The 72,089-nt window shown below is 34.4% G+C and overlaps 4 protein-coding genes and 1 long non-coding RNA gene across 5 annotated transcripts in view; all 5 read left to right on the top strand.

Moving 5' to 3' along the window:
• Positions 1-5,860, top strand: part of LOC131942907 (uncharacterized) — an 8,861-nt gene extending 3,001 nt beyond the window's left edge. The window contains exons 4-9 of the mRNA XM_059302873.1: positions 3,237-3,452; positions 3,547-3,750; positions 4,018-4,161; positions 4,909-5,043; positions 5,315-5,449; positions 5,673-5,860. Coding sequence (XP_059158856.1) covers positions 3,237-3,452; positions 3,547-3,750; positions 4,018-4,161; positions 4,909-5,043; positions 5,315-5,449; positions 5,673-5,860 — 1,022 coding nt within the window. The remainder of the gene's footprint in view (positions 1-3,236; positions 3,453-3,546; positions 3,751-4,017; positions 4,162-4,908; positions 5,044-5,314; positions 5,450-5,672) is intronic.
• A 113-nt stretch (positions 5,861-5,973) lies between these two features.
• LOC131942899 (uncharacterized) lies at positions 5,974-11,972 on the top strand. The gene is made up of 5 exons (XM_059302869.1): positions 5,974-6,104; positions 6,388-6,510; positions 6,729-6,852; positions 8,772-8,931; positions 11,671-11,972. Exons 3-5 carry the CDS (start codon positions 6,740-6,742, stop codon positions 11,818-11,820), a joined length of 423 nt encoding a protein of 140 aa, XP_059158852.1. The 5' UTR covers positions 5,974-6,104; positions 6,388-6,510; positions 6,729-6,739; the 3' UTR covers positions 11,821-11,972.
• Positions 11,973-40,559: 28,587 nt separating this feature from the next.
• On the top strand, positions 40,560-41,038 carry LOC131942901 (uncharacterized). Its single transcript, XR_009386823.1, has 3 exons — positions 40,560-40,633; positions 40,782-40,818; positions 40,940-41,038. It is a non-coding gene; the product is annotated as an uncharacterized LOC131942901 (long non-coding RNA).
• Positions 41,039-41,312: 274 nt separating this feature from the next.
• LOC131942898 (receptor-type tyrosine-protein phosphatase epsilon-like) lies at positions 41,313-42,730 on the top strand. The gene is made up of 4 exons (XM_059302868.1): positions 41,313-41,418; positions 41,518-41,663; positions 41,795-41,930; positions 42,350-42,730. The coding sequence occupies exons 1-4, from the start codon at positions 41,395-41,397 to the stop codon at positions 42,488-42,490; spliced, it is 447 nt and encodes a 148-aa protein (XP_059158851.1). The 5' UTR covers positions 41,313-41,394; the 3' UTR covers positions 42,491-42,730.
• A 3,121-nt stretch (positions 42,731-45,851) lies between these two features.
• LOC131942906 (uncharacterized) lies at positions 45,852-49,447 on the top strand. The gene is made up of 7 exons (XM_059302872.1): positions 45,852-45,874; positions 46,857-46,930; positions 47,013-47,165; positions 47,737-47,931; positions 48,035-48,247; positions 48,677-48,871; positions 49,296-49,447. The coding sequence occupies exons 1-7, from the start codon at positions 45,852-45,854 to the stop codon at positions 49,445-49,447; spliced, it is 1,005 nt and encodes a 334-aa protein (XP_059158855.1).
• Positions 49,448-72,089: the final 22,642 nt, after the last annotated feature.

Raw genomic sequence — 72,089 nt, 5'->3', positions numbered from 1 at the left:
CGCGTTTACACTTACGACATGTATACTATACATTTTCCAAAATACAAAGCCCGCCAAAAGTTATTTTTATCTGGAACAATTTTCTCCACAGAACATGTATACTTTAGAGTTCACACTTATAGAACATGTTATAGAACATTTTATAAAACAAGCATGATGACCTTTGACATGGAGCGTCTGCTATATAGGCCCAGACAATTAAAATAAAGAGTAATCAAAGTAAAAAATAAAAAAAAAAACGTAGATAGTAGGCACACAGCTTTATTTTTTTAAAAAGGAAAATGGTGTAGCCACGGTGCTTCCAATAAACAGGGCTAAATATTTGTTTGCTTGAAGTAGAGGCCCGATTTCTCAGATAACTTGCATTTGTCAAGTTCATTAAACGTATTGAGATCGTGTTATCACTATACTGAGTCTATTATTAAGAATAAAAGTAGATCTAGTTTTGAGGGTAGGGCATATGGCATACCCCCAACCACACTTCGTTTCTGAGGTTAATTATGTCCCATTTTAAACTTAAATAATTAGCCTATGACTTTTTTATCTGCCTGTTTTTTTTTTTATAGTTACTTGATTATGTGTGATCCCACGAGCACATTCTGGTTGGTGGACCTTAAGATTTATTCATGTCAGACGGAAACTGAAAATATGTTGATACACTTAAAACAAAATATTGGTCAAGAAAAAATTGGAGATAACTTTGGTTCAATTAAATTTTTTAACTAATTAATATTTTCGTAATTAATACCTCAACTGGTTTTAAGGCAATTAGACATTACATTATTTCATTACAACGTGTTTGGGGTTTAATTAAAGAAATAATAAGTAATTATAAAAATGTAAATTTTAGCAGGGCCTAGAGAAATCATAAATTATGAAATCGTGTGCTCGAAAACTCAAAATCATTATAGAATCTATATTTAATTTTGCAATCAGCTGAGAACTATGATTGATGCGCTTACTACTTTTGACGCATGCGCACTCATCTGAAAATTCAGAACATGTCCTATGTTTTCGCTCAGCGAGCGAAGACAAAAACTTGACACAGAACATAAAAAGGGGTGTGGTTTTGTGCCCTGCGACTCAGAAGATGTTCCATATACCCGTAACATGTTTAGTATACACTTTAGTAGATCAAGTCTAGTATACATGTCATAAGTGTAAACGCGGTGTAGCGCTGAATATAATAGTACCCCTTACCCGCTATGCAAAAAAACCCAATTCACTGATACCAAGTGCTACGATAGCGGCTCTGGAACACTGGGCGCAAAACCGTGTATTGACATTATCACACAATCGGGGCGCCACAAGTAAGAAGTTTTAATTAATTTGTATTACCATAGTAAGAGAATTCTCATCAACTTTCCATAGTACCAAGACATTTGAATGAACGGTACCAAACTACAATTAATTTGTATTTTTATAAACTGTATACAGAGAGGAATCAAATCAAATCACACACACACATAAACACACGAACAAACACACGCAATCACTTTGATTTTTACTTTTCTCGTACATACGAAGTATAGAGAAAGTCTTGTAATCGTGCAAAAAAAAATCGAGATTTTTGCAAATCTCGACATTTTAGGTCTCCCTGAGTCGGAAAAACATAATTTTGCAATCTTGTCCGTATGTCCCTGTGTGTGTGCGTGTCTGCGTGAGTGTGTGTGTGTGTGTAAACACGATAACTTGAGTACCGTTACAGCTAGGTTGATGAAATTTCATATATAACTATTATATCAAAATCGAAGATCCATATCAACTTTTGAGAGATTTCCGATAACCTAAAGTGGAGCTTTTTCTACTTTAGATTTTTCAAAAGCCTATAACTTGAGTAATATTTCAGATAGATAAATGAAATTTCACATGTGCAAATTCTAATTCTCTGCCTTCTTCCAAATTTTGAGTAATTTCCGTTGACCGGAAGTAGTAATTTACGCTATTTCCGATTTCTCAAAAAAAAAACGCATGTGAATTTATAAAGTACTAATAATATCCCGCACTACTATGCACATTTTATTTGGCGTTCACTTGGTGTGCAATTCTTTTTTTTACGAGATTCTATTCTATTATAAAAAGTTTAAGTAATTAAAAATGGATTAAAAATATTGTCTATGTCCCGAGTTGCCATCCCCCGTAGTGTTATATTAGAATATTCGAGAAAGTTTAGAAACCTTTATAAATAGAATATAACCTAGTAGAAAATAATGTGCACTCCCGGTTTATTCGTATACACAATATAGAGGATATATTGTAAGTGTGCAGACAGATCACATGCATTTTTTTCAGTTTTCACCGTTTTACACCTCAGTACTTGTTCATATACGGAACATAGGGGACTTATTTTTATCGGGCAAAAATTTCAAATATAAATTTATCTAAATTTCAGCGTTTTACCCGTAATCAAGTCGGAAAAACTTGGCTTTGCCAGTATGTTCGTGCGTGTGTAAGTGTGCGTGTGTATGTATGTCTGTGAATACGATAACGTGAATACCGTAACATAAATACTTATATATCAAATATTATCAACCCTATCTATAGCGGTACTCATCGTGTTCACAGATACACACTCAAGTCTACACACAGAGAGAGAGATAGAGAGAGAGACGGACAATGTTGATGTTGATGTTGATGTTGATGTTGATGTTGATGTTGATGTTGACGTTGACGTTGACGTTGACGTTGACGTTGACGTTGACGTTGACGTTGACGTTGACGTTGACGTTGACGTTTTCGGTCACGTTCACGTTCACGTTCGCCGCTATTTAGTTGTTTTGTTTTCTACTTTTCAGTAATTCATAATTTGTGAATTCGACAGTACCAATGCTGCCACTGAAAATATTTGGTTTAAAACACTATCAGTAGGTCGTTAAGGACGATACTACCCCCACCCTCCTTCCCCCAACCCCTACCCTACACCCCCCCCCCCCCGTGAAAGAAGCCTCCTCATAGTTACCTTCCCTAATTTTAAAATCGTTTCAAACTAAATTATCTGCCCCTAGTAGCCGTCACTAAACCCGGCTCTACGATTGTAGACATTTAACGTGAACCACAGCTCACCAGATCATGTGGGGGTGGGGTGGTAGGGAGCGCACTTACAGCTTCTTTTCTAGCGTCTCCAAGAAGATAATTATATATATAGATAGATAAAGGTAACTTATTCTTTTGTTTTTAATTTTTTATATTATAATGTATCAATTATAAAAACGTCATAAATTTGGCTTTTTTCTTAGGTCGTAACGTAGCCTTAAAGCAATCAACTTGGCAATCTTCTACGTTTATTGCTGAAGGTGTATCATTTGATTCAAGTAGAGCTGTAGACGGGAACACAAGTAGACAATTTTACACTCACAAATCATGTTCACACACTTTGTTCAATGAGCCAGGCGTATGGGAAGTCACATTTAGTCAGCCATTGTTCCTGAATAGATTTGTAATCCATAACAGAGGTACACGGCATTTTATGCCAATCTATTCTACTATGTTAATAAAGAAATTGAAAAATAAGTTACATAGATGTGTAATAATTTTTTTGTTTATCAGAAGACAAAAGGGCCCGGATTAAAGGATTTAAATTAACATGCAGCAGCCCATTTAATCGGGAAGAATTTAGTTACACTGATGGAAACCCCGACAATAACGTCACTATTTACACCATCACAACCAGACCCCCAGCCTTTCATATTTCAAGTGTGACCATTTCTACTAGTGACACATTAACGCTATGTGAGGTGGAGACCTACAGCGGTAAGAAAAACACGACATATAGAATCATACATCTATGTTTATTAGTCGTAAGAAATATGAAGAGTTTTAATTATGTTAAATGATATTAAATATATTTTAACTTAGTAGTAATTTAAATGCGGACAGCTAGCAGGTTAAAAAAATACTGCAATGTAAATTACCAAATAGGGATAACAATTTAGTTTAATGTTTTGTTAAAACACTACGCTTTTTATATTAGTTTCAGTTTGGTAACAAATTTTCTTTTACTGTCTGCTTACATCGTAGATCATTTCTGCAGACCTAAAGCATATGGGCCCGAATGTTCCATCCCTTGCAGCTGTAACGATAGAACTGAGAAATGTTTTCCAACAACAGGCGGATGTCTGTCGGGTTGTCCTGTAGGCTATGAAGGTTACGGCTGCTCTGAAGGTAAGCTGGTGTTAACAAATAAACGTTAGAGATGAAGATTGATTACACGTATGTATTACAATCAGTATATGTACTGTATCTTGTTCAAAGAGTAGCATGTCAGTCGATTTGAAATAAATGGTGTTGGGTTTTGGCAAAATGTAATCTTAGGAACGTATGCCAATTACAAATAAAGTCTAAAAAATAAGAGAGTTTGCCATACTTCTTTAAAATCTATACTGATATTTTTCTATACAATAGTTTTTAAATATGAGAAACTACATTTATATTAAAGAGATCAGAAAATCAGGAAATACATGTTAAATATAGTAAAAACTGAGTGTTAAGTACTGTCTACCTAGCGCACAGCACCAGAAGCACCATTTAGCTTGTGATAAGTTGGCAAAAAATTATAAAATATTACGGAAAAAAAAACGCTTTCTCCAGTTCAATGATTAAACATAGTTGAATAGTTATTTAAGTATAAATGGACTGGGAAGTAGCACCATAATGTACATAAGATAACTTTAAATGATGACAATTATACAAACATACAATTATACAAACAGCTGCATTGATAGACGTTTATAGGCAAACGTTAATATTAAATGTGCACAGTTTAAAGCAATCATGTGAAAAGGGGAAGGGTGTTAGTAACTGTACGATTCAATTATTGTATAAGAATTTAAAAACTAACAAGTCTTCCAGTGAACTGTGTCCGACATGTTTTAATGGCTGTCACGCCACTGGTTTAATTGTCTTTGATAGCATGCAGTGACTCACACTACGGCGCAGGATGTGCGGAAACGTGCAGTCGCAGGTGTTTAAACCAACAATGTAACAATATCGATGGTTCATGTCTGGGCTGCTCAGCTGGGTACCAAGGGGTGTTTTGTGAGTACGGTAAGTTATCATTTATTGACTTAGAGTAATTTATAATGTTTAAACGATGAGAATAAAAATTGATTTGAAAAAACATTGTATACATTCCGCCCTTTTTATATACGCACACTGGCATTCATCAAATGATAAAGATAATACATTGGTGTACATGTCAATACATTTGGTGTATAGAACTAGCAAGGAAAAATTTAAAAAAAGATACTTTTAAGATAATTTAAATCTAAATTAAAATCTTAAAGAAAGTCTAAGGAATGCATATGTTTCTGAACAGCCTGTGAAAATACATACTATGGTATGAACTGTACACACAGATGTAGCACCAACTGTATCAGTCAACAGTGTAGCAACGTTAATGGTACCTGTGATAGCTGTATTATTGGGAAACAGGGCGGCTTTTGTGATGAGGGTGAGAAAAGTTTATTTTATCTTGCGTTGACTTAGTCCTGTTTTAACTCATACATTCATGTACTTGGTTGGGTTCATTATCGATCTTTAATGTTAAAAAATTATTTCGTTGTTTGCTTTATTTGTGTCTGATCTTCTTATTCATGTATGGTCATAAGGCGGTAATTTATAACTATATTTGTAGTTTAATAAGGCAGTTAATTATTGTGGATAAAACTACACAGATTGCAGTGCTACAACGTATGGGAATCATTGTAGCGAGCCTTGCAGCACCAATTGTTCAGACCAACTTTGTGACAACGTCAATGGTCGGTGTTTCAGTTGTAATGTTGGCAAAATTGGCTTGCTTTGTGATCAAGGTAACGTGTTTATCTTAACAATTAAGTTTCAACAAAGTGCGGTGAATGAATAGCATATAACCATTGATGCTAATGAAAAACACAACACTACTATAACTGATGTTTTTTTTTTTAGTTAAGTAATTATTTTAATTTTTTTTCTAACACCGTAATTCAACGCAGATTGCGAGAGTGGCCGTTTCGGACAAAACTGTACAAGCACCTGCTCTGACACCTGTTTAAATTCACAGTGCAACGCGACTAACGGTTACTGTTTCAAGTGTATTCCTGGATTTCACGGAATCTTTTGTGATAAATGTAGGCTCTACTGTCTGGATATCAGGGGGAAAAAATTGTGATAATGGTAGATTGTACTTAATTAACGCAGTAAAGAACTTATTCACAGGTGAAAGTATAAGCTATTGGAATTAGTAAATGAAAGATACAAAGTTTAGAATGCTTTAAAATAAAACACGTAAAGATATAACTAAAAATACCAGTATCTGTTAATTTTCTTTACTAAATAAATATTTCTATTCATTGTAACATTCTATACTAAAACCTTAATGCAGTTTGTATTGTTGGTTACTATGTCATACAGCATGCAGTTCCTTATGTTTGATCAACGACACAAAGGTTTGGTGTAGCTACACAGATGGAACTTGTCTTCTTGGGTGTAAGGAAGCGTTTACTGAAAAAGACACGGAATGTAGCTTGTTTAATAGTAAGCATCAATTAGTAACTCTAGTATTTTTGCTTGTTAAAATGTACGTATCAATTATTAATGCTAGCTATCTAGCGTGTTTAATGTTAAGTATCAATTGGTAACAATAGCAATCTTGTTTCTTTAATGGTAAATATCAATTGGTAGCTCTAGTTCTAAGTTAATTCACTTATAATACATACCACGCTTTAACTAAAACTTATATTCTTCTCTTTGAGATACTGCGGATATGTTGTATAGTGAAGCAGATGATTACGACAGCGACCAGCCAAACTCTCCTAATATAATAATTGGAGCAATGCTGCTTATAGCTGGTTTTATTCTCATAGTTGCAATTTTTAGGTAACATTTATTAATATGCTTCTAAAATAAACGGCGAGTGATCTCCTCTAAATTTTCTAGAATATTCTTATATAACTCGGAATATATCCATGATTTCTAATCTATTTTTACTTTCTCGTATACAAACATAGAGGAATTATTGAAATCCTCCAAAAGATCGAATCTCTACGTTTTACACCTCCCTGAGTGAGAAAAAAATAGTTTTGAAATTTTGTCCGTATGTCTGTGTGTTTGTATGTATCTGTGTGTGTATGTGAACATGATAACTTGAGAACCGTTATAGCTAGGTTGTTGAAATTTCATATATAAGTATAATCTCTAATTTGTAGTTCTGTTTCAACTTTTCAGCGATTTCCGCTAACCAGAAGTGGATATTATTCTATGTTTAGTTTTTCAAAATCCTATATCTTGAGTACTGTTTCAGATAGATAAAAGAAATGTCACGCATATAAGTAAACACAGTGGCGTAGCCAGGATCGTCTCAAGGGGGGGGGGTCCAATTTTTACCCGGGGACGAACTTTCGATTTGCACCCACCCCCCCCCCCCCCCCCTCAAACTTTTGATTTGCACCCCCTCCCATCAAACTTTATATCTATATCTTGGAGTACTGTTTCAGATAGATAAAAGAAATGTCACACATATAAGTAAACACAGTGGCGTAGCCAGGATCGTCTCAAGGGGGGGGGGGTTCCAATTTTTTTACCCGGGGACGAACTTTCGATTTGCACCCCCCCCCTCAGACTTTTGATTTGCACCCCCTCCCATCAAACTTTCGATTTGCACCCCCTTCATACTTTATATATAGAGAGTTTAGGGGAAGTACTTTAATCGTGCACAAAAATCACATGAAATTTTGAGTTTTCATCGTTTTACACCTTAGTACTTCATCATATACCGAGTATAGGGGACTTATTTTAATCGGGCAAAAATAATAAATGCAGGTTTATCATAATTTCGGTGTTCTATGCGTCATCGAGTCGGTCTTTATAATTCTGTCCGTATGTCTGTGTGTGTCTGTGTGTATGTCTGTGTGTATGTCTGTAAACAAGATAACTTGAGTACCGTTACAGCTAGGTTGATTAAATTTCGTATACAAGTAGTATATTTAATTTGTAGTTCGGTATTAACTTTTCAGCGATTGCCTGTAACCAGAAGCTGAATTTATTCTACTATGGTATTTCAAAAGCATATAACTTGATTATTTCACTTGTAAATAAACGATCTAGTTCTTTGCCTTCTATCAAATTTTGAGTAATTTCTGTTGACTGAAAGTAGTAATTTACGCTATTTCAGATTTCTAAAGAAAAACGCAAGTGAAATTATCAAGTACTAATAATATTCCGCATTATTATACGCATATGTTTTGGTGTTCACTTGGTGCGAAATTCTTTTTTTCCTACGAGATTCTATTCTATTTTAAAAGTTAAAGCAATTAAAATGGATTAAAAATAATGTCTATATCCCGAGGTGCTATCCCCCATAGTGCTATATAAGAATATTCGAGAAAGTTTAGGGGAGATCACTCCCGGTTTATTTAAAAAGTTGAAGTAATTAAAAATGGATTAAAAATCATGTTTATATCCCGAGGTGCCATCCCCCGTAGATTTATATAAGAATATTCGAGAAAGAATAGGGGAGATCATTCTTTGGAGAGAGGAATACAATCATCTTCAAACATTCTTGACGCCTTTTATAACTGAGCTTAAATCCATAGTTATTACGGAGATTTGGGGTGGTCTAGTTACACTTCAATTTAGATGTGTTAAAAGCCTTTTTGCTCGAACGATAAATTAGATGTATCAGTACAAAATGCTTGAAATTGTATTTACGATGAATTACTGCGAATGTATCTTTCTTCAACAGTGTTGATATTTGTTTTGTTAGTGTGTATCTCATGTTATCTATTGATTCTTAACAGAGCTCCAAAAGTAATGGAAATCAACATAACAGATAGCGAACAGAATGTTGCTAATACAAACACAAATTGTAACATGGATGTAAACAACATTGAAATCTTGGTCTCGGAGCTACATGACATGCAGACAGACGGAAGTCTACTTTACCTTGGAGAGTTTACTGTAAGTATATTCGCAATTTTGTTTGGGAGCATAATGTAAGAGAAATGAATTATGACTATTTCGCAGAGTTTAATGTACGTGCAGTCTTTATTTCATAGATGAGGGTAATGTATTTACATTTAAATATGTTTTGTAGTAAGCTTAATTTAAGTATAGTTGTAATTTTACTGGGATGTTATTGTAAACTCAGTATTCGGTTGGGTAGTTTAACGTAAAATGTTTAATATAAAAAAAAAGATGTTGCAATACTTTTTTGGTCTAAGTAAATGTCCGAAGACAAAATTTCATCAAAGCGACATGGCAAGCTATTATGAACCAATACTCTCTAATTTAAGTAACATTTATTCGATGGTACTGTAAATCTACTGACATCGTTAAAAAAAAAATAATTTATTACATTAAAATACAAGTTTAAAAATTTCTAATATTGATACTTTTAAAAGATGTCTTTATCACAAACCGTGTCAGCGTATATTGGACAGAGTGCCTGTAACAAAAGTTTCTATAAAAATGAAACTATTTGTGCATGTAAGTTTTTGCTTAAAATGTCAATGTTTTAGAATACCTCAAATATTACTGAATATAATATCATTTTGAAGTTGACGGCGAAGCCCAAGCAGTAGAGCACTAGGCTACTAACTTGAAAGTCTCAAGTTCGAATCAGGGTCCAAGTCAGTAGAACGTCCCTGAGTCTAATAATCTCTAATGGGTACCCAACTGATGTTCGGGGAAAGTAAAGGCTTTTTGGTAAAGTGCTGACCACACCTCCATTTATATGCTAAGGTCAAGAAATATATAAACTCTGCTTCACCTGCCCAACGGATCACTAGGTCTAAAAAATGATCCCATACTTTACTTTTTATTTCATGTATTATTTACTTCCGTTCATCATGTTTCCATTTTCTTCGTATTTATGTTATACTAGCCGTCCCGGCGAGGCCTTGCACTGGCACCTCTGGAAAACGTATCTGTAAAGGACCATAACTTGTATGTTTAGTAATCAGCATTTATCAGACATTGCCCACCCTAACCACAACCAACAAAAACACACAAAAAAACGCAAAAATAACACTAACACAAAGCAAACACAAACGAAAACAGAAAAACAAATGCAAAGACAAACCCAACCACAAACACAAAGAAAATCCAAACACTAACGCAAACAAAAAAGCAAACGAAAACAAATCCAAACGCAAACACAAACCCAACCACAACCAAACAAAACCAAAACACACCAAAAAAACACAAATGCAAATACAAACACAAACGAAAACACAAAACCAAACGCAAACACATACACAATCACAAACACAAAGAAAACACAAACGCAAAGAAAAAAAAAGAAAACAAACCCAAACCCAAATCCAAACGCAAACACAACCACAAACGCAAACCTAAACTCCAACACAAAGAAAACACAAACGCAAAGATAAACTCAAAGTGTCCACAGTCTAGCCCGGGGCGCCAAATCGCACCATGACGACGTGCGGCGTAACCGCCTGATTCAACTTAGTAAACGACTATAGTAACCAACTTATTCATAGTCTTTTGAACTCACTTACGCGAACGTAGGTACCATAGCGTACACGGGAAGGCCCGGGGCGCCAAACAGCACCCTGTCGGGGTGCCGGGGGACGCCCGGATTTGATTCACTTAAAGACTATAGTAATCTTTCTTGTTCATAGTCTATCGCACTATTTAAAACAAAATTATGCAGCATAGCGTTCACATGATAGCCCAGGGCGCCAAATCGAACCGTGCAGGGGCGCCAGCGGACGCACCTGTTTCAATTTAGTGAACAAAATTATAATACTCAAAGCTCATCCGTAAACGGAAAGAAATAAACATATAGGTCATGAAGGACCTTGCTTATTAACTGTTATTGATTTAAGAAATAATTAGTAAACAGTAAGTTCAGTGTATAGAATAAATAAAAGGCAGTATTAAAAATATCTACAACATTTGCACTTGATCAATCCCCGCTAACTATGTATTTTTTTTTCCCAACACCAAAACAAAGTAATAAAAAGTGCAATGTTTTATAAAGGGAAGTAGTTGTGTTTTCCTAATTTATCAAAGGGAAGTAAGTGCTAATGGACTAAATATAAATAATTTTCAGACATAATTAGAATTTTTTTAAAAGATGATATTTTTTTAAAATTGTGTTTAATGAACATGCCGACAATTATTACTATCAGTTTCAAACATGAAAGTTATTTCCCAACACTTTCAGTATTAATTTTTAACTAATAAATTTAGACCATTAGCGCTTTAATAATCTAACACTTGAATCCATCGAGGTCTCGTTTTTTATTATTTTTTATTATATTCCTTTGTAATCCACATTAAACATTTTACAAACATACAGAATTGAGCTTTATGTATTAGACTAATAATATTGCACACTATTTTATTTGGCTTTCACTTGGTGTGCAATTCTTTTTTCTACGAGATTTTATTCTATTTTAAAAAGTTTAAGTATTTAAAATGGATAAAAAATCATATCTAAATCCCTAGTTCCCATCCCCTGTTATTTTACATAAGAATATTCGAGAAAGTTTAGTGGAGATCATTCCCGGTTTATTTCTTTTCCTTTAGAAAACTGACTAATAGCACTATGTAGCAGCCTATAAACATAAATAAATAAAACAATAGAACTATTAATAAAACAAAAAAAACTGTTAAAACCATTCTCAATAAAAAAATAATGAGATGTGTACTATGTATTTCACCCATTAGGGGCGGGTACTATTTTGGACATTCACCGGGACTGGTGCAGATGAATGGACAGAGTCCTGGAGAGACATAATGAAGTCAACACCTTACAACAACTCTGATAAATCCTCCAGTGCTAAACCAAACCATTGCGTGTCGCCGCCGACAGTATAAGAAGAAAATGTTGATGCTAACAGCTAGCGTGCTCCAGACTTAATCGATAAAAACTTAAGCTTAAAAGTGTGTCTTAGGCCACAGCAATATATAACAATGTTAACAATGCTTGCCCATTCCTTCATTATATTTTTCTTTAAACATTTTATATATCGGTGTGAACATTTAGCGTCTGATTAAAGTATATGTTTTATATATCAATTTAGTATTGGCTATATTTTGTCATTGAAGAATTACTTAGCCCACTCTCCTCTCCAACTACAAACTGAGAACCAACCCTCACTTAGAAGGAAGTAAACAAGCTTGTTTGATGTTTTAGATAATATAGAGTTGCTTCGACTAACTATAAAAAAAAAAACATAATTATACATGTTGTTCATAGTAGCATTTTAATTCCTTTTGTTCTAAAAATAAGTGGGATGGAAGTTGTTTACTACAAAGTAAACTTTAAATCAAACTCCATATAATGGCATGCGCGGAAAAGTTATGAATGGGAAGAGATTCATTGATACGCTTGACCAATCATATTATAGTACAGTAAATCAAAATAATTCACGATAGGCTGCAACTAGCTAACACAATGCGTCATGGACATGTCTATCAGTTTGAAGAACGTACTGTCAATCCCCTTTACCCCCCTCATCCCCTTCTCGCCATTCATCCAGCGGCCGGTTTATAATCTTGTTACGGCATGCTGTGATAGGCTTGAACGCGTTCTTCAGGCTTTACACCGGACTGTATACGACAAATGTGTTAATATGTATGTCCATCTCTCCGTATACGGTGTGGTAGCAACGAATGTAAATACTAGATAAGATAGCTGATAAGCATTCACTTTGGCCCTGTACTTTACCCTATCTACACAGATGTGTTATTCACGCTTGAATGAACATTGGTAATCTATGGCTCATCGGTTCTTCACGCACTGTCCAGCTGTGGAGTTGGGTGGAGGGGCGTGTCTAGCCTCAAGCGTTGTACCAGTGTTGTGTAATAGGCTATTATAATAAGTCAATAAACTTGTGTAAGCTACAATTTAAGTAGGGAAAGATATTGTATTGAAGTGAGAAGACCGGCTAACAAACAAAACTCGATTTGGTTTGATGTTAGCTGTTCTGAGAATACTGCTCGATTGATAGGATGTGTAATACTTAATAATCATAAATTCATTACCTGTGGTATACATATTTTCTGCTTACATTGAAAAATCTGTCTAAAACTTACAACATAAATCAAAGTGTATTTTATTAGTCAAATGAGTCTTCCACATATAACAAGGCGTTTTTTTTTCTGTTTTCTATAAGAGAAAACGCACAGTGCCTTTTTCCGCTCTTCTTTTTACGTCTTATCAACTTAACATTTTTACTCAAAATTCAACATTCAAATCGCTAAAGCTTTGGAACCCTTTGTCATACAAGGCTAAAACACTCCACGCAAATTTACAATTATACCATCTACAAAAGTACGTTCGTACATTAAGTTTATTACAATATTTTAGGAAATATTGATATTTATGTAGCACCACCCCCTAAGTTTTGCACATAAATTTACGTACAAATTTGTATAAAAAATTGATTACGAGCTATCGTAATGAGTAAACGTAGAAATGTATAGTTTGGTTTGAGAAATCTAAATCTTTCATCCGCTTTTAAAAATCTCTTATGAGGACAAAGTTATAGCGCTTTGAAAACGTGTTAGTTTTCACACCTTTTCGCGGTTTCCACGGCAACCAGTACTGCTATTGACGGCTATAAATTATTTTTTTCTCTAGTTTAAGGGGGGAGGCTCCGGTAAAAAAAAACTTGTATAATACTCGTTAGAAAACAGTTATTTCTTTACTGCTTTATTAAAATACATCCACATGTGCATTTCCATTAAAAAATGGTGGAACAATCTTGGTAATTATGACAACGGCGGCCATCTTGAAAACTAAACCCCCTCGTAGGTTTTCTACCATCCATAAAATATTATATTTTAAGCCCAATAAACAATGAATTCATAATCTTCTTCCATATTTGGGGCACTCAGCTAAAAATTTTAAGTGCATATCTTCAAAATAAGTTATTATGAATTTTCAAAATTCGTGTCCGTTACAAACACTAAATTTTGTGTCCGTTCAAAACACTAATATTTTTTAATGTAACATTGATCTGGAGGAGGTTATGTACACTTATATTTGGTAAAAAGTCTGATCTAATTATATTAACATGTGGTCTGTGTCTAGGAAATACATAAATATATAAAGTGAGTGAAACTATAAAACTACAAGCTTTAAAGATTAATTTAGAGAAAAAAACATATATTTACAGTATTTGAATTTTAATTAGAAATCAATCTTAATTAAGACTATCTGGACAATAATGTTTAGTGTGTTTTATTGTTTTTATAAAACTAACGTTAGATCCATATTTTTAAAATTATTACTTGCGTTTTTTTTTTTGTTTTTTTTTCTGTTTGGAAAATCGCTGCTCGAAGTGTGCTTTATATACAAACAAAAATACTTACTATAGCAGGATATTAAATAAACGTGTAAATAAAATTGTTTACTACAAAATTTTATTTTACAAGTAGATTTTTAAACGTTAAAATTGTTTATATTGTTTTGTTTTTTTTTTTAAATCAGACGAACAATAATTTACTTAATGGGCTGACTCGCGACGTTGCTTAGGCTACGCCGCCATCTAGTTGCCGCCATCTAGTTCTTATCAGCAATTCAAAATTTGGGAATTTCAAATTCCACCCCGTAAGCCCAAATCCTTCCCTCCCACACCCCACCCTCCGCACAGTTTACAGACGACAATGAAAAGATCAAGCAGACATTGTTACCTCTCCTTCGTTTCAAATCGTGTAATACTAAATTATCTGCCCCTAATAGCCGTCACTAATTCAACCAGGCTCCACGATTGTAAACATTCGTCGTGAACCAAAGCTCACCAGATTGGTGGGGGTGGGGGTGGTAGGAATATGCCTGAAGAGCGGAGCGTCTACGTCTTGTCCCGCATGTTCCCCATGAAGAGAATTATATATATATAGATACTTATAACTAAGACAACTCATGTAAAATTACTATATACAATTATGTAGGTTAGTGTCCTCGTTAAAAACTAGAATGGTTGAATATTTTTAATTTCTTTGATTTTCTCGCGTCATAATTTTTACATCTGCACAATCATTCAGTACCTTTAATGTTTGTTGTGTTCATTAAAGGTAATGTTGCTTTTAAAAACGGGAACATGTATTTCTACCACAGATTTGCAACGTTACTTAAGTTATCGGTTTTTAAATACAGGAAAAATAGATGAAAGTATGACATGTATATTGTAGATCAATCAATTTATGAGAATAATCCAAATATGATAGTGCATACGTATATATGAAAATTCGTCTACTTAGCTTAAACAACACTCATGTTGTCATTTTCACACGCGAATAGAGTTCAATCTAAAATACATATATTAACTTAAACGACACTCAAGTTATAGGATTTTTAGAAAACTGAAGTTGAGTAAGTAGAATTTCGCTTTACCGATAATGGCTCTCTAATTCATGGAACAAACATATTTGATGCAGTACTTACAGAACACGTTTCTTAAATGTATCAAGTTATCGTGTTTATACACAAATATATATATATATATATATATATATATATATATATATATATATATATATATATATATATATATATACAGACGGTCAGGATTAGGTAACTAAACTTATCCATCTCAACTCTGATCAAAAAAATTTGAATTAGAAATTTCAAAGTAATGCATTTAATCCTTTACAATCCGTAAAGGAAAAAATAGGGTGGTGTATATAGGCCAAAATTGTAAAAATATATACTAACTACTAGCCGTCCCGGCCAGGCTTGCACTGGCATCTGTGAGAAACCTTTCTGTAAAGGACTATGACTTGTGTGTTTAGTAATCAGCATATACCCGGCATTGCCCACCGTAACCACAATCAACCGAAACCAAAACACACACAAAAAAACAGCAAACATAACACAAATACAAACACAAACGAAAACGCAATCACAAAGAAAACACAAACACAAACGCAAACAAAAAAGCAAACGAAAACAAACCCTAATCCAAATGGAAACACAAACACAATCCAAACCACAAACCCATACTCAAACACAAAGAAAACACAAACGCAGTGCTCACAGTCTAGCCCGAGGCGCCAAATCGCACCATACTGAGGCGCCGGCGAAAACGTCTGATTCAACTTAGTAAACGACTATAGTAACTTATTTTTAGTGTTATGGGATCACTTAAACGTTAATCGTGACACAAATTATGATTGGTTTAATATGTTTTACCTTTAAGTTTGACAAAGAGCTAACCCTAAGGTTAAAAGAAAAGAAATATTATTATGATAATGATGCATAGATCGTTTAAATAGACTAAACGTTAGTAGCGAAAAAAATGTTTATGCTTTAGAAACTATAATTTTATGTTAAACCATAATATACATATGCATATTTTCAACATTATGAATAATACATTACATATATGTATTTACACGTCTACAGAGTTTGCATTCACATGTTGCTAATTGTATTATTCTAACAATAATTCCCTCTTGGAGATTTTGAAATTCACATTTTTGTTTTTAGCGTGAGTAGAAATTATTTTTAAATTACCTCCAATCGCAAAATTACAAAACAGCTTAATTAATTAGTTTTTCTTCCCTATTATTATTAAAATGTATTCACTTTGTCTATGCGAAAAAGTAAAAAGAGTGGCAACTATAAACCAAAATTAAGTCGTTATATAAACAAACCCTACTCTATTACTTATAATAAGACACTGCGACGCAAGTAAAAAGCACGACACGTTAAGTGTTTACTTTTATGGTTCCAAAATCTAAAGCGATGACGGAACGACTTACATACTACCAGCCCGCTTATAATATAGATGACTAATTTAGTTGATTAAAGTAACTTTGTCCTCAACCATTAAGTATTGGTTTGTAATAAATATTAAATACAAGCAGTACTGATGTTTGAACACAAAATTGCTTGGCTGGAAGTGTTGTCTTTTTCCTTTAGAAAACTGACCAATTGAGCCATATTTTAATCTTTAAACATATAAATAAAACAATAAAACTATTAATAAAATGATACACATAACTCAAAATCATTAATTATCATTCAGACCTAATGAAATGTGTATCCTTTTTCTCATCAACCAGGAGCGTACAGATGTAAGTACAAAGTCCTAGAGAGACCAAACGAAGTCAACACACAACAACTTTGCTAACAACTCAAGTGCTAAAGCAAACCATGACGTGACGCCGTCTACAGCAGAAGAAGAAAGCGTTGACCCCAACTGCTAGCGTGCGCCAGACTTAACCGATACAAAAATGAAGTGTGTCTCAGGCTACAACAATATATAACAAAGCTAACAAAGCTTGCACATTGCTTCATTATATTTTTACATATTCTGTATAATCAGTTTGTATATCGGTGTGATCATTTAACACCAAATCTAGTACTTACCAAGAGTAGTTGTGTGGTTAAGTTAAGGTCAGGGTTAGTTAAGGGGTCAACATTTGGTTACATTTTTTTTTTTTAAATAACGTACTAAACGTTACATACTTTTAATTGCGTATTTTGTTCGATTATGTTGATACACTTTCACACAAATCTCAAGCTTGACGATCTAGGTTTTACTATAAGACTGCATGACGTCCTAGGGCACGTTCTGTAGGTAATAACCATTCGATATGTCGTAGTTGGCTTTCTATAGTATTTTTGCATTTCTCAATTAACAGGTACTATCCGTGTCTTTTACTATATTTATGGTAATTTAACCGTATTTTCTTTCAATGCTTCGCTTTGTGTCCACATTTACTTAAGATTTTATTTTACATACCTAGATAAACTATGTGCTGATTTATGCAATGATCATAGAGTTAAAAATAATAATATTATTACAAAAAGTAAAATGTTTAAAGAAGTTGTATTTTTTTTTATTATGGCATTACAATGCTAAATATAGTATTTATCATTAAACTTGTAAACTACAAATATGTAATTGCTTTATTTGTTCTGTTTCATTTTCGAAAAAAAATAGTTTTTATGTATTGCAATCGTTCAGGACATAAGCTAGACATACAGACACACAAACATACTCATATAAACACACATGCAGACACACATACAAATGCATATATAGACACACACTGAAAATGTAAAGGTCAACGTTTTAACAAATGTCCGTCGGTACATCCATTAAACCTAATCCCCTCCACACACCCCACTGGAAAAAAATGTCTAAAAGAAGCAGTGACTCTATGGACACTACTTCATTAAATGAAACCAGAGTGATACAAGGCCATCTGCCATCATTAACGTAATTTGAAAGCAACCATCAGCCGTGTAGTCGTCCATACGTCCTACATATCAAGCCCAGTTATAAAACAACAAGAAAATGGTTATCTACTTACAAGCCATACTATCCAAGTAAATTTTTAATGTAATGCTTATTTCGTAACAAAAATTATTGATAATACATCTATATATAGACATTTTTTTCACATTTAGATAAATGAGCACTAACTTGCATCGATTGTGAATGCCTATGTGTGATTAGTAAATATGGACGCTGGAGAAAATATAGGTTAGTTTCAGTACATTTTACTATTTTTAATGCAAATTTTATCTAGTTATAAATGTAATCCAATCTATGCTAACGTTATAAAACACAAACAGATCATTACATTTCATTTACCTCTAACTTGTTCTCCTGTTTAGAGTAACTCTTATGAAGAAATCCTTTAAACGTGGCACACATTTGATTTATACTTAGATCTCTGAACCTAGATCTAGATCTAGATTTATAATCTAGTTCAATTTGTTTTAAACTGTGACACTTAGCTGAGGCTAAAGTTTTACTACTATTATGATGAGGCTAATTGTTGTACTCATTTTAAATAAAACTAAACGTTTGAAAGCGATTGGGCATAAGTGCTGACCAAACTATCCCCTTTCATATGTCGGGATCACTGCCCCATGTGTCTAGACACGAAAGGGAATATACATAATATATATATATATATATATATATATATATATATATATATATATATATATATATATATATATATATATATATATATATATATATATATATATATATATATATATATATATATATATTCTTTTTAGATCATCTTCTGAGTACAACAACAAAATGGACTCTAAGCTATCTCTGATTACCGTGTTTGTCTACACTTTTGTAAAGTTTACACCATCATGTAAGTTTCCGACATGTACCCTATACAGCATACAACACACATCTTGGCCTATCACCAAGACGAACCTCACTATAAAAATATTCTTGGGCACGGTATTTAGAGAGCAGTATGTTTCAATTAAAGTTGTTCACATTTACATTGTCCCCTGCCGTATTTGACACTAGCTAGTTTGTCTACGGAGACAGTTTTAGGACATTTGATTCGTCCATTGATTATAAGGTGTGTAAATCAGAAGCTATCAAGGTATGCAAACGTTGCGTAGTTATCTTTAAATGCGGCATGGTATAATATTATAATTATACATCATGTATAAATAGGAACATTTTAGCGCCCCAGTCTATATCATGAAGAATCGTGGATTGTACAGCAGGTCTAATAAGTTATACAAATTTCAAGTTTCTGGGAAATAAATATAGTTGTCATAGAAAGCTAAAGTCCCAAGTCGAAGTTTTCGTTTGACTAGTAAGTGTTCAGCTACCATGGTAAAAGAAGATATCGTAATCCACGGTAATCCAGCTAAATCACATACTTCTGTTACTTTAACTCTTTCGATCATGGCTACACGTTTTATCAAAGAAACGACGTAATAAAGACCATAAGAGCTACGTCGTCGTATCGACAAATACATTAACTGACATATTGGCGTTCTATAATCCTGGAATCAACTTTATGTGCACCGAAATGGGTTTACTGTTGATAATTTTATAAGGTACATTATTATTAATACTGTCTATTTAATAACTAAAACATAATTCCAATCAGGAACCAATCCATTTAAACACGTGCTTTATCATTAAAAAGGCCAAACATGAACTAAATCATCTTTGGACGAAGCCCTGTATGTAAACCTCCTGTGTGTATAGCGACCGATGTGGACCAAACGTATATGGACAAATCACGTTGACAAAACAAACATATACTTACACATCCTACACACATACTAATCGCCTTATGAAATTGTGTATTATTGATTAAGATTATGATTTCACATCCTAGATGTTCAATATTTCCCCTCAAATGTGTATATACTGTTCATTAATTTAATTAAACTATTCTGTAAACCAATGTTCAATAAATGTCATATCTCAAACGCTATTTAATGACTCCCCCGTTTGTTACCCATGTTGAAATGCACTATCATGTATATATTGTATTCAAATAATTAAGCAGTATTTGTGCATCTAAGTTATTTAGTTACACAATAAGAGAACGTGTTTTTTATACGAAGTGACATAGATTTGAAGTCAATACATACGTACTACAGCTTACATCTGTAAACACAGCGAGTAAATATTGCCTAAACAAAAGTTATACACATTACACACAATGAATTACAAAAACATTTCACGTCTACTCCAACTCCCTACAAAAAAATACAATGTATACGCAAACATAAAAACCAATACAACTGCCTGTATGTAAATAATATAATTAAAAAAACATACACAATGGGAGGTCATATAGTTGTTAGACGGACATAATGAGGAAATAATGTAGTGTCGCTGTATTCATTTTGTATAGCTTCAGTATGTGAAACTGGCTGGTTCGGCTCTAGCTGTCAGTACAAATGTCACTGTGTCAACAACCAATGTGATGTTGACGGAAAGTGTACAGGAGGATCTACATGTGTCAGGGGCTGGTTTGGTCTTCTATGTCAATATCGTGAGTAGTTTTAATTTAACTTTTGACAAAAGTGTACAGGCTATTGGAATCTTGCATTTTTATTATTGTTTTGTTTCATCAAACAGAGGACCTGACAACAGATCAGCCAGGAACGACAACATCAAACAGCATATTAACAGATGGCGATGACGCGACGTGTGACAGTGTTCAAACGTTTACTGTGTCTTGGAATAATTCTTATGTTGTCATGTGGCTTAGAGTTGTTTTCGAAGTACCTGGTATGTACATTTTAATTAGACAACATGGTGTAGGGTTTAAGAAATGGAAATTAAACTGGTGAGTAGGCTAGACAATAAAAGACACAATAAACCGGGAGAGATCTCCCCTAAACTTTCTCGAATATTGTTATATAAAAAAACAGGGGATGGGAACTCGGGATATAGACATGAATTTTAATCCATTTTAAATACTTAAACTTTTTAAAATAGAATACAATCTCGTAGAAAAAAAAAGAATTGCACACTGTAACAACATGAACTTCATTGTTGTTATTGTGGGTACGTTGAATAAACTCACACGAGCAATAGTAGTAGCTTCAACTATAACTTTATTTACACTTTATACAAGAATTAATAGATCCATAGTAAATCCATAGTCACAACTGGTATAAGTACAATCACAGTCACGAATCAAAGTGACGTAGTGACATCCTACATTCACAGTCACAGTCCAAGCGCAAGCACCCCCGTTCACCTTTCGCTCTACCTTTTATACGGTCCATTCTCTCCCCTTACGTACATGAGCGATCTCACCCAAAAGCATGGGAAAATACATGACGAGCCGCTCAGACAGTCCTTCCGCTAGCCAGTTACTCTTCATTCATGCAACTTCATGTAAAACACAATATAATATAAACATACCTAATTATACAGTCTGTGACACACACCAGTTAACGCCAAATAAAATGTGCATAATAGTGCGGAATATTATTAAAAGAAAAGTTTCCTTTTCAAACCTGACGGTCTATAGGGCAAGTGAAGTAGAGTTCACTTGTTTCTGTGACCTCGGCATATGAAGGGATAGTGTGGTCAGCACTATGCCCAGCCGCCTTTACTTTCCCTAACATGAGTTAGGTACCCATCAGGGTTGGGTGGACTCAGGGACGGTCTACTGACTTGAATCCGGATTTGAACTCGAGACTTACGGGTAGGCGGCCCAGCTCTCTACCGCTAGACCACTCCGTCCCCGGAATATTATTAATACTTTATAAATTGACATTAGTTTTTGAGAAATTGGAAATAGCGTAAATTAGTACTTCCGGTTAACGGAAATTACTCAAAATTTGAAAGGTAGAGAAATAGATCTTTTACTTACATGTGAAATTTAATTTATCTATCTGAAATAGTATTCAAGTTAGAGGCTTTTGAAAAATTCAAAGTACAAAAAGTACCACTTCCGGTTATCGAAAATCGAAATCGCTGAAAAGTTGATACGTATATACGATTTTGATAAAATGCTTATATATGAAATTTATATTCCTAGCTGTAACGGCACTCAAGTTATCGTGTTTACAGACACACACAGACACACATATACAAATACTCACAGTCAAATGGACAAGATTGCAAAATTATGTTTTTCCGTATCAGTGAGTAGTAAAACGTCGAGATTTGTAAAAATCTCGATTTTTTTGCACGATTACAAGACTTCCTCTATACTTCGTATATACGAGAAAGTAAAAATCACTTCTTCTACTTTCTTAATTCTATTGTTGGAAGAAATTCCCTCCACCACAATTAAGTATTACGTATCAACTTGTTATGCGCCATATCGGCTGTTGACTCCGATTCCAGCCAGCATTGCTTTTTTTATTTGTCTTTGTCCAACTTATTATTTGAACAGTCTACAAGGCAGCAGTTGTTAGATGTTGGCGTTGTCTCTTCTAGATAAGTGGCTGTCCCCAGCTATCGAGCCTTATCTGCCTGGGAAGTTTCAAACATTAGTTTCTAAATTTCTAAATTTATTTTTCAAACCCGAAGATACGTTTTTACAGAAGCGTTTTTCTTTTGAAAACATTAACTGGCAGGCACTTTAAAAATTAAGAACCGAATCAATCTTGAGTTCATTGTAGATTTGTTAATGAGTAATAATATAGTTAACTGAATTCATATAAATAAAAATATATGCAATGTTAATTTATACCATTATTAAAACTAAACGTTTCTGAAATGAGGGTTTAAAAAGGGCGTTTCTGTTAATTCAATAATTTGAGGCGTAATTTATATAACCATTTAGATTAGCAAGTACTTTAAAAACAGAGTACTTTTTAAACATATTTAATTAAAAATGAGATATTTATTCTCTATACATCTTTATAGGTGTTTATTCCCGTTAGATGTTTTTGGTTTCCTTTCATCGCCGACTGTTTTTCTTGCAAAACATAATATATTCATCACATTGTAATATCGCACAATGTGGCAACTAAGACCATTTTATTTGAATATCGATTTTCAACCCATTGAGTTTTAGGTTTAGGTGAAAACGTATTGCGTAACCTTGCGAAGTAGAGTATGGTGTAATGGAAACATGCTATATTTAATCAGCTGTGTATTACGAGGTTTATTTGTACCCTCTTTGTTTAACTGAAAGAATAGTGCTAAAAATGTTTCCGATAAAAACCGGTCTAAAATCAATAAATAAAATGCTACTTTAATTTATCAAGTGCTGTTGATTTATATTTTAATCACTTGCTCAGGTTTCAGCACATTTATTAAATGTTTAGACGTATTGTTTTGTTTACCTAGTGGTTAAATATGTCCTTAACAACATAGTAAGACGTCTAAATATAGACAAACAATACTAAACAATTAAAAAAAAAAGACGATCAAATTTCGGATCTTAGCCTCCTACTACAAGTTTACGGTTTTAAAAAAAAAAATCCATACTTTATATATATATATATATATATATATATATATATATATATATATATATATATATATATATATATATATATATATATATATATATATATATATGTATATATCAGACTTGACACGAACTAGCGAAGTTACGTTTATCAAAACGGATGGGACAAGGGTTAACTGCATTGATGAGCAGGTGATAATATTCACGCTTAAAGTCACGGATATTCATTGTTCTACCAACACACTGAACAGCGAAATTCTCCTAAATTTGAAGTCAAATAAATCTGTTTGCTCTGTCTACATCAGCGGTGGTAAATTTTCAAAAACTTTGTTTATTGTTTTTTAATTTTTTGTATGTATGTTTAAACAAAAATATAGATCATATAACTATTTTATGTGTACATTAAAAACGTCGTGCTATTTGTGGCATAATTTGATGTTGTTTGTAAACTAATATTTTTATCATGTTGGTATTCAAACAATGAGTTTATTATTGTCCATTTAACTAAAATTGGTTATAAGATTTGTATCAGCATTTTATCAAACATTATCAAGCGGTAGATGTGTACTAAACGTGTACTGTTTGTCAGACGCTGACACATTTCCTGATTGTGTACACACGTTCCCTAAGATAGCGTGCACTGCACTCTGTATAAGAATGGCAATCAAGCTATCACACAATACAAGCACGGGTTTGTGCTAACTAGCGACTTGCATTTATAAATGTAAAGCTCACAAACATTCATTCCTTTGACGATAGTATAAGTATACGTCAGTCATCTCGCGAGGTACGTAGGTAGGTATCGTGTTAGGTAAAGCCCACTCTTTATTTTAAAGAATGTTTATAACATGATATGCTATTAAGTTGTTATTGAATATATATATATATATATATATATATATATATATATATATATATATATATATATATATATATATATATATATATCCCATATATCCGTTTATCCCCCGGTCCGCCGACCCAACCCACCCACCCGGGAATAGGGCTTTACCCCCCTGTCAATTACCACCCTGTCATTTACCCCCAGCCCAGTAGAATATTACCCCCACCCCCCCCCTCCCCAAACGGACATTGCAGAGGGTTGGAGTTAAGTTTAGGGTTAGAGTTAGGGTTAGGGTTAGTGTCCATTGAGGTAGTTGTCGCAATCGGGTAAGTGTCCATTCGGGACTTTGTCGTAGACCCCTACCTACCTACCTACCTTCGTACCTATCTATCTAATATATATATATATATATATATATATATATATATATATATATAGATATAGATATAGATATAGATATAGATATAGATATAGATATAGATATAGATATAGATATAGATATAGATATAGATATAGATATAGATATAGATATAGATATAGATATAGATATAGATATAGATATAGATATAGATATAGATATAGATATAGATATAGATATAGATATAGATATAGATATAGATATAGATATAGATATAGATATAGATATAGATATAGATATAGATATAGATATAGATATAGATATAGATATAGATATAGATATAGATATAGATATAGATATAGATATAGATATAGATATAGATATAGATATAGATATAGATATAGATATAGATATAGATATAGATATAGATATAGATATAGATATAGATATAGATATAGATATAGATATAGATATAGATATAGATATAGATATAGATATAGATATAGATATAGATATAGATATAGATATAGATATAGATATAGATATAGATATAGATATAGATATAGATATAGATATAGATATAGATATAGATATAGATATAGATATAGATATAGATATAGATATAGATATAGATATAGATATAGATATAGATATAGATATAGATATAGATATAGATATAGATATAGATATAGATATAGATATAGATATAGATATAGATATAGATATAGATATAGATATAGATATAGATATAGATATAGATATAGATATAGATATAGATATAGATATAGATATAGATATAGATATAGATATAGATATAGATATAGATATAGATATAGATATAGATATAGATATAGATATAGATATAGATATAGATATAGATATAGATATAGATATAGATATAGATATAGATATAGATATAGATATAGATATAGATATAGATATAGATATAGATATAGATATAGATATAGATATAGATATAGATATAGATATAGATATAGATATAGATATAGATATAGATATAGATATAGATATAGATATAGATATAGATATAGATATAGATATAGATATAGATATAGATATAGATATAGATATAGATATAGATATAGATATAGATATAGATATAGATATAGATATAGATATAGATATAGATATAGATATAGATATAGATATAGATATAGATATAGATATAGATATAGATATAGATATAGATATAGATATAGATATAGATATAGATATATATATATATAGATAGATATATATATATATATATATATATATATAGATAGATATATATATACATATATATACATATACACACACATATATACATATCTAATATTATATAATATAATATAATATAATCCCATGTAATTTGAGTAAAAGTAACGTATACTTCGTTCTATCGTGTTAGGTCGTAATGTCGCCCTAAAACAAGCAACCTCGCTATCAAGTACTTACTCGAGTCAAGGTATCACCTACGAGGCCAGTACAGCTGTAGACGGCAATCGGAGTGGGAATCTTACAGCAGATAAATCTTGTACACACACCTTCTACGGCTCGTCTGGTTGGTTTAAGGTCGTCTTTAGTCAGCCATGGTATCTGAACAGATACGTGCTCTATAACAGATGTAAGTGGTATTTTATCTTGTAATGTATGCACAATCAGTAACTAAATATAATAATAGTGTACGTTGCTAAGTAATAATCAATAAAGCGAATTGTATGTTTTTCAGTGCAAAATAGAGAACGGCTTAAAGGATTTATTTTACAAAGCTTTAGTTCGAACAATATTCTACAATTTTCTTACACGGATACAAACCCATCCGCTGACGTTCCTGTTTACCACGTGACAACCAGGCCTGCAGCAATGCCAATTTCGTATGTGAAGGTGACTGCTACAGGCATACTAACGCTGTGTGAGGTCGAGGCTTATAGCGGTAATGAAACACAGGGGAATTAAAAAATACAAATAATTCATATACAAATAGCAGAAAAAATGCAAAAATATAGCTTAAAATAATAACTCCTTAAATCAAAGTAGGCCTACAGTTTAGTTTTAGTTTTTGTTATGGCATAATCTCCCGATGTAAATGGCTATTACATCATTACATAAATACCCTTGTAATGATTTCATGTCATTTTCTGCTGGTAACAAACATTTGCTTTGCCTGCTTTCATCGTAGATCAACGCTGCACGGCTAAAATGTATGGGCTCGAATGTTCCAGTCCTTGCAACTGTGACAAAACAGAGGAGAAATGTATAGAAGCTACTGGCGCTTGCCCATCGGGTTGTCCTGCAGGGTTTGAAAGTTACGGCTGCTCTAAAGGTGAGTTCATGTAAGTAAACCAAACGTTATAGATGCAGAAAGAGGAGGAAGATTTATTGCGAGCTGACCCACGACGTATCATTAATTGTTTTATTTCTTTTTTTCAGTAATTCATAATTTGTTAATTCGAAACTACCAATGCTGCGACTGAAAATATTTTGCTTTAAAACACTATCAGTAGCTAGTGAAGGACGATTATCCTCACCCTCACTTTCCACTCATCTCCCACTCTCTCCCCCCCCCCCCACCCCAGCCCCCGTGAAAGCAGCCGTCCGTGACGACAGTTTATAGAAGACAATGAAGTGATCAAGCAGAAATGGATATTACTTCCCCTTAGTTTAAAATCTATATGTATAATTCTCTTCTTGGATACCCTAGAAAACACCAAGCTGTGTATAATTCTCTTCTTGGATACCCTAGAAAACACCAAGCTGTAAGCGCGCCTCCTTGCAGCATACTCTCCTCCTCTCTAGGCATACCGCTACCACACCCACCCCCACATTGTCTGGTGAGCTGTGGTTCACGCTAAATGTTTACAATCGTAGAGCCGGGTTAGGTGACGCTTATTAGGGGCATATAATTTAGTTTGAAACGATTTTAAACTTAGGGTAGGTAACTAAGAGGAGGCTGCTTTCACATGGGGTGAAAGGAGGGTGGGGGGGGGGGTATCGTCCTTAACCACCTACTGATAGTGTTTAAACGCAAGTATTTTCAGTGGCAGCATTGGTACTGTCGAATTCACAAATTATGAATTACTAAAAAGTAGAAAATAAAACAACTAAATAGCGGCGTATGATTTGCCGCTCGTTGTTTAAAACCCCTTAATAACCGTCACTTATTGGACCCGTCTCTACGATTGTAAAGAGCTCACCAGACAGGTGGGGTTGGGTGTGGTATAGACATGGTCTGATGAGCATACGTGTTGGTGTACTCCATGGTCAGTCCATGAAAAGAATTATATATATATATATATATATATATATATATATATTTATATATACATATATATATATATATATATATATATATATATATATATATATATATATATATATATATATATATATATATATATATATATATATATATATATAATGTTCGTATTTACCCTCATTTTTATTTTTTCATATATCTTTCGTAATTTTTTGTTGGTAGTGTGTACTCACTCACACTATGGCCCAAAATGTGCAGAGAATTGCAAAACTTGCCTGAATCAACAATGCAACAATGTCGACGGTTCGTGTCCATCCTGTGCTCCTGGTTACAGAGGGAGCTCTTGTAAAGAAAGTAAGACATTATTTTGTTACCTAAGCAATTCTGAATAGTTGAAAAACTTAGGTATACAAAACGATATCCAGTACACAGTGGCGGAACTAGGAAAAATGGGCCACCCCGCAAACAAAATTTTTGGGCCCCCCATATATATATATATGTATATATATATATATATATATATATATATATATATATATATATATATATATATATATATATATATATATATATATACACAATACGAACATAGGATACTCCTTTTTGGCCTGATCGGGTTTTGAAAAAAAAATTCAATTAAATCTTATCACAACAACAATGTCATGTGTATGAGTGCATTGGTCTGTTTTGAAAATCTCTGTTTTCATTTATGTTTAATACTCCTATTCATATAGTCGGTCAAAAGTATATCAATCGTGAGAAGCTTTGTATAAATAATGGTGTCTCGTGTTATGTTTATTTTTATGTTTTTTTGTATTTATATTATTAATTTTAACTACCTTTCATTTTTATACTGTACCATTCCTTAGTACTTTTTTTAAAAATAATAATTAAGACCAGTAATTGCTGTTTAATTTGGTTTTTACAAATCTATTAAAAAGAGCGTTTGAGCAATCCTATTTGACTATTTGAAAAAGGGAAATAATTTATGGAAGTGGTTTGAGCGTTTGCCTATCTTTCATTACGTAACAGCATGTCTAAGCTACTATATAACATCACTACTGTATTAGATCTGTTATCTGTTTGTTATTTACAGAACCACTATCAAGGTGCCAGTGACTAAACTAATATATATATATATATATATATATATATATATATATATATATATATATATATATATATATATATAATATAAGCGGGCTGAGCGTGTGTCAGTCTGTCATCGCTATAGATTTTGAAGCCATATCGCACCATACTATGCTTTTCAGTACACCACAGTGTCTTATTATAAGTAATAGAGTAGGGTTTGTTTATATAACAGCATAGAGCTATTTTATAATTGCCACCGGTTTTACTTTTTTGCATAACGTAAAGAAAATATTAAATACACGTACATTGCTAAAACATATTAAAAAGATCAATGTCAAATATCATTTTCGTTTATAATCCTAGAAAAAATGGATACATTTTTGTAAAAGTAGGCAGAAAAAACTAATTAATTCAACTTTTTTTGGTTGTAATTTTTGCAAGGGAGGTAATTTGAAAATATATTTAACTCATCAATAATTTTTTTTATTACTACCGCATTGATTATTATATGTTAAGGTTCATAATTAAAAGAGAAAAATGTTAAGATTATTTAAATTATTTATTATTATTTTCTAATTAGTCTATGATTTCTCAAAAATTACTATCTGTTTGCTTTTGTTTTTCGGTGTTATGGAAACAGATGTTAAAATTAGACATTTTGAGAATAATGGAAAGGCTCTCTCTGTGCGCAGACGCCGGGGAAAACGTGTTTTTAATATTCAACTCACTCTCAATAATTTAAGTTATTTTTTTTTATTACTACCCCATTGATTATTATATGTTAAGGTTCATAAGTAAAATAAAAAAATGTTAAGATTATTTACATTATTTTCTAATTAGACTATGATCCCTCAAAATTACTATCAAAATTACTATTTTTTGTTTTTGTTTTTCGGTGTTAACAGATGGTGAAAATTTAGAATTATAGTATAGAGAATGCTGGAAAGGCTCTCTCTGGGCGCGGACGCCTAGGATAAGCATGTTGTTCGGTGGTGATTCTATTGTTGTGGTTGTGTTGTGGTTGCGTTGTGTTGTGGTTGTGTTGTGGTTGTGTTGTGTTTGTGTTGTGGTTGTGTTGTGGTTGTGTTGTGGTTGTGTTGTGGTTGTGTTGTGGTTGTGTTGTGGTTGTGTTGTGGTTGTGTTGTGGTTGTGATGTGGTTGTGTTAGTTTTGTGTTGTGGTTGTGTTGTATATATATATATATATATATATATATATATATATATATATATATATATATATATATATATATATATATATATATATATATATAACACGCTATCGTTCGTGTATTTATTTGAGACGTTTGCCTTGTTTTCTAGAACAGTGTTTATTAAACGTAAACAATGTCGGTACTTTATTTCTTGGCTATTAGTTGTTGGAGCGTTAGTTTATCTACACTACCACCGATACGAGCCAGCTTAGTTAGTGGGGCGCTATCTATTCGCTTCTTGTAAGGCTAAGAGCGGAATGGGAGGTCTGAGAAAGGAACTTAAAAGGGACAACAAAGCACCGATGTGCTTTTATCCATCAGTACCAAATTTGGGATGGTCTCAAAAAGCCGTCTTAATATCTAGCGGCCTCTCGCGCAATTGATGTTTTTTAAAAAGATTTTTGCCAACAACGCGTGTATTTGATTGTAGGAAAATGAATATACAAGAGCGTGATGGTGTCTATAGTATAAAGATACTCCAACCGCAGCTACAGTTTTCTTTTTTCAAAACAACCATCAGGTCAAAAATGCAAGAAAATTAATTTTAACTATAAAAAAAAAATGATTATGGGCGGCTTTGGGCCCCCTAAACGGCGTGCCCCCCCCCTCATTGCGGGGTCTGGTGGCACTGTAGTTCCGCCCCTGCTAGTACATCAACAAAATGTTTCCCAACGAAATTATATATATATATATATATATATATATATATATATATATATATATATATATATATATATATATATATATATATATATATATATATATATATATATATATATATATATATATATATATATATATATATATATACATATATATATATATACATATATATATATATATATATATATATATATATATATATATATATATATATATATATATATATATATATATATATATATATATATATATATATATATATATATATATATATATAATATATAAAGCTCAGTTCTGTATGTAAAAATACATGTTTGTCGTTGACATACTTCCATGGATTAAAGTGTTAGATATATTTAAAGTCCTTACGGTCTAAATTTATGAGTTAAAAAATTAATATTGAAAGTTTTGGGGAATAATTTTTTATTTATCAAACTGAATGTAATAATTTTCGGCATGTTCATGAAACACAAGTTTTAAAACAATATCATCTTTTACAAAAATTCTAATTATGTCTTTATTTAGTCCTATAGCACTTACTTCCCTTTGATAAATTAGGAAAACACAATTACTTCCCTTTATAAAACCATTGCATTAGTGGAAAATAATTTACTTTTTATTACTTTGTTTTGGTGTTGAAAAAAAATAATTACATAATTAGCGGGGATTGATCAAGTGCAAATGCTGTAGGTATTTTACGGATAAGCTTGGAGTATTAAAATTGTTCATTAAATTGAAACAGGCGCGTTCGTTTTAGTGAGTGCAAAAGACTATGAATAAGTTGGGGTACTATAGTCGTTCATTAAGCTAAAACAGGTGATTCCGCCCCGGGCATTTATGTTCGCGTTAGTGTTTTCTTTGTGTTTAGGTGGGTTTGCGTTAGTGGTTGAGTTTTTATTTGGTTCGTTTTTGTTCTTTCTTTTTTCGTTTTTGTTTGTGTTTTTTTCTTTGGGTTTCTATTTGTGTTTTTGGCTGGTTTTGCGTTTGGATTTGGTTTGTTTTCGTTTGTGTTTTTTCTTTGGGTTTGTGTTTGTGGTTGGTTTTGCGTTTGGATTTGGTTTGTTTTCGTTTGCTTTTTCGTTTGTTTTTTTCTTTGTGTTCGTATTGGTGTTTGTGGTTGTGGTTGGGTTTGTTGATAGGTTTTTGTTTTCGTTTGTATTTGTAATTGTGTTAGCGTTATGTTTGCGTTTTGTTGGTTGTGGTTTGGGTAGGCAATGCCGGGTTTGTGATGATTACTAAACACACAGGTAATGGTCTTTAACAGAAAGGTTTTTCACAGAAGCCAGAGCAGGGCCTGGCCGGGACGGCTAGTATATATATATATATATATATATATATATATATATATATATATATATATATATATATATATATATATACAGAATGTAAATAATGTATATTTTTTTACTGCATGATAATATTGTATGCCACAATTAGACAGCTGTAAACCTAGCTTTCTAAAGACATAAACAATACAGTATGCCATCTTGTTTCTAAATAAGCCTGTGAGGCTACATACTACGGTCCGAACTGTGCACAAAGATGCAGCGAGGACTGTAAAGAACAACTGTGTAGCCAGGATGACGGTTCCTGCATCAACTGCCCTATTGGAACTGAGGGCATGTTTTGTGAAACGAGTGAGATACGTAGAATTTAGGTTGCTGTTTTGCTGGAACAGAGGGCAGTTGTTTTTTTTTTTTTTGGGTGGGTGGTTCGGTAGTTGGGAGGGTAGAAGGACTAACGGACAGACAGATACGTAGGAGCGATGTAGATGTAGATGTAGATGTAGATGTAGATGTAGATGTAGATGTAGATGTAGATGTAGATGTAGATGTAGATGTAGATGTAGATGTAGATGTAGATGTAGATGTAGATGTAGATGTAGATGTAGATGTAGATGTAGATGTAGATGTAGATGTAGATGTAGATGTAGATGTAGATGTAGATGTAGATGTAGATGTAGATGTAGATGTAGATGTAGATGTAGATGTAGATGTAGATGTAGATGTAGATGTAGATGTAGATGTAGATGTAGATGTAGATGTAGATGTAGATGTAGATGTAGATGTAGATGTAGATGTAGATGTAGATGTAGATGTAGATGTAGATGTAGATGTAGATGTAGATGTAGATGTAGATGTAGATGTAGATGTAGATGTAGATGTAGATGTAGATGTAGATGTAGATGTAGATGTAGATGTAGATGTAGATGTAGATGTAGATGTAGATGTAGATGTAGATGTAGATGTAGATGTGAATGCACATGCAGATGCAGATGTAGATATATGTAGATATATGTAGATATATGTATGTATATATATGTATATATATATGTATATATATATGTATATATATATGTATATATATGAATATATATATATATATATATATATATATATATATATATATATATATATATATATATATATATATATATGTATATATATATATATATATATATATATATATATATATATATGTATATATATATATGTATATATATATATATATATATATGTATATATATATGTATATATATATATATATGTATATATATATATATATGTATATATATATATATATATATATATATATATATATATATATATATATATATATATATATAATTTTATAATTTTATAATTTTATAACAATACGAAGATTGCAGACCTACTATGTATGGAGATCGATGTAGCGAGCCTTGTAGCACCGACTGCACAAACTCCCTTTGTGACAGAACCAATGGTCGGTGTTTAAGTTGTAACGTCGGCAAAAGGGGCTTCTTTTGTGATCAAGGTAACATTTAAGACAATATAAAAAACAGGGACACGAGTCTATATTTTTAGGTAATAAACTATTCATGTTTTTTCTTGACTCACACTTTCAATGCAGACTGCGCAGAAGGCTTTTTTGGAGTCAACTGTAAAAGTACTTGCTCTGACTACTGTTTAAGTTCACAATGTAATTCGACTACCGGTCACTGTTTCAAGTGTAAAGTTGGATATAAGGGAAACTTTTGTGATCAAGGTAGGCTCTACTATCTGGATATAAGGGAAACTTTTGTGATCAAGGTAGGCTCTACTATCTGGATATTATAAAATTTGTGATCAAGGTAGGCTCTACTATCTGGATATAAGGGAAACTTTTGTGATCAAGGTAGGCTCTACTATCTGGATATAAGGGAAACTTTTTTGATCAAGGTAGGCTCTACTATCTGGATATAAGGGAAACTTTTGTGATCAAGGTAGGCTCTACTATCTGGATATCAACGTTACCTTTGTGTTAAAGGTAGCCTCAATTGATATAACAAGGTTAAGTCACATATTTGCAGTTTATTTTACAACTTATCGAGACGAGTAATTAAGATATACATTTCTATTACTTTATATTTAATGAAATGGTGAATTAATTACGTAATCGTATGACAATAAAAATGTTGTAACATGCTCTACCTTCCGGCAGTGTGTGATAAAGGTTACTATGGAGACGGTTGTAATACAGCATGTAGCACCTTGTGTTCGGTCAACGAGAAGGATACTATTTGTAACAACACAAACGGCGCATGTCTCATTGAAGGTAATAGCACGTTTACATCACTTGATATGTAATGCACCTTTACTATGGTATGTGTCAGCTGGTAACTCATACGCTATTGGATTTTAAACACTGTATACATAACAGGAATTAATGGAATTTTTTATTCTCTTTGTTGCACTGTAGCTACGCAATTTCTAAAAGAGGATAGTTCCTCAACGACAACAAGTATTGTTATAATAGTTGGAGTTTTGGCTGTTATAGCTGTGGTTATCGCTGCTATTTTATTGAGGTAACGTATCATACCTATAAATATTTCTGTTAAGTATCTCATGCCAAGGCCAAATGTTTCAGTGTTAGATACACTAACTTGCATTTATAGGTACATTACTTTTAAGGCATCTTTTTCCAACAACGTTAACAACTTTAGTGTTAGATTATTCAGGTTCTTTATATATTTTAAACAGGCCGAAAAATAAAAGACTGAAAGGCAATATTGAAATAATCAGTGAACAAAGTATTTGTGATAGAAACAAAAACCGTAACAACTCGTGCGCCAACGGCAAGGAGGTGTTGGTCTCAGAGCTACATGACTCAATGCAGACTGACGGAAGACAATTTTACATTGAAGAGTTTAATGTGAGTATAATCTATGTTTTCGTTGGGGGTTTATTGTGATAGAAATTAGTCGCTTTGTCTCGAGATGAATATAAGCGCGATCGGTATTTTGGTAGGGTGTTTGTGCTGTCCGTGTTTGTGTGTGGATTTTTTTTAAGTACAGTTAGTATTAGTGTTCGGTATTTTAATGTAGCATTAAAATATTGTAGTGTGTATTTCTGTTTGTAATCAGTACTTTGGTATGGGGTTTTCCGCGAAAAATAAATTTACAAATTAAATTTAATGTAAGCATATTCTGTACCGAAATTACAAACACAGAACAAACAATAGCTTAATGCGCTCGATCTATCGGGGACCCATGAAATTACTTTCTATAAACCGTAGTGTGCATTTTATCACCAAATTACAACGAGTAGTGTATATACTTTTCTACACTTTTCTATTTTTTCTTTACTTTCACGTATACAGATCATAAGCAAAGTATTATAACTATGCTGCATAATTTAAAGATATAACGGAATATAAATTCTGACACATTTTGACGTTTTAAAAACTAGCGAAACTTAGAAAACTTAGTTTTGTTATCAAGTCGTGTTTCTGTGTGTAAGTAATCATGATAACTTCGGTGCAGTGTTAGTTAGGTTACTGAAATTTCATACATATATACATATAATATATATATAAATTAAATGTGTTGCTTTAGTATTCATTTTTGAGCGATTTCCGGTATTCGGAAGCGGTAGTTGCAGTTTTTAAAATGCATATAACTTTTATTTCGCTTAAGTATTATTTTCATACATAAGTATACGATATTTTACTTGAATTAGTCTCAGATTTTGAATGACCTATGATTGTCGAAGGTTTACTTTACTCTATTTCCGTTTTCTAAAATGGCAATTACGTAATTACTGTTTCAGAAAGTTGGACGAAATTTAATGCGGGGGGGGGGGGTATAAAAATCATCCAATCTAGACTATCTCAAATTTCTCAAAACAACATACGAATTTGATAATTTTTTAATCACTTTGGAGAGAGATTATTTTTCTACGCGATTTTTCTCTATGAAAATATTACGAAAGCGGAAATAAGTGTTTAATAATGGAATAGTTTACTTTATTTATAATTTTTATGAAAACTTCAGAACTTGCCCTCTCAGCCTTTACTTTCATACAACAAAATATGGGAAAGTTTAGGGGAAATATTTCCTTCTTTAAAGTCGAGCTGTGATTATGGGTATCGTTCAACTTCAGATATAAAAGTAGTTTTATGACTGCAAAATTATTGTTAAAGAAGAAAATATGTGACCCTGACATATAACTTCTGGACTAATTCAATTTTAAATAAAGCGTGATTATTTCCCCTAAACTTGCTTGAATATACTTATATAATGCCAAGGGAGATGGCAACTGGGGATATAGACATGATTTTTGTCCATTTTTAATTACTTAAACTTTTTAAAAAAAGAATAGGATCTCGTCGAAAAGAATCGTGCACCAAGTGACAGGCAAACAATGTGTGTGTAATAGTGCGGAATATTATTAGTACTTTATAAACTCACATGCGTTTTTATTATAAATCGGAAATAGCATTATTTACTACTTCCGGTCTTCAGAAATTACTCAAAATTTGACCTTAAGCAAACCAGTATCTATATTACTTATATTTTACTTATATGTGTAATTTCATTTACCTATCTGAAACAGTATTCAAGTTACAGGCTTTTGAAAAATCAAAGGGACAATAAGTTCCACTTCCGTATATCGGAAATAGCTGAAATATAGAGAGGGAACTACAACTTTGATATATTACTTTTAGGTGAAATTTCACCAACCCAGCTGTATCGGTACTCAAGTTATCGTGTTCACACACACATACACACACACACACGTAGGCCTACACCCACTCGGATAAAATTGCGTAGCGCAATTTTTCCAACTCGATTACGTAATTACGTTTAAAGCGCCAACATTTTAATAAATCTGGATTTAGAATTTTAGCCCGATTAAAATAAGTCCCTTTTACTCCGTCTATGATGAAGTACTGAGAAGTAAAACTGTCAACACTGCCAAAATGTCATTTGATTTTCGTGCTCCGTTACAATACTTTGTCTATAATCTGTATACTAGAAATTAATAAAGTGGGAGTGATATCACCTAAACTTTCTCGTTTATTATAATATTTTAATGTAACTACAAAACGCTACATCCAATAAAAAAGCTGGAGTTGAATATCAAATAAAGTTTTGCTATATTTTTATTGGTTTAAGTTAATTCCTAAGATTTGATTTAACTAAACCATCAAGGAAAGCAATAATGAATTTATACCCCATCTAATTTAATGAACCTAATTATATTCTACCACTGGAAACTGTGTGCTCAGTTATACCGAGTTACAGACAGGCAAAATGATATATACATTATAATATTCTGATAAAAATGAAATAATTTAACTTACAGAAATACTATATGCTTTTAGAAAATCTCTTCATTACAAACCGAATCACGATTTCTCGGACAGAGAGTCGCTAAGAAAAGAAATAACAGATGTAAAAGTATTCGTACACGTGAGTTTTAGATAATTATTATTGCATTTATTTAGGTGAACTCAAAATCTTACATACAATTTAGACTTATATTTATCTCAATTTGAAAATACTGACTTTCATTATGTATATATATTTGCTTGATTAAGCTACCGTACCCATTGAGCGTGTTGCTGCTATCTCATTAGAAAAGAAATGATGCATTTTAGAGGCGTTATTTAATTATCTGTCCAAAACTATTGCTATTCCTATACAATAATAAACACATAAACGGCTCTAAAGAATAATTGGGGCTTCTAGGGTGCCGACTTTAAAAAAAAATCCAGATACCTTCTATTGAGTATTTATAGCAGCCTCTTAAAAGCTATAGTAATCTATTATATATATATATATATATATATATATATATATATATATATATATATATATATATATATATATATATATATATATATATATATATGGTTCCATGACAAATGATCTCAGGACAAATGATCTCAGACAAAATATCTCAGACAAAATATCTCACGGACAAATGATCTCAAGACAAATGATCTCAAGACAAATGATCTCAAGACAAATGATCTCAAGGACAAATGATCTCACGGACAAAAGATACCAGGACAAAATATATCAGGACAAATGATATCAAGGACAAATGATCTCAGACAAAATATCTCAGACAAAATATCTCACAGCAAAATTTTAATAGTGTATTGGTTGATTTTAGTTGATTTGAAAATTTTTTATTGACTGTCAACATGGTTTTGTTTACTTTTTTACGCATTATAATTGTGAATAAAATGAATTTGTTAAACTTAATTAACAAAGCATCAAAAGATTTATCAAACTTTGTAACAGCTTTTGATTTGATAAAGTAAAAATTAAAACAAACATACCCCTTTAGCATGAAAGGTATAATAAATGATAATGGTTAAAAAAAAGTAACATTAATGTTCAAAACTCTCTAATTATTTTTGAAAAATGTAAAAAGGTCATCAGGTTCGTAACGTAATACAATTGTTTTCATTGCAGCATCAACTCAAACATAACGCTTACGTTTTGTTTTGTTTTTTTGCTTGAAGGTGCATGGTTATGATCACACCTCTCCATTACTATGTGATCATGTATTGTTTGAACTCTTGCTCGATATGTTCTAATTTCACATTTCCAAATCTCTTTGCCTGCTACACCACGTATGGCTTTAATAAACATAAATTCACCAGAAACTAATATCCTAAAACCTTTCTGGTAGGTAACTAATCCATAGCTGAGTAAGCACCATCAATACTGCTTTGTTTGAATGTACACTACGACAAACTTAGCTCCGAGATGACCGCTGTCGTTTAAATAAACATGTGTCACCTGATCACTAAGGTGTGACTGACGCATAACTTTTGACTTTAGATGCTAGTTGTATTGTCCTCTGAGGTCGGTTGTCTTTCCCTTAAGGCATGTCTCTGCCATCAAATAGGGCGGCCACCTTGATATGAATGTGTGTCTATATTGTTATTTCATCCGCTTTTATCTAGTTTAATCCACCTGACTTGGTAGGATTGTCTCATGTTTGTCAAGCCCACCGACTCTGTCTATCGAAAAAAATTCTTTAATCTTTGCATACTATATTAGTAATGTTAATTTTAAAATGTTTAGTGCAATATGACAAATTTATAAAGGTAAACATTTCTCACAATTATTATATAGGCCTATAAACAATATTAAACAGAAAACAAATAAAATATGACAGTCAATAAAAACATGTTCAGATCAACTAAAATCATCCAATACACTATTAAAATTTTACTGTGAGATATTTTGTCTGAGATATTTTGTCTGAGATCAATTGTCCATGGTATCATTTGTCCTGTTATATTTTGTCCTGGTATCTTTTGTCCGTGAGATCATTTGTCCTTGAGATCATTTGTCCTGAGATCATTTGTCTTGAGATCATTTGTCCGTGAGATATTTTGTCTGAGATATTTTGTCTGAGATCATTTGTCCTGAGATCATTTGTCATGGAACCATATATATATATATATATATATATATATATATATATATATATATATATATATATATATATATATATATATATATATATATATATATATATAAAGCAAAATATGTGTGTGTCTATCTCTCAGTGTGCTTATTTGTTTGTCCAAACGCTATGGAACTTTAGGGAGTTGTTGAGAATACTCCTAAGGAGGTATCTGCGAAAAAAATAATTCAAATTCGACGGGGTGTCAACCAGGCAGGGCGCGATTCGATTCTTCTCTGTCCTATTTGGCGCCCTGTGTTACCCATTAAGCACCATGGCGCCTACGTTAGTTTTAGGTAGTCAGGGGCCGTACGTCGTCCCCTGCGGTAGTGTAATCGGGGGCTCCCGAGAGCGCCCATCTAAGTCCCTGACAAATTGGTAGTCACTGAAGTGTGTTCAACCTCATTATTACAGGGAGTGATTAACTTACACTCCAGGCTTTCATGCGGTAGTGTCAAGATACATATGATCTAACTTGGATTATCCAAGCACAGGCATTGTTTACATTTAGATAACTCAGTTTTAGAAAACAAGGTCACACTGCTAAGAATATACGATTGGTAACACAATGATGAAACACTCTTAAAATATTACGTCATACTTTATTCTGAGACCGCGGCAACGCGCGGACGGGCATTAAAAACATTATAAAACTAACCCACTGACAAATTTCATATAAAGCCACACTCGGAGTATTGTATGTATCTAGTTAAATAATCTCATACGCTATTCATTTTTTGATGTAATGAGCGACAATGTTTGCAGACGACTTTCCCCCCTTCCATCACAAAATCAACACAAAAGACATTAAAGACGACTACATAAATGCTACAGAGGTATATGTATTAATCATTCGCAGAATGTGTTTTTTTTTAATAAATATAAATTGATAACGTTGTTAGTCATTATATAGCCTAAATGTCTTTGTTAAAATAAGTCTTCTAGTCTTCTAAAAAGCGTGTTATTTAATTCATTAATTTCTAGGGCTACAAAGATGAAGATAAATTTATCGCATTACAAGGTAGTATTTTTAGTTTATTTGCATTTTAGTTTATATAGCTTATCATGTATACATTTAAATGCACAAGTGAACTTACATTTCGAAGATAAACCAGCAATCTAATTTAAACTGTTGGTCAAAGGCCCAAATGAATCAAGCGTCATCGACTTTGTTCGAATGTTGTGGGAACAAAAAGTTGATAAAGTTATAATGTTGGATAATCGGATAGAGGAAAGGAAGGTAACGAATTTGTTTTCACCTTATCACGATCTAACAGTTATCTAAACATACCTGCACATGAAGCATGATACCATAGAATTTATTTTTATAAGTTCCAAGACAAACACAGGAGCATCTTTCTTTACACATGTAATATAATAATACACACACATGAACATTCAACTCTCTAAAATAGAGCGCGAAAAGTAATTTTGTGTCTTGAGTTTGATATTGTATACATCTGATTTTCAGGAGGAATGTTCTCACTACTGGCCTACAGAAGGGTCAATAAAATTTGGTGACATCAAAGTGAAGCTAACAACAACACATGTGTTCGCTGACTACAATTTGCGGAAATTGGAACTTAGCAAAGTAAACATGTTCAATAGAATCTGGAACTTGGTAAAATTCACATTTACGGTAACATCTAAGCATTTTTTAAACTAAATCATATTAAATTATACTATGCAAGTACAATTTCATACCCATGCGTTTTTACAGAAAAACAAACCGGCGCATCAGTTCACCCAGTTCCACTTCACATCGTGGCCAGACAAAGGTGTGCCTCTAACACCGTGGGGACTTGTGGACTTTGAACAGAGGGTGGCGTTAGGGGGTGCATCAAGGCCTATTGTTGTCCACTGCAGGTTTACAACTTAATAGATTTTTATGCACTTAATGTTATGTTTAAGATACAGACATTGTTTTAAGAAACGTATCATTCAATGATTTCTCTATATATAGTGTAATCTTTTTTTTAATCAAAGCTATTTTTTAGTGGTAAGGTTGATCGGAAAGGAATTTTCATCGCTGTATATAATGTGATAAGAGAAGCGGAAGATACAGGGCGAATACATGTTGTACATACTGCGGACAAGCTGAGACATGAGGGAGTTTTGTTGACGCTAACTGCTGTAAGAAGACGTTCACTACGGTATAGTTAGGGTTAAACAGTCCTAATCTATAATTTCATGACGTTATTAATGCAATGTATATGCAATACTTTGATATTGGCAACTTTAGTATTTGCCGTTCTATAGATAATTGTTAACATTATCTTGTAAACATTATGTTAGCAATTTTATGATCAGAATATTTCGTGTGTAATTCGTATAGTTTTTAATTACTTTTTTTTTTAAATTTAAATTTGCTTTTAAGTAATCACATCCAATATATAGTCAAAAAATGCATAATAATTATCCAACGAATTGATACTGTAATGAAAAATTGTAATAAAGTTTGGGATCAAAATTCTTGCAACTTGAATTTTTGTTTTGTAATTTGATTGGTCCTGAAATATGAGCCTAACTGGAATGTTTATTTCACCTAACAGGAACAGTACAGATGTTTATACAAAGTCCTAGAGAGACAGAACGAAGTCAACTCACACTTTGCTAACTTATCGAGAGCTAAGCCAAACAATTATGTGACGCCGCCTACAGAAGAAGAAGAAAATGTTTACACTAACCGATAGCGTGCTCCAGACTTAATGGATAGACACTTTAGCTAAAATCGTATCGCAGGCTTCAACAATGTACAGCTAGCACAGAATACACATTCCTGTATTATATTTTGTTTAGACAGTTTGTATATTGGTGTGATCATTTAACGCCAGTCCTGTCACTTGTCAAGGATGATTGCCTTAAGATGTATGGTTATGTTAAGGTCATAGTTTGTTACGGTGTCAATATTGGGTCAAATTTTCCTTTTCTACTCCAAGATGTATTGTAATGTAAAATCATTTACAAAGCATTAGATATTTTAAACATTTTTTTTTCGTTTATTTTGTCACATTTTAAATTAACCTCTCTGCATTGCCCATATTTCATTTTTCACTTCCCGATTGTTTGTCCCTCCATTGTATTCCATGTAAGTAATAAACATAATTACTTGAGTTGATTTGTTTTCCTTTCTAGATCATGTCTGCATTTCTCAATTTTTCGGTAAATTGTCTTCATAAAGGGAATAATATTATGATCTGTATTATTTTCTAAGTTTCGCTTGTTAAATGAGTGCAATAGGTTAATTGTATTTTTAACCATCATGTGATTGTTAAAAATACAATTAACTTGTTAAATGAGTGCAATTGGTTAATTGTATTTTTAACCATCATGTGATTACTAATATCGTCAATGTGTACCACACCACATTATGTGCTTTTAATAATTGTTTATTTTGTGGGCTGCTTTAAAAGGTTTACTCATTACTAGAAACAGGCATATTTTTTTTTTATTTTTTTTAATAGTATGGTGAAAAACATTTTTTTTATCTTTATCGCGTAGCTACATTAATAGTAGCAGTACTAACATTTATTTAAACTAACGAAGGGAAACAACTACATTTTACTTGTGATTTTATTTAAAATAATTCTTGATCATAGATCTTTACAAACTATTTATTGCTTAATGTTGATTGAATTACACATAGTTTACCAAATGTAAACTATTTCTTAGAAATTGAGTTTTATTTTTGTTTTAAATCAATGTTATTAACCAACATTAGAATGCTACATATTTATAATATGTAATACAACCACATTGTGTATGATAGGACACTATTTATTTTAAAAATTATTTGAACTTTCGACACACAGACAGAAGGACGGACAAACGGACGGCGACTTAAACAAAACTGAGTTTTATTTTCACTTTAAACCGATATTATAAACCCACATTATAACAATAACTACATATTTCACATTAAACATTAAAATCAAATTGTTTAAACTTTAGGCATATAGACAGAAGTACAGAACGACGGACGGACGGACGGACAGACGGACGGACGGACGGAGGCTGTTAGACTGCCATAGGCAGTAAAACATGATTCACTCATTTGATAATAGCAGGGTACAATGAAAAGTACGCTCTACATAAAAATAATACAACAAAACCAAACTAGCCAAAAAAAGAGGTTACACCCCATGTTTGATGTAAGATAAAATTTAAGGAACATGAAAAATCAAAATAAACTTTTGGTAGTGTTGTGTACATGCTGGTAACTTAAATAAAAGGTGAGAAACTTCATTATTATGTGTAACAACGTTTTACTTCTCATTAGAGATTTTAGTTCTCCTCCAAATTATTTCCTGTGTCATAATCAGTCACAACCGGAAATACTCGCCTATATACACTTATATATATATATATATATATATATATCATGTCAACCTTATAAAGATGACATTAACTCTCTGACTCTGTATGTGTGTTTGTTGAAGAAATGCAGTAAAATATAGCCTATATACGTTGATATATGTGCGTTTATAGAACATATGTTAAAAATTCGGCGCCTAATTGTTCTTTTCGCTCCCCTTACTCGACAATTCTTTTAGATGAGCAGGTGTAGACAATGGGAGAATTTTTAATTTAAAAATCGTCTTTCCACCGTTAATTGTAAAAGACAAACATCACACACAACTTAATTCATGGGACGTAACCATGACAGGAACTTACCACGAATCTAACAGAGTCATTTTTTGTACTTGTTATGTACGGACTGTTAATTTGGGGTAAGGTGTGTAATATCGATTATCGGTATCTAGGGCACTGAAATTTGTGAAAGCGGAACCGCGATTTCGATATGTTTAGCTCTTTATTTGCATAGACTAAACAAGGCACACCTTGGTTGATTACATTTTCATGTTATATAGGACCTGCTTGTTATTTTTGTAGAAACCTTATCAGAGAAAGTGTACGAGTGGAAAGAAACAAGTGTGTCGAATCACAAATGCTATCAAAACCATGTACCTTACCATGTACATTGAAGTATTTTGGTGCTTTTTCTGTACTACCTACTTTATACATGTTACTTCAGGTATGCTTTTATACTGTATTATTGTGTTTTTTTTACACGCTTTCAATTAGCCATAACTGTCGGTTTGTTTTATTCTGGGTTTGTAGCAAATCTTGATACTCAATTTTGACCCACTTATATTGCAGCGATTTCATTCAAACTGTCCAGATCCGTTCTTCTTCGAGAGCAATGTATGCATATCATTTTTTAAAAATAAATTAAAGAGACGAATTAATTTTAAAAATGTCCTATATTAAAATTAATAGGGGAGATAAAGATACATTACTAATTGTCGATCGCTTAAAAATGCACACGCTTTAAATTATGGTTTAACTTTTTAAAGTAATGGACTTCTGGTTCTTCAAAAAATGATTTGACTACACTAATTACTGAAACTTGTATTTTATTGGATCTGTTATAAAACTTGGCCTATTTGATTAAGCTGTGTGTATACCAATAGATTCAATTTTAACTGTTTAGCACCAAAGTTATTATACACGTAAAACACAGCTATACAAAGCAGGTATAGCGTTTATCGGAGTTAACTAGAGCTATGTATATTTTTTATATCTTGCTAATAGCATTCGTTATAACATATGGCAAACGAATACATATTATACATTTATTGATATGTTATATACGTTTCAAAATGAATTAAGCTTATATATAATAAAACATTGACTACTAAATTAAAAATCAATGTGGGTGTAGTAAGATTTTAAATCCCCCTTGATGTTTAAAACTGTTAAGTAATGTAGTGAGTTTTATAAAAGTGAAAAAAAAACAACAGTGCTAACCTAATATGTAAGAAACTGGGTTGTGTGTGCGAATAGACCATACGAACATTGGTCTAATCAATCATTCAGTTCTCTTTCAATTTAAAAAAAAAAATTGCCTATTGCAGGAAAGACAACTCTATTTGATAAGCCTTTCTTCTTTATTTGTCTAACCCTGAATTATCTCCCTGAAAGGATATTAAATAGACACAAAGTAAATTTATTGAGATTGCTCAGTTGCACATGAATCTAATCAGTGACATAATGACTCTTGACACTGAAGTGCTGTAATCGGGTTCTTATCTAATGTGTTTGCTTTAATTATAACAACATAAAAAACATTAGGACCCCTACTGATTAGCCTGTTTTTAAGTCTTAATTTCCGGTGCCTTGCAGAATGATATTTCTACAGTTGATAAAATGTATGGTATGGAATAGAATATTACAACTAAAATCGTAAATCTTTTGTTGATTTATAATCGTTTAGTAAAAAACGGGATTGATAATCTTTATATTAGATTCTTATATAACATGACGGGAAATGTCACTGCCAGTTCAATCTCAGTATAGAAATGTTTTGTTTAATATTTTTGTAATACTCACATTTCTAAATATAATATAACCGAGTAGAAAATATATAATATCGCATCAGGTTTTGTATCATAGAGCGGAAAGTACCACTTCCGGTAGTTGGAGGTCAATATAAAATTGGGAAAATTAAAATATGAGATCTTATACTTCTATAAAAAATTCGTTTTCCTTACTGAAAAGTACTCACGTAATCTGTTTCCCAAAACCCCTCCTAGTTATAAAAGATCTTTAAAAAGTTTATAGAAAACTTCGCATACAATGTAATACTTATAAGTATTACCTATAAGTAAAATGTCTTCAATATAACTTAAACAGTACTCAAGTTATTGGCTTTTTGAAAACCAGAAGTAGAGTAATTACAATTTCCGGTTATCGGAATTCGCTGAAAAGTCGATACAGAGCTACATATTTTATATAATACTTCAATATTTAATTTCGCTAAAAAGTGAAATGGTACTTAACTTTTCGTGTTCACAGACATACTGACACAGTCACGGACACAATTGCAAAAACCAATTTTACTGACGAAAAATAGCCTCTATCAATATATGCTACATCATGATTCAAATTCTGTATTTAAATCAACGTATGTGTTTACAAAATAGGACCTATTAATACATGCAAATCGGGATGGTTTGGCTCCAGCTGTCAATACAAATGTCACTGTGTCAACAACAGATATGATGACCAAGGTCTGTGTTTAGCTGGGTCAAGTTGTGAGCGGGGCTGGTTTGGTCCACTCTGTCAGTACCGTAAGTTGATTTTAAAAGACAATACAAAACTAATGTGCGTGTATGTATCTCAAATTCTACGATCTGATATGTTATTACACAGAGGACTTGGCAACAGTTGGCGCTAAGCTCACACCCTCCAACTCCTTGATAGATGATGGCGATGACGACACTTGCTCAAATCTCAAAACAGTAACGATCACGTGGGATACGGCTTATATTATCACGTGGTTACGGCTGAGTTTAAACGATACAGGTGAGATGCCGCAGGAATGTAAACTCCACTAAAACGTGGCCAATAATTATCTACTTATTTAACGCAGTTTATTAATCAAATTATTATTTTTGATATTTATTACAATTTTTATGCGAAATATTATTACGTGCCATTGGCCTAGTCTTGTGGGCATAGTATTTTACAGACTTGAAATGTGATAAAATATAATGCAAGTTTACTAACTAAACATTTTGGTTATAGTTCTGATAAACCTCATGTCACTAATTTTAATCAATCACTATTTAATATAAATAATTAAATAGTCAAAACTTTAAATAATTACGTCAATGCTTATTATGCATCTATTGTAATTACAAGTACTTTTTCTAATCACATTTAAAGTAATTCAGCCGCTTGTCTCTTTAGCATATTACCTATCTGTTCTATAAAATTGTTCACTACCCTACTGTTATTAGGAGGGTCTAGAAGCTTAACATGCAAACATGCATTTAACACTCTGTTAGTTTTTTTAAAACATATCGATGGTAGTTTATTAATGTAGAATGCACATACATAGCTTTAATATTTTTGACTACCGTTATTTTCACAGGAGTGTTTTCTAACACCAACATAACGATCAAACTAACAAACGTAACTGGTGCTGACACAGGCATCACGTACTTCTCCATGATTCCAGTAACTAGCAGAGTCAAAGACATCCTTCTTTGTTCTTCTCTTAGAGCGATTAAAGTTACGCTCACATTTTTAAGGGCAGTTACCGTGTGTTCTTTAAACATTAACGGAGGTATTTATTAAATAATGTGCAATATCTGGATATGAATATTCATTATATAACAAAGATGCCAAACACTAAAATAAAAATTGTTTTCACGACATTATTATTTAAGGTCGAAATGTGGCTTTACACCAAAAAACTTGGCAGTCCACCAACTACAATGAAAGCGGAGTCATCTACGACTCCTCTAAAGCGGTTGACGGCAACAACAGTAATGATTTCTACGGGCAGGGTTCTTGTTCACATACACTTGGTGTTAATGGTCGATGGGGGATTAACTTGACCCGTGAACACAGAGTGGACAGATTTGTGCTTTACAACAGAGGTAAGAGCTGAGGAGTTTATTTCGCAGTTTACGAATTTTAAAAGCATACTAACTTCAAATTTCAAATTCAAATTCAAATTTAATTCAAATTTATTCAAATTTCAAATTCAAATTTATTCAAACAACGGTTACAATTGTAGGCACAAAGGCCTTTTTTCACATTGGCCGTTTAAACTTAAGAACAGATTCAAGCAGAATCACACTGTTTTGTGTTTCATAAAGTATCATTTCCTCTCTAAATTTACTATCCACTGTGTGTGTTTCTTTGAAGACATTATAAGTTCTACTCAGCGCCCACTGACTTGCTTTCTCAGTTAGTGAAAGATAGCCTACGAGGCTGAGAACTGAACTTTAGACGTTATTAATGAAATGCATCTGCTCTAACACTTGGCATGTACTAATGTATCCTCTCTTGCCGTGCATCATCAGGTGACTATCAGCAACGTCTACGAGGGTTTAACCTTGTGGCCTACAATAAAAATAACCAGCTACAGTTGAACTACACGGATGATTCCAAACTAAACGTGTCTGTGTACAACATCACAACCACCGCTATATATGTTCAAAGTGTAAACATTACAGTGAGAACCTATCTAACTCTGTGTGAAGTCGAGATCTTTGGTGGTAGGATTATGTGCTATTTCAATTTAGTATTCACAAGCTTAACAGTTCCAGTCGTGCGATAATATTGTAACATAGAGGAAATAAGCTGGATTAGATATAAATAACTACCAGATCCTCTAGACGCAATATAGGTTTCGAATATACCAGATCGAACAGGGTATCACAGCAAGCATGTTCAAACAACAGCTTTAGTAACATAAACTATAGAGTGGGGTCTCTAAGTAAATAGAATTCTTGTTTTTAAAAGATTTTTTACCTATGATTAAAATGTTTTAATGCAATTCTGAATAACTTGCCAACTTAAAAAGGCATTACATAATAGAGTAAAATACACCCTGCAATATGGGATGTTACCACATTATTATGAAAAATATAAAATTAAGTGTTTTACTTTTGTGTAAAAACGTATTTATTTTTCCTCAAGATATTGAATGTGATAGTGCTAGATTGGGACTAGAGTGTACCAACACCTGCAACTGTAACGACCCAACTGAGACATGTTTTGTAGCTACAGGTGGATGTCGGTCTGGTTGTACTGCTGGTTATCAAGGGGAGGGGTGTTCTAAAGGTTGGTAATTGATGAAACCATATTTAATTAATCAATCTAACGAGTTATATACGTTCAAAATGAAAACCATGTTCGTATTATTGATTGGCGCACGAGGAGCTTATGATTTCGTATCCAAGATTCCTAAGTCAGCCGGGCAGCTGAAGCTCCTTAGCTGTGGATGGCAACAGATGAGAGAAACTCCAAACGCTGTTGCCGTAATGATTGTTCCTGAATATACTCAGGCTATGCAATCACATGCAGAAAGAAAAGCAGGCTGCAGTTGGAAAGAAGGGACGATACGAAGTATAATATTGTGACGCAAAATTACCTGCAATATTACAATTAAAACCAAAGATATTGAAGGTGTGATTGATGCGTGTTTGTGTTATGCAATCATAAATAAATAACAACAGGTAAATCATTGTTAAACCGACGACAAAAGTGCCGACTCCAGTTGCCTACCAAACGAAATTAAATTATAATTAGTGTTATTCTCTAAAAGATTGGCACAGTGAAACGTATTTGTTTTAGTAGCCGTGATCTAGCCAGTCTGCGAAAATCCTGGTCAAAATTTGTGTCCAGGTTGTGATCCAACTTTCTATGGCTTAAACTGTCGAGAAAAATGTCCGGAAGTCTGTGTAGGTCAACCTTGTAACAAGTTTAACGGCTATTGTCTTAGTTGTCCGGCTGGGAAAACAGGCGCAAATTGTTTGCGTAAGTTGAAAGATTTTATATTAACTTCTGTATGTCCAGTCAATATATAACTTTTGACATGAACGCAAGTTGATTACGTAAGTAGTTGAAAGATTTTATATTAACTTGTGTATGTTCAGTCAGTAAAAATATTTATATCATTGATGTATTTTATATGTGATATGTTACCCTCGAGATACAATGTATGTATATGTTTTAGCTTGTGATGCTACTTTCTATGGAAACAACTGTACACAGAAGTGTAGTGTAAACTGTAGCAACCAGCTTTGTGACAATGTTGATGGGGTTTGTTTAATCTGCCCTGTTGGTACTATGGGACCCACATGTGGCCAGTGTAAGTAGCTTAATGTAACATCACTGTTAAAAACTTTCAACTAATGTAGCAAAATATAAATTCTATAACGTTCATAGCTACAAGTATGTGTTTTAAAATATCACATTTTTTCGAAATCAGCAACTGATTGTCACTGAGTTGCTTTGATAAACCGAATGTTCATTTAATTCCCTACAGCCTGTCCTGAACACACCTATGGCCTACAGTGTAACCTAACATGCCCCGCTAATTGCCTAGGTTCCCGGTGTAATGTTGTCACTGGACATTGCTTAACTTGTATCGATGGGTTCCAGGGAGACTTTTGTGACAGTGGTCAGATTTTAAAACTAAAACTTTGATTTAAGAAATCATTTTTTTATTATGTCAAATATTCAATATATTATGAGATTCAATATATAAATAATTATTTTAGACAATTTAAAAAATAATTTTTTTTTAAAATCTTGATTTTTAATCTATTTGTTGGAAAGCACTCAAACTAATTTAAAGTTAGCAATGTTATTATTTTTGAAAAATGAAAATAAAAACGCTGTTTTGATCGTCATAATTTCTAAGATACACATAATTATCTTTCTTATCACAGAAGATAGATTATCACAGGGAATTTCTATTGGTGTCGGCATTGGAATAGGAGTAATGTGTTGTGTGTTCATCATTGGATTAACTATAGTTATCATATTTCGTCGTTTGAGAGGTACAAGTTCTCGTTCAACAGAGGACTGTCAACACAACGATTCACATTTGTCTAGTAGCGGAGGTAAGTCAGATCTGTAGACTAAGTGTAGTAAGTAATAGACCATCAATTAACGAATTATTTGAACAAACAGTTTGAAATAATCAGTAATTTAATAAGTTAAATATTTGATTGCGAGTATTGTATTGATCTGATACATATCTAAATAATTCCTGTACCCTTGTTTGGGTCGCCTGGGCACAGCATTGTAGTGTGTCTAGGGCAAAGTGTCGTATAATAGTGCCCACCCCTCTCCATGCCTGACCACAACCAAAAAGGTGGCTCGCCTTTGTCACTAACACGTGACCGTTGACAGTAGAAACTCACGCGCCCTGACCGGTACCTTATACTTGAAGGTCATAAACTCAAGATGCCGTGTTAGCAGCAGCTGTTTGATTTGGAGTTTTCTCTCGTTTTGGGTGGCTGCACCCAGCTGTCGAGCATCATTTGCCTGGGGCTTTCGAACCCGAGACTTCTTGATTTAAGACCCATGAGCTATACAAACCCCAACACGCCCACCCTCATTTTATTGATATGCGTTGTTATTAACGTTTTTCTTTTTCTTTTCAGAAGGCCGAACCGGATTTGAGGAAACTTACGATGGAGCTAACACAGAATCACAATATCAAACAAAACATGTCTACGAGAACAAAGTCTGCGATCAGTATGAAACTTTTAGCAATGTTTACAATGAAGTACCTTCGACACATTATGAAACGGTGGCTACTGACACTGTTGGCTAGATGAAACAGATATATTTCAAACAACAATTTGAATAACATTATTTAAAACATTGAAATTTACTATCCGCCTTTATATTTTTATCTGAACAATTCTAATTATTACATGTGCCAATAATTTTAAACATGTTATAAAAAAACATGGTATTTGTTAGAATGTTGTTTTACTTTTATACATCAAAATACAACTTAATTACATCTATTTTATTGAAGTTTAAGTTAAATTGTTTTATTAAATCATTTTAATTTTAAAATAACAAATAGTTTTATTTTACTTTTCGCCGATTTATTTTTGTCTGAAGAATTCGTATTATTGCATGTGCCAATAATTTTAAACATTTTATAATTAATTTAATTTGTTGTCCGCTAAATAAATTCCATTTGATTTCGTTATATAGGGATGTGTAAAAACAGCTGTTACTGTAATTAGATTAGCTAAGGTGGCTGCAGCTTTGGTATCATTGTAATGATTGTGACGTTTTAAAAAGAAATATTAAATTTATGGTGTCATTTTAATTTTGTCCAACAACTTCGTCCTTAGGCAATGTCGGATTTTTTAGTAGTCCGGATGAATGTTTAGTTTATCACGCTAAGAATAAAGATCGGGCGTAGTTGTTCTTTTACGCTTTTTTCTCGGGGGGGGGGGGGGGCACTTAATATTTTCTGGGGTGGGGGGGGGGGGACTAAATTTCCCGGGGAAGGGGGGCGGAACCTGATAAAAAAAATATTTTTATAGAAATTCCATTTTGTTCGGGGCGGCGCGGTAGACTTCATTCGGGTGGGGGGGGGGGGGGCATTGGAAGAAACTCTGATCGGCAGACAGATGAGACCTTTGTTGAAGTTGTTTCATGAAGAGTAGCACTAACAAAACTACAACAGCCTTCACAGCCCCTATGTCTCTGTGCCTGTATAGCGTGTTCAGCTGTATGTTAATCAATGGTGTCACAATGACGCAATCGCTTTCATGAATAGTAACACGAACAAGGAAACATAATTCTAGAAGGATGTTAACGTTGTTTACTACGCCTGTTCTATAGAAAATAATTATTTGCAGTTAAATAGCATAAAAATTATCTCATCAGATATTAATTCAGAGTTTTAAAAATAGTAACATTGAATATGCAAGGTCCGGCGTAGAGTGCAAGACTACTAACCTGACCTACTCAGGTTTTAATACCCACCTTTATTTACCAGACGGAAAGTAAAGACGGTCAGGTATTAGTAATAACCACAACATCCCTTTATATGTCGAGATTACCGAAACAGGTGAACTCTACTAAACCTGCTGCATGGACTGTCTGGTGCGAAAGGATATTATACCTTTAGTTCAATGTGAAGAAGTATTAAGCGTGCAACCTAAACATCACACAAATCACAATTAATATGTAATAGCCAGATCAATAATAATTACAGCAATGCTTATTTTAATAATGCACCAAATGCATAAATTACATCAGTAATACTAAAATCTAGACAGTTATTAATTGACCTACACCATAATACATCGTCATAAGACACTTGACCTTGCTTAAGTCATAATAGTCTCTGACAAATGTATTGCAAAACAAAAGTCTCTAACCCTAAAATTGTTCCGTACGCATGCACCGCAAACCCAGTTCTTTGACTTAGTTATTTTTTAAAGAAAACTCTGTAGCGTTGACTCCAGACGTCGGTTGTGAATTTATATACCTAATGTTATGTTGTGATGCCGCAAAGCTTAATAATAACTAAGTCAATATACATACTTTTTTTATAAGTACCAGTCATACCCTCTGATTTAGCAAATACACAGGTTATGCTTCGTAAAGATGACTTTTTAGATGGCATCGGTGTAAATTTCATACAGATGCTTAAAATGTATTATATCTTATCAGTTAACTGCCTCACATAGTAAACGACATAGCAATAATATAACACAACATTGCAATTGTTTGGTCATTAGACACAGTAATTCAATATCTTATGTGTACTCATTTCACATAACATACATATTATGCACACCAAATAACTTTAGAGACCTACACGTGATCAAATGCAAGACAGGTATGTTGGGTTGTGAACCTACATCGCTACCACTTTTGAGATCATTCCTACCGCCTGCGCTTAAATCCAGTCGGAATCTAATCGCAGCCACTTCTTAATGCTAAGTACTGATAGGAAGTGAATAGACACAACTCAGGGGGAAATTTAACAGCACACTTCATGTTTATTACCTCCTAAGTCTACTGGAAAAGTTCAAGTATTCTATTAAAATACGTAGCCTATATAGATAACAACAACTCTTAACACTTTCTAGCTTTACTAGATCACTTATTCCTGTATGTATTAGAACGATACAGAATTGGTAAACATGTCTTAAACAGATCGTAGTTTAAACTGTCTTGAATACAAAGTCATCGAACAGCGTTTTTTTTGTTTGTTTTTGTTTTGTTTTGTGGTGCCATACACAAGACAAGAATCAAGAAAACGGTCTGCTAATAATGACTTATCGAAGATAAATAAAATGTAGTTCTAAAGCGTATAATTTACCTAACAATTTAGACGGTAGCATAACGTTAATCCGTATTAATCAGCATTAAGCCCCCTATTTCATCACACTACATTACCACCACCCCCCCCCCCCTCTTAGCATTAGCATCTTCGTTTACTACTCATTCATAAAACACTGTAAAATATATCACAGTATATATTATAGTGCAGGGCATAACCGGGACGGCTAGAGCCATTATATCAGAGTCGTAGCGACCCTTCCCGGCGCCCGTGGACATACTTTCAATTTGGCGTCCCCTTGGGAGCAAATTTTCGATTTGCACCCCCCCCCCCCTCGAACTTTTCATTTGCACCCCCCTCAAACTTTCGATTTGCACCCCCCCCCCTCAAACTTTCGATTTGCACCCCCCCCTCGAACTTTTCATTTGCACCTCCCCCCTCAAACTTTCAATTTGGCGCCCCCCCCCCCTAAGGTCGGCGCCCGGGGACATATGTCCCCCCGCCCCCCCTCACTACGCTACTGCATTATATTATTCTTAAATACCAGAAAAGATATTTTAAAAATAATAGAATGTGTAGTTATATTTTTAACGGATACGTCTGTTGAAGGAGTGCGCATTGACATTGGAGCTATGTGCATTTTCAACATCACAATCAGACACACACATACACACACACACACATATATATATATATATATATATATATATATATATATATATATATATATATATATATATATATATATATATATATATATATATACATATATATATATATATATATATATATATATATATATATTCAAACTTAGCGCGTTAAGTTTTAATTGACTTTTAGTTCTGGGAACATGAGTAGGTATATTGGAAACATTTACTAAATATTAATAAAGGTATCCAATAGGTAATATAGTGTCCCACGCTTTTCTTTATATTTATTTAATACAAATTACTTAATTTCTTTTTGTTAGTACGTTAAGACACAAGAAGTTATTATCACAACGCTTTTATGCATTTTTTCTTATTGCAGAATAAGTAAAAGCATATTATAAAGGTATCTGGAAGCTAAATAAGAGAATATAACACCTAGTACATAACTAACATAATTAGCAAAATCAATGTATCTCTGTTTCGATGTGTTTTAGTGAGATTGTTCAGTGTTATAAAGAAGCGCTGGTGATGTCTTACAACATCAGACACCAAACCATGCATACAAGGATGTTGTGTTCACGTGAATGAATCTCATACAAACTTAACACGACTTTCGGAAAAACCGGTTCTGCTGGATAGAATAGGAACCTTTTTAAAAGGAATGTTTTCAATGTTAATTTAAGGCTTGGTTTAGTGCATAAGCTGACTAGCCTTTTGTAAAGAGTTGCCATATTTAGAACAGGAATACAGATGGGCGAAATAATTTTCAATAGATCATTTCATGACATTACTGTAAGACACGAATAGAAGTAAAGTAGCCTCCAGATCTAATAGTCCACTTATATTGGTTACTTAATGTTGATTGTATGTTTGCGTGTTCGAGTGTATATGCGTGTTGTGTTTGTATACGTTCTGTATGTATTTGTGTGCATGTACGTGTATGCATATACACGTTAGTGTATTCAAATGTGTGCTGTTGTGCAATTTGTGTAAATTATATTAACCCATATCTATACAATATATACCTACAACTATATGGATGCATATTCGTCTTGCTATCTCAATCACTAACCATGTCACTTGAATGTACATAATCCAAACAAAAATACTAAACATAACTTAAACCCTAAACCTAACCTTAATGATAAGCCTAACTTTATAACCCTAATCCAAAACGCAATACTAACACGAACTCTAAACATAATACTCTTGCTTAGCTTTACTTGATATGGGTTATTGTTAACATATGTGATATGCGGCATATTTAATTATAATAAAAATAAATTATATGCACAACAATGATTATTTAATATCGAAAATACAATTTATTCAGACAAAGATCACTTAACAAGTAGGTGCAATTTCGGTTGAAAGTATGATATTGATATGTATTATGTTTGCGGTCGTTTTAGATGTATGTTTGTGTTTGTGTATGCGTTTGCTTTGCATTTGCATTTGCATTTGCATTTGCATTTGTATATGCATATGCATGTGCATCTGCATCTGCATAAGCATCTGCATTTGCATTTGCTATATTTTAAATTTTTGTTTTTCTAATTGTACTCAGTATGGTAAAAATGCCTGTATGCAGTGGCGTAGCTAGGATTTTCGGGCCCCTATGCAAAAATTATTATTGGGCCCCTACTTCTATCTGTAAATTGTGTATTTTACACGTCCTAATTGGCCCATTGGCTTTTGCATTTGCATTTGCATTTGTATATGCATATGCATGTGCATGTGCATCTGCATCTGCATTTGCTTTTACTTTTGTATTTATTGTGTTTTGCGTTTGTGTTTGGTTTTTGTTGTAGTTAGGGTAATGTTTAGAATTATAATTATGTTAGGGTTATGTATGATTTTCTCAAAGTCCATATTTGCATATAGACATTTAATTTGAAAAGTAATATATTTCCTGAACGCGGGAAATAGGGTGTATATACTGCTTAATAAACACACAAGTAACGGTCCTCTACAGATAGGTTTTTCATCGAGGCTAGTGTAGGGCCTCACCGGGCGGCTAGTTAAATTATATATATATATATATATATATATATATATATATATATATATATATATATATATATATATATATATATATATATATATATATATATATAATATACCAGAATTAATATAAAGATGTAGAATGTATGTTATAATTTTGTTAACGGAAATAATTTTTAAAGTAGTCTGCTATGGTATGGGAGCTATTTGCACTTTCGTAGTCTACATCACACACATATCTACGTATTCAAACATAACACATTTAGTTTTTACTGACGGATAGTTTGGGAAACGTGAGTAACCCTATTGTACAACTCTAACTTCTTGTTACGATTGCTAGTAGTGTGCTAAGTAGGGCAAACAGGGTTTAGACTAACTAAATTGAAGCGAACATTTAGTTGTTTTTATCTTTCAATTAATCATCTTCATATCTATCTTCAAGAAGTCCTAATAGAGCTTGTAATTCTCGGTCCCTCTCACTTAAATTTGAACTTAAGTAAATGTCTTCAAAATGATCCCATTGATAAAAAAATGGCGGCTTTTAGTTTCTAGGCCTCGCTTTTAGATGTTAAAGTACAAAGCAAAAGTTATATTTATTTACTAATAATAGATCCAAATAAGTACCAGTAGACCTAGGCTAATAATTTTATACTCATATTGTTAGTAGACTTTATTTTTCTTAAGTATTATTTTATGTAGTTTGCCTACATTGTGTAGTCTATCACTATCATTAATTACGATTTTAAGTAATTTAACAAAAGTTGAAGTAACTTTTTTTTTGTTTAAAAATTATTTGGCTTAAATATATTCGTTGGTAAGTAGGAGAACGAGAAGTTGATTACCTTCTTACAAGCCTAATTACCTCTTCAAAAGTGTAATATAAAAATAATTCAATTTATATTAGCATTATCAATGTTAAATACTTTTGCCTAAACCATATAATAAAATAAAATGATGCATTGTTACTTTTATATAATATTAGAAAGCATAACTTAATGTTTATTATATTTATGTTTTTCTAATTGTACTCAGTATGGTAAAAATGCCTGTATGCAGTGGCGTAGCTAGGATTTTCGGGCCCCTATGCAAAAATTATTATTGGGCCCCTACGTCTATCTGTAAATTGTGTACTTTACACGTTCTAATTGTGTATTTATACGGTATTATTATGTAGTACCCTGTAACGTAAAATACCTTTGATTTTTTATCACTTTTATGTAAAAACAAACTAACAAATCAACTGTAAGCCTGCAACATTTAAGTAACATAACACAGTAGCGTCACAGGGCAGGGGCCTCACTAATTAGGCGTGACACTATGACGAAAACTCGTAAAACTTACTGTCAAAACTATGTTTTATTCATTTAAAATAATAAGATATTAAGAAGGGGTAACATTCCACCGGAAATGCAAAATTGCTGGATGAGGTGGTGGTGACACTCACTAAACGCACCGGGAGATATTGAACCTTGTGACGCCTCTAACAAAATGCACATTTTAAAAAGTTGCTCATGATTTATTTAGATTTGTTTTTTTTTCTTTCTTATAAGTTTGCAAAATGATTAATATGTTCCTCGAAGTCTATTTGAGCTGCTTCTGAATGTTCCATACTTAGGGTGGCCAAGTTACTGACCTAAGGGCATATCTACAACTTGTTTCATAACATCATAATAATGGAGAGACTCGGGGCGCCTATTTGTATACTACTGCCGAGGAGAATGGAGGATACCTGTTATTTTCTTTAGCCATTGATTATAGTAGCGCTCCGTATTCCCTAGGGCGTGGCGCTCACTAAAACAAGTGTATGCGCCGGAGTGCTCACGGGGGGAGCCCGGGGCGCCGGCTGATGCACCTGTGCAGTTTGACCGTTGAATTCAGCAGTAACTCTGAATTCAGCAATTAACTGACCCCAGGTGCTAAGAAAGCGCTGTGAAACTTTGGGTGGCAAACTGAACCGCCTTACTGTCAAGGTGCCGCTCTACGAACGAATAAAAAAAAATTTAATGACAGAAAACTTTGCAGGAGTCAAGAGTTTTTTCTGGCTTCTCTTCGAGGATGAGGCACCGCACCTCTTGTGCGGGGTTGTGGTAGGAAATTTTACGGTCAGTAGTGGTTTGTCTGAATTATTCTAGACGACTTCCCAATGTTTCTCTGCGATTGGATCATTTTTTTGTATTAATGCATAAAGGACAATGAGACAGACAAACAAAAATCTTTAAGCAGCGGCATATTTATAACAGATAAATTAGATCAACAATAAAAAATTCTGATTAAGATTAAAACTAACAGAAAAACATTGACAAATTTTCAACGTAGCTTGTTGTGAAAACACTGTCCACGACTGTTTACCAAAATATGGCTCAATTGTAATCATTGATGGATGGAATTTCGATGAGGACAGAGAGTTGAGAGGGGAGGGTAGGCAGGTTTGTGGCGGTGGGGTAGAGAATTTTTAGAGATGCGTATAAATTTGCGGGTGTCGGGTGCCAATCTAACAAAATAGTCATATGTTCAAGTTTATTTATAGGCTAATTCTTTCAACGGCTTGCCCGACAATGCAACAATGCCTTTGGGAGCCTTTTTGGGAACTTAATTTCTTTTGCAGTAGAAACAAATTTTAAAATGATTTTTATGATACAAATATTAAAATTCCAATGTAGAAGTTTTAAAAATTCTAAGAGGGAAAATGGCCACTTATTTGCCTCGGGCCCCTATGCTTGCTTACGCTAGCTTTACGGTAGCTACAACACTGCCTGTATGAACATTTTGTTCCAGTTGACAACACTATTCAATATTTGCAAGAACATTTTGTTCGCATGAACGAATACCTATACAAAAAATACTCCGAGTAGGTTTATAAAGAACTCTTTGTGCTACACTGCATAAGGAAGTTGTGTGTAATTGTTAAGCCTCCTTAACCTCATATAAAAAATAGCTATTTTAAGAACAGAGTTTCCAGGCATCTCTTCGGGCAGCGCCCACCCCCCCCCCACCCCACCCCCTGAAGTAATTGTACCGCCACCAACCGAAAGAAGTGAAATTTATATAGAAAACCAGAGCCCGCCCCCCCCCCCCCTTATTAAAGTAGTCCGCCCCAGAAATGTCAAGTGCTCTCCCCCCCAACCCCTACCCGCAGATAGAAGTCTGAAAGAAATACTAATTTAGAACAGGGATGGGCGAAGAAAAGATCAATAGAATTATCTTTATTTAGGAAGTCATTAATGCCTCCCGCCTCTCGCCTGTAGTCTCTCGCCTCTCGCCTCCCGCCTCTCGCCTCCCGCCTTTAGCTTCTCGCCTCTCGCCTCCCGCCTCTCGCCTCCCGCCTTTAGCCTCCCGCCTCTCGCCTTAAGCCTTCCGCCTCTCGCCTTTAGCCTCCAGCTTCTCGCCTTTAGCCTCCCGCCTCTCGCCTCTCGCCTCTCGCCTCTCGCCTCTCGCCTTTAGCCTCTCGCCTACCGCCTGTAGCCTCCCGCCTGTAGCCTCCCGTCTGTACCCTCCCGCCTCCCGCCTCTCGCCTTTAGCCTCCCGCCTCTCGCCTGTAGCCTCTCGCCTCCCGCCTCTCGCCTTTAGCCTCTCGCCTACCGCCTGTAGCCTCCCGCCTGTAGCCTCCCGCCTGTACCCTCCCGCCTCTCGCCTCTCGCCTTTAGCCTCCCGCCTGTAGCCTACCGCCTGTACCCTCCCGCCTTTAGCCTCCCGCCTCTCGCCTACCGCCTGTAGCCTCCCGCATGTAGCCTCCCGCCTGTACCCTCCCGCCTGTAGCCTCCCGCCTCTCGCCTACCGCCTGTAGCCTCCCGCCTGTAGCCTCCCGCCTGTAGCCTCCCGCCTGTACCCTACCGCCTGTAGCCTCCCGCCTGTAGCCTCCCGCCTGTACCCTCCCGCCTCTCGCCTCTCGCCTTTAGCCTCCCGCCTCTCGCCTACCGCCTGTAGCCTCCCGCCTGTACCCTCCCGCCTCTCGCCTGTACCCTCCCGCCTCTCACCTTTAGCCTCTCGCCTGTACCCTCCCGCCTCTCGCCTCCCGCCTCTCGCCTCCCGCCTCTCGCCTTTAGCCTCTCGCCTCCCGCCTACCGCCTGTAGCCTCCCGCCTGTACCCTCCCGCCTCTCGCCTGTACCCTCCCGCCTCTCACCTTTAGCCTCTCGCCTGTACCCTCCCGCCTCTCGCCTCCCGCCTCTCGCCTCCCGCCTCTCGCCTTTAGCCTCTCGCCTCCCGCCTCCCGCCTTTAGCCTCCCGCCTCTCGCCTTTAGCCTCTCGCCTCCCGCCTCCCGCCTCTCGCCTCCCGCCTCCCGCCTCTCGCCTCCCGCCTGTAGCCTCCCGCCTCTCGCCTTTAGCCTCTCGCCTCCCGCCTCCCGCCTTTAGCCTCCCGCCTCTCGCCTACCGCCTGTAGCCTCCCGCCTGTAGCCTACCGCCTGTACCCTCCCGCCTTTAGCCTCTCGCCTCTCGCCTTTAGCCTCTCGCCTACCGCCTGTAGCCTCCCGCCTGTACCCTCCCGCCTCTCGCCTCCCGCCTCTCGCCTCCCGCCTCTCGCCTTTAGCCTCTCGCCTCCCGCCTGTACCCTCCCGCCTGTAGCCTCCCGCCTCTCGCCTTTAGCCTCTCGCCTCCCGCCTCCCGCCTTTAGCCTCCCGCCTCTCGCCTTTAGCCTCTCGCCTCCCGCCTGTAGCCTCCCGCCTTTCGCCTTTAGCCTCCCGCCTCTCGCCTTTAGCCTCTCGCCTACCGCCTGTAGCCTCCCGCCTGTACCCTCCCGCCTCTCGCCTCCCGCCTCTCGCCTCCCGCCTCTCGCCTTTAGCCTCTCGCCTCCCGCCTGTAGCCTCCCGCCTGTAGCCTCCCGCCTCTCGCCTTTAGCCTCTCGCCTCCCGCCTCCCGCCTTTAGCCTCCCGCCTCTCGCCTTTAGCCTCTCGCCTCCCGCCTGTAGCCTCCCGCCTGTAGCCTCCCGCCTCCCGCCTCCCGCCTTTAGCCTCCCGCCTCTCGCCTTTAGCCTCCCGCCTCCCGCCTGTACCCTCCCGCCTCTCGCCTCCCGCCTCTCGCCTCCCGCCTCTCGCCTTTAGCCTCTCGCCTCCCGCCTGTAGCCTCCCGCCTGTAGCCTCCCGCCTCTCGCCTCCCGCCTCCCGCCTTTAGCCTCCCGCCTCTCGCCTTTAGCCTCTCGCCTCCCGCCTGTAGCTTCCCGCCTGTAGCCTCCCGCCTGTAGCCTCCCGTCTGTAGCCTCCCGCCTGTAGCCTCCCGCCTCCCGCCTCTAGCCTCCCGCCTCTCGCCTCCCGCCTACCGCCTGTAGCCTCCCACCTGTAGCCTCCCGCCTCTCGCCTCCCGCCTCCCGCCTGTAGCCTCCCGTCTGTAGCCTCCCGTCTGTAGCCTCCCGTCTGTAGCCTCCCGCCTGTAGCCTCCCGTCTGTAGCCTCTCGCCTGTAGCCTCCCGCCTACCGCCTGTAGCCTCCCGCCTCTCGTCTCTCGCCTCCCGCCTGTAGCCTCCCGCCTGTACCCTCCGCCTCTCGCCTTTAGCCTCTCGCCTCCCGCCTCTCGCCTCCCGCCTCTCGCCTTTAGCCTCCCGCCTCTCGCCTCCCGCCTACCGCCTGTAGCCTCCCGCCTGTACCCTCCCGCCTGTACCCTCCCGCCTTTAGCCTCCCGCCTACCGCCTGTATCCTCCCGCCTGTATCCTCCCGCCTGTACCCTCCCGCCTGTACCCTCCGCCTCTCACCTTTAGCCTCCCGCCTCTCGCCTTTAGCCTCCCGCCTCTCGCATTTACCCTCCCGCCTCTCGCCTTTAGCCTCCCGCCTGTATCCTCCGCCTCTCACCTTTAGCCTCCCGCCTCTCGCCTTTAGCCTCCCGCCTCTCGCCTTTAGCCTCTCGCCTCCCGCCTCTCGCCTCCCGCCTCTCGCCTCCCGCCTCTCGCCTCCCGCCTTTTGCCTCCCGCCTCTCGCCTCCCGCCTCTCGCCTCCCGCCTTCCGCCTGTAGCCTCCCGCCTCTCGCCTGTAGCCTCTCGCCTCTCGCCTTTAGCCTCTCGCCTCTCGCCTCTCGCCTTTACCCTCTCGCCTCCCGCCTTTACCCTCTCGCCTCCCGCCTTTTTACCTTTTACTTTTACTTTTACTTTTACTTTTACTTTTGCTTTTACTTTTACTAAACACATTAAAATCTAAACTTAAATTCAAGCTCAGAGCTAAGCCCAAGTTCAGCTTTATTTAGCATTATATACAGGCTTTTCTGTCCAAAAGATAAAAACACATAAAATATGTATTATACTTTTTGAAAACATTGAACGAGTGGATTTAATATTTTGTAAACCACTAACTGTAGAAAAAGTAAAACACATTACTAATTTACAAATAAATATTTGAAACTTGTTACCTATTAGCAGTAATTTGTTTTATCCAAGTAGCAGTTATTAGTATCGTTGTAAATTGTTCTCAACTGAGTAATCACTTTATTTTAAACTACACGTTACAACTTTTATTAAGTATAGTTTAAAAAAGTAATGTTTTAAATAATATATTCCGTTCGCTTTTAAATGTAATTATTTTCAAAATATGTATGAATTATACAATCTCAGATATATATATATATATATATATATATATATATATATATATATATATATATATATACATCATATTATTTTTACAATTTTGTACTGTAACATGGCTGCTACTACTTACATTAAGTATTTTATGATAGAGATACATTTAAATGTTCCTGCATTAGATGCTCTATCTATAAATAACATTGAAAATAACCAACTCGACACAGATCGTGAATATAATTTTATTGCACGCTTCAGTTGGTTTCTTAGGTAACATCTAAATAACGAGGAAGTAAGAAACGCATGTTGCAACATTTTTATATGTATGCTATATGGAAGCAGCCGTGTTCACATCATGTTAAATGTAGCTAAACATTACATCTTTAAACAAGTAAGTTTCATTTTATTCTTTACTCTCTATATTTATATGTTTACTTTCTAAGATTGTTATTTTAAATTAATATCAGGATTATACTCATAACATTAAAAAAGCGTTACACCAACACTATTTACTTTTATAGACAAAAAGAGGTATATATATATATATATATATATATATATATATATATATATATATATATATATATATATATATATATATATATATATATATATATATATATATATATATATATATATATATATATATAGTATATATATATATATATATATATATATATATATATATATATATATATATATATATATATATATATATATATATATATATATTTATTTATTTATTTATTTATTATGTATACATACACGTATATTTAAAATGCATTTTAAAAAAAGAGATTATTTACTGAATATAAAGAAACATGGATTCTAAGATATTTCTGACTGTGTTTTTATTATCAACTTTCGTCAAAATAGAAGCAGAAGGTAAGTGTAGCTAATACACATAAAAATCATACCACACATTTATTGTACTCACATATATAACACTGTAGATAAACACAATTTAAAGCACGATACGCCACGCGCACACTCACCCACAAAGACACATACACACTCAGATTTTACAACTAATTTTGTTATGTTAATGAATAATTGTATTATTGGTTAAAATTGTAATTTCACAGTCTAGCAACAAAACTTTCAACCTTACAATTTCATCTCATTTCTCTTAATATGGGAGCCGGATGTTTTCCCGAATGGTCACTTGCCCGAATGAACACTTGCCCGAATGCGACAAATGCCCGAACTGACACTTGACAGAATGTGACAAATCCCCTAAGGGGTCATCCATAAATGAAGTCACACTCGTAGGGGGTAGGGGGGGGGGGTCCGTAATTTTGTGACGATGTGTGATGGGTGGGAGGGGGGGGGGGGTTCAGATGTTGCGACGTCACATTTTTGCATTATAAAAAAGCAATGTTAGAAAACGAATTTTAGACGTTATTTCGCGTCTTAGATAACTGTTTTAATAAATTGTAATAGTTTAGACAAGATTTTGGAAAAATATCGATGTTTTAAAAAAATTCAACTGCAATTTTGAGGGGGGTTGTAGGTTGAGGTGTGACGTCATTTTAGGGGGGGGGTCTGACTTTTTGTGACGACGTGTGACGGAGGGGAGGTGGGAGGTAAAAATCGTCAAAAAAAGCGTGACGTCATTTATGGATGACCCCTAAAGTCAAATAGACAATCTTAATTCAAGTTTGACATTTTTATAATCAACACAATTCTAGGCATAAAACAAAGTTGTTTATATTTTTAAATTGAGCTTTTATTTTTTTGAAAACTGAGAAATCGCTGTAAAAAAATATTTATTCTTTAATAAATGTAATGTGAAGTTTGGCGGCGGTATATTAACATTCTTTTAATATACATTAGGAACACCTTGTTTAGTCGACATGATGCGGTGGTTACATAGCTTTTATGACACGGTATAGGTGGCGCAGTGTTTCGCAACATTTAACAGAGGCGCGTGTGTTCGATTTATTTTGTTTATGCATAACTTGTGTGGATTGGGGGTCAGCTCGGGGACAACAAAGCGCATATGTACGTCACCTTAGCCTATTATAAAACTTTCTCAGGAGAGATTATTTGAAGTATAGGCCCTAAAGTGTACAATTACATTTCTTGTAAAAGCAAAAACAATTACACGTATATAAAACCAAAGTTTCTAGTATTATATTATTTTTTATTATTTGTAGAATACAGGATAGTACAGGATAGTACAGGATAGAAGTTCTACCAATATCACCAACTCATATTAACTTTGAAAATGTACAATGGATTTCAGGCCCTTAGCTAATGCCGAAAAGAAGTATCGCTCATCATGAAAGCCCACTACATATCTGGCGACTTCTCAAAAATAATTTTGCCATCGACAGCATGTGTTTGATTGCAGGGAAAATAGAACTCGGCCTTGACGATGGTTAAAACAAAAAAAATATATATTTTTTTAAATATATAAATTTTCAAGCCCCGTATAGGGTCTCCACCCCCTGTCCCATCCACCACTGTAAACTTTATAGGATCGGTAGAACAGTTACGTGACCCGTACTGGCTATCAAAGGGGAGCAACGAGTCACAGAAGTCATTACAATTTTAAGTTTTGCCTATATTTTACTCTACAATTTGCGGGAGAGCATGTTATAGTGACTGTATTTCATACCAAATATCAAGGTGAAAATTAATTTGTTTTCAAATATTAATTATGATCGGCTGTGGACCCCCTAAACGCCCTATCCCCCCACCCTCACCCCGCACTGGCAATGTAGTTTCGCCGCTGGTTTAAACTAGGTCGGTATCGTTGAATAATACGCACAAGATGATGACCACACGTTTATTTTTCTGGGTAAATAATGTATGTGATTCAATATTAAGGAATACCACTTATACTATAACAGATTTTACCTATTTTTAAAGGATTATGCACATTCTAAACTAAGTTGTAGATACTGGAATATGCCAACTATATATTCGCTTAGCATAAATAAAAAGGAAAATGTATGAATATATTACATATTGTTTTAAATGCTTCAGCGTGCGATTTTGGCTGGTTCGGCTCCAGCTGTCAGTACAAATGTCACTGTGCCAACAACCAATGTGATGTTGACGGAAAGTGTACAGGAGGGTCTACTTGTGTCAGGGGATGGTTTGGTCCTCTATGTCAATATCGTGAGTATTTTGATGAAAAAAAAATGTGTAAACAGCTGATAGAATAATTCAACTATGTTATTATCTTTTTTACTTCAACAGAGGATCTGACAACTGTGCACACCAGAAACTTAGTATCAAACGGTGTTTTAACAGACGGCAACGACGCGACATGTACAAGTGTTCAGTCGTTTACTGTGTCATGGACTAACCTCTTTGAGGTCAAGTGGATTAGGGTTGTTCTACTTAAACCTGGTTAGTTACACATTTGTAAACGACGAGCTATATGGCAAAGTATTTTAAGGTAAATCCGATTATAGTTCACCGGGTTGTACTTTGCAATTAAAAAAAAATAAGTAGAAAGTTTGAAAAAGCATTGCATCTGATTATTTTCTCTCAGAAATTAGAAAATTTAGAACTAATGTATTGATTTGAATTTGTGAGATTTCCATATCGTTACGTGGATTTTCAGAACTGAAAGCCTATATAATTAAGCACCAAAATACATCATGTGCTCAGACCATTACGAAACCTTTATCTTGTAATTGTGAGTGCAATTACATTCAAGTGATCACCACGTCGAAATAAAATGTCCTGAATTTTTTTTTAATCCCTTTGTACTATTTCCCATAAATGTTTCGCCGACATTTCTTAAAAACAATACGTTTCAATTAAAACTATTCAATTAATAAAATGTAATTTCAAGTGTTAACATAATTTATTTTGTTGACTCGTTAACCTCCAGCCGATTTTCCGAGTTTCTGTTTTAGAATCTCGTCAGATGAAGTAAGTGAAGTATACCGTTTTAGGTCCTATTTACGTTTCTATATTTCTGTTCCTTTTTAATAGGAAATAATCAAAACGTATTCATAAAGATTATAAATTTGCATGATGTTCAGGATTTGCAGATAATATAGACACATTGTGTCTTGGTGTCAAGTAACATAATCTCCATATGCACTATCTGAAAAATGTTCATATTCCTAAGAGTATGTATAGCATTATCAAAACACATATGTGTAAAGCACACGAACGTTTTGATTTCTTCTAAAAAGCTTCCGCATTTTCTAAAAATTGCCAACGTTACTGAGAAAATATAATTTGTGGGCGCCTATACAATTGAACTCCAACATTGAAAGTCAGAATTAAAACAGATGACTAAAACCCCATTTTGAACAACAGAGTACACCTACAAAAACTACAAGGGAAAGCAGGTTAAAGACAAGAAAACGGTTTGCCTGAACAGCAGAATCAAAGCCGAAAGCACTTCTCACTTCTATCATCAGATAATGTGGTAACTAGATAAAAAAAATGGAAATTTAGGAATTGGAATTATAGAATGCTGTGCCAGACAAAAATGTTTGCCTAGACCAAAATATACAATTCGGTAACACAGAAGGCTACAAAATCCAGATGGACAGGTATGGCCTAAATAAATGTAGGTTCGCGAGAAACCACAATACGTCATGTAGAAAAGTGTATAGATAAAAAGATTTTGTTCTTTCTTAGGATAGGAAACCCTCTGAATCAATTACGCAATAGATATCAATAAACGAACGAGTGCTCTATTTATTTTCCGATGAAATCTCTTGCTATCTTATGTAACACCGACTCAGTAGGGATGATATTACCCACTGAGGTGTAGTGTTTAAAAGGGCTGACCCTGAGATATAACACACAAATAATTGACGCTTTGGTTGTTATATCCTGGCTTTATTGCAAATCCGTATACGACTAGTCATGGAAAATCCAAGCCATAAACGGCTATGTAGTCCTAAAATAAAATTAAACAACAATAGATTACACCTCTGAAGATACTACCACGTGTAGGCTACATAAATAGACGGGTGTCATAAAATAGGGTTACGGCCAATAAACAATGCTGTCAACAAGTACTAACAAGTATCACAATGATAAATACTTAGTCTTAACCCAACTAGTAGGCAACTTGCAACACTAGCAGGAATAATATAATACACACAAGTAATCTATTTAAGATACTTTCCATACCTAGTCTGCAACATGCAGCACTAGTAGGAATAATACAAATAAATAATAGATTTAAGATACTTTCCATACCTAGTCTACAACATACAGCACTAGTAGGAATAATACAAATAAATAATAGATTTAAGATACTTTCCATACCTAGTCTGCAACATGCAGCATTAGTAGGAATAATACAAAAATATAAAATATAATGTACATTACCTTCAATAGGTCTACATTGCAACTTATACCTAGGAAACTGCACCTTCCGTGTCATTGGCAGTCTGGGATTTAACTGCCGCCGACACAGGTACGATTACCCTTTGTCCCAGAGGTCACATGACGTAGAACACGGGTGGCGAACGTCGCTCACCGAAGAGCATAAAATAAAAAATACATCAACAGTTGCGGTTCCACAGGGGCCGCAACCAAATAATTAATAAATTATCCCCCTGACTGGTAACCATGGTATGTATTACACGTATTTAATAGAATTTTCGATGTAACAAAGAAATAAGTGTATACGTATATATATATATATATATATATATATATATATATATATATATATATATATATATATATATATATATATATGTATATAGATTATATATATATATATATATATATATATATATATATATATATATATGTATATAGATTATATATATATATATATATATATATATATATATATATATATATATATATATATATATATATATATATATATATATATATATATATATACAATAATTATGTTATAGGTAATATAAATAGTAAAGTAAATATTGTACTATGTGTTAGTGTAAATGATATACGCGTAAATTCAAGGGTGTTATATGGGAGTTTTATAAAATACAAGGACTTGCAGTACACTGGCGTTGTTTAAACACTATTAAACCTACTGATGTGAGACGTGAAACACTTATTGATTGAAGGATTTTACGACAATTTGGAAATGTATTTATGGCTTAGAAATATCAGTATTCACATTTTAATATACATTTTAACCAACAACCGACTGCACTACACGAGAATGGCCAAGTGCTTACATGTTACACCTAAATATCTTTTGACTTAATGGATAACACAATTAATATAATCATAAATCATCGGTGGTAACTGTGGAAATGAAAGAAAACCACGATAAAACAAAAGTGAAGTTATAGTTCAAGTGTGAACAAAAAAACGTCAGAAGACAACTAAAGTTTAAAATTCTTACAATGCCTTAAATTAATAAATCCTTTTTATTAAGACAGCTGATGTTGCAGACTTACAGTAGCGTACTCTTGTAACTAAAACTACATAATTTAATTAATAGTCTACCAGTTTATTGAGAAGCAGTAAGAAAATGGATTTTAATATTGCATATAATTCATTTCAGACATGCTAGAAAATTCCAAGGTTTTGTTTACCAAACAGGATGGAGCAAACATCACTTGCTTAAACCAAACTCTGGTTAGGGTCGTCGACAACGTCACTGATATCTTTTGTTCCAACAATATTTTGATAAATCAAGTTTTCATAGACTTCAAAACAAACAAATCTATTTGCTCTGTCTACATTAGCGGAGGTAAATGATTAAATTTCATTTTTCAGCTTAGTGCAAATGCTATTAACACATAAAAACCGTTAAAAACATAGCTGACCTCATCTTGTGAATGGCTCCCGGTCAAAAAACCCCTGGACATAAACCCCCTGGACATAAACCCCCCGACATAAACCCCCTGGACATAAACCCCCCGACATAAACCCCTTGACAAAAAACCCTGCGACATAAACCCCCTGAACAACCCCCCCCCCCCCCCCCTCCGCGACATAAACCCAGGGTTTTTTGTCGCGGGGGTTTTTGACCGGACACCCTTGTGAATTTTGCTGGTAATTGTTGTCAGATGCTATGCGGCACATTACGTCTAACTGTTGATGTTATCAGCTTTGAAACAGTCATAAGTATAATTTATTATTTTAAACTTTGCAACACATTTCATTTGCTAATTAATTTCAGATAATTAGAAGAGCATTTCAAAATACTGTGATTTTTTTCTGACACATATATGCTTTTGAAATGTATTGATTATTTAAAATTCAAATTTAATAAGAATGTCTTATTGGTAATAGATAATTTAACTACATTTTGTTGGAGAAAAAAGCCTTCGCGAAAACGGCATTTGGACAAACGCTTAGGGATATTACCTTAGACCCAATCTCCACAGCACATAATATATTTTAAGCTTTCATTAAATAAGAATTTGCATTTTTTTTCATTTCTGAAGTTTGACAAACAACTCTACGTTCATTTCTAGTAAGCCGTTCCATTTCAAATCAATACGTTTAAACGTTTAAAGGAGAAAATTTTTATTTAGGAATGGTTAGAAGAAAGTCCGAGGCTAACCCGGGGCAAATTGCACCATACAGGGCCGTCGACTGACGCGCCTGATTCAGTTTAGTAAAAATCTATAATACCCATGTAAGCGCTATAGAGCTCATGGAATAACTCGGGGCGCTATGGTGCCGCTGTGCGAAATTTTTTTTCGCAGAAACCTCTCCGGAGAAATAAGTCTGGAAGAAACACTTCTAGCCCAGGAGTCCAGAGGCGTAGCTACCCTTCCACGCGCCCTGGGACAAACTTTCATTTTGGTGCCCCCCCCCCCCCCCGGGAGCAAACTTTCAATTTGCACCCCCCCCCTCAAACTTTTGATTTGCACCCCCCAAACTATTTATAACGCAAAAATGCAGCTAAAAGGACATTTTAATTTGTTTTTACAACCCATTTTGGCGCCCCCTAAGGTCGGCGCCCAGGGACATATGTACCCCCTGCCCCCCATCGCTACGCCTCTGCAGGGGTCGGCAACCTTTTGATACGCAAGAGCCAAAAGTTAAAACAAAATTTCCCAGTTTTTAAAGAGCCACAATTTTTAGTTCAATATTTTGGTATTTGATTAGGATTAGGTAAATAAATTTGATGTGTTATTTAAAATAAATAGCTTTAAAATATGAAATAATATTTATTCATATAAAAACATAGACATGTTTCGCCAGAATAGTAAAATTAGTAATAAAATAATATTATTCTAGGACTATCTCGACCCACTTTAGAAGCTGTTAACTTTTATTTTATTTTTTCTTTACGGATATCACCGGCTCAGGAGGTGTCTCCCATCGGTTTGAATAACTTGCATCGTACGCTTTTATCCTTTGGTTCTCATAAGACTTATCTTCTATCCCACTGAACGCAGGGTAAAGTCGTACCCACCGTCCAGTAAAAATAAAATTATATAACTATTAATATGTGTGCAAGGAGCTGGAGAGCCGCATCTGGACGTGAAAAGAGCCACATCAACCCGCAAGCACCACTCGTACATCACTGTATTATCCAAACGGCTGAATCTATGATGTTTTTATGC

This window comes from Physella acuta, unplaced genomic scaffold (genome assembly GCF_028476545.2).
Source record: "Physella acuta isolate Inbredline_101_S28 unplaced genomic scaffold, ASM2847654v3 ptg000432l, whole genome shotgun sequence".
Lineage (NCBI taxonomy): Eukaryota > Metazoa > Mollusca > Gastropoda > Physidae > Physella > Physella acuta.
The sequence above is the reverse complement of the archived record's forward strand: the minus strand, read 5'-3'. Positions and strand labels throughout refer to the sequence as shown.

Coding starts and splice junctions, on each gene's coding strand:
- LOC131942899 (XM_059302869.1), top strand. CDS start 6,740: ATGTTGTATAGTGAAGCAGATGATTACGACAGCGACCAGCCAAACTCT. Junction 6,853..8,771: donor CTCATAGTTGCAATTTTTAG/GTAACATTTATT, acceptor GATTCTTAACAG/AGCTCCAAAAGTAATGGAAA. Junction 8,932..11,670: donor TTTACCTTGGAGAGTTTACT/GTAAGTATATTC, acceptor TTCACCCATTAG/GGGCGGGTACTATTTTGGAC.
- LOC131942906 (XM_059302872.1), top strand. CDS start 45,852: ATGACTCTTGACACTGAAGTGCT. Junction 47,932..48,034: donor TTCTTTAAACATTAACGGAG/GTATTTATTAAA, acceptor TTATTATTTAAG/GTCGAAATGTGGCTTTACAC. Junction 48,248..48,676: donor ATTTGTGCTTTACAACAGAG/GTAAGAGCTGAG, acceptor GTGCATCATCAG/GTGACTATCAGCAACGTCTA.
- LOC131942898 (XM_059302868.1), top strand. CDS start 41,395: ATGTTCAATAGAATCTGGAACTTG. Junction 41,419..41,517: donor TCAATAGAATCTGGAACTTG/GTAAAATTCACA, acceptor GCGTTTTTACAG/AAAAACAAACCGGCGCATCA. Junction 41,931..42,349: donor TTTTGTTGACGCTAACTGCT/GTAAGAAGACGT, acceptor TTCACCTAACAG/GAACAGTACAGATGTTTATA.